This window comes from Zingiber officinale, chromosome 1A, assembly GCF_018446385.1.
Source record: "Zingiber officinale cultivar Zhangliang chromosome 1A, Zo_v1.1, whole genome shotgun sequence".
NCBI lineage: Eukaryota > Viridiplantae > Streptophyta > Magnoliopsida > Zingiberales > Zingiberaceae > Zingiber > Zingiber officinale.
The window spans coordinates 159,946,490-160,018,578 of NC_055987.1; the positions used below are offsets into that span (position 1 = coordinate 159,946,490).

The 72,089-nt window shown below is 39.5% G+C and overlaps 1 protein-coding gene and 1 non-coding gene across 2 annotated transcripts; both read right to left on the reverse strand.

The window, feature by feature from the left end:
* Nucleotides 1–6,350: 6,350 nt before the first annotated feature.
* LOC122005860 (probable pectinesterase 55) lies at nucleotides 6,351–37,184 on the reverse strand. The gene is made up of 6 exons (XM_042561098.1): nucleotides 36,989–37,184; nucleotides 8,559–8,700; nucleotides 7,504–7,663; nucleotides 6,922–7,125; nucleotides 6,603–6,826; nucleotides 6,351–6,507 (listed from the first exon to the last, which is right to left on the reverse strand). The coding sequence occupies exons 1-6, from the start codon at nucleotides 37,182–37,184 to the stop codon at nucleotides 6,351–6,353; spliced, it is 1,083 nt and encodes a 360-aa protein (XP_042417032.1).
* Nucleotides 14,908–15,013, reverse strand: LOC122039263. The gene has a single exon (XR_006128123.1). It is a non-coding gene; the product is annotated as a small nucleolar RNA R71 (small nucleolar RNA).
* Nucleotides 37,185–72,089: the final 34,905 nt, after the last annotated feature.

Here is a 72,089-nt window from a genome sequence, read left to right on the forward strand (position 1 = left end):
TCTCCTATAGCAGAGAAAGAGCCGCAGTTGCACTCCATCCAGCTTTTCAGAAGCAGTCAAACAAGCGGGTTGGTGCTGATGATCTCTCAACTCAAAGGGAGAAGGAAGATTGGGGCGCCATTCAACAGGCCAGGTCACAGACTCGGGCAATTGGACATAGAAAAAGTGGGACTTCCAGCCTTTATTTGAAGAAGGCAGATCCTCGAAAAATCTATACCCGGTCCTGGACTGCACTATGAAGATGCTAAGTTTTGATCGCTTAAGAGAATAAAAATGGTGAAAGAGTTGAGGAGTCAAGGGGATCTCATACAGGTGACACAAGATCACCATTCCACACATAACGCGGAAAGCATTAGGAGCAAACTGGGACAAGGGGATACCAAAATACTAACTCAAGGAAGAGAAGAAAGAGGGGATAGGGAATTCAAGACACCCAAGAAGCTAATCTTTGAAGAAGGTCATAAAGCTGGTTAGAGGAGGATAAGGATGGCCATCAGGTCCTGGAGGGCAAAGCGTATATGCTTCGAAAAGCTACAAACTAGATCGTACATACCTGAGGTTGCTCCTATCCAAATCAGAATGAAAATACGTGTGCTATGGCACCATTGTCTCTCTGGCCATTATCAAATCAACAAATGAAGGGGCAGAAGATAAGAGATGAGAAGCACTTACACGAAAGGAAAAGCGAACGAGCGGAAGCAAGCAAAGGAGGAAAGGTTGAAGGAAGATGAAGCGCTGATGAACAACTGTTGGAGGCCTTTAGGGTTTTTAAACCAAAACCCGTAAGGGGCATTGGGATTCAGGTCGGACAATCAAAATGATGGGGCTCACGATAGCCATCAGATCAAGAGGAAGAAGCAAGTTGGGGGCATGTGCATAAAAACATTATAACCAGAAAAGTTTGGGGGGGGCACGTGTCACCTCTCTATAAAATGACATTTATGATGGAAAGGACAGGAGAATCATGAGGTGATATGTAAATAGTAGCACCATACCTCACAATGACCATGCTTCGAGGACCTAAAATTCCATGCGGCTATATAGGGAAATGGAGTAGAAGGCGGCAAGAAGCGTTGATCAAAATTGGGTGCCTCGTCCTCGGAATCTGAGTAAGATTCAAATTTGACTAATGACTTATAAAATACACTTCCTGATCACAGGTGGATTGGGATAAGTCCATGGGTGCATCCCCTTCAATCCCCAGTGACCTCTCGGTCTGGATTCTAGATTTTTGCCATAGCGTGAGTTATAAGTGAGTATGCTCCCATGACCAATAACCTCTTAGTCAGGCTCTAGACTCTCGCCCTAGCCCGAGTTATAAGTAATCATGCTCTCATGATCAATGACCTCTCGGTCGGACTCTAGACTCTCACCCCAGCGTGAGTTATAAGTGAGCATGCTCTCATGACCAACGACCTCTCACTCGGGCTCCAAACTCTTGCCCCAGCGCGAGTTATAAGTGAGCATGCTCTCACGACCAACGACATCTCAGTCAGGCTCCGGACTCTCATCCCAGCACGAGTTATAAGTGAGCATGCTCTCACAACCAACGATCTCTCGTTTGGAATTCCAGACTCTCGCCCCAGCATGAGTTATAAGTGAGTATACTCTCACAACCAATGACCTCTCGGTCGGGCTCTAAACTCTTGTCCCATCGCAAGTTATAAGTGAGCATGCTCTCACAACCAATGACCTATTGGTCGGGCTCTAGACTCTAAACCCAGCGTGAGTTATAAGTGAGCATGCTCTCACGACCAATGACCTCTTGATCAGGCTCCAGACTCTCATCCTAGTGCGACCTATAAGTGAGCATGCTCTCACGACCAACGACCTCTTGGCCAGACTCTAGACTCTCGCCCCAGCATGAGTTATAAGTGAGCATGCTATCACGACCAACAACCTCTCGGTCGGGCTCCAGACTCTTGCCCCAGCGCGAGTTATAAATGAGCATGATCTCACGACCAACGACCTCTCGGTCGAGCTCCAGACTCTCGCCCCAGCACGATTTATAAGAGAGTATGCTCTCATGACCAGCGACCTCTCGGTCGAGCTCCAGACTCTCTCCCCATCGCGAGTTATAAGCTAGCATGCTCTCGTGACCAACGACCTCGCGGTCGGGCTCCAGACTCTCACCCCAGCACAGGTTATGAGTGAGCATGTTCTCACACTTAATAACATATCAGCCAGCTTTCCTCCAGGCTCTCGTCCCCTTGCGGGTCCTAAGCCAGCAAGGCCTTCACTAACAACCTCTCAAGGACTGTGTGGTATGAAGCAAAAAAGTTTCAGTGGGAAAGGAGCAAAGAGACATGAATAAAGATTGAAACCCGATCAGATCTACATTCACTTGATAAAATACAGGGGACGCCCCTCACAACCTTATTCTTACATTCGTAAAGGCTTAAAGGATATCTAAGTGCTCAGGGTGCTCTTCCAGTACCATCTGTGAGCTAGCACCTCGGGCATAAGCGTTCTGCTTGACTTGCTTTCTCTGGATGGACTCGAGCCTGTGCCAGCTCAGCCTTAGTCGACTGAATGATGCGTCGCTATTGAGCAATGATTTCATCTTTGATCTGGGCTTTTCTTGAAGAAGAGATATAGAAGCGGCGTGTTTCTCTTTCAAGTAGAAAAGGAATTGGGCTTGGCTCTCTAGGTCTGCATAAGCTCTATGTTTCAGTGCTACTTCAGCCCGGACCCAAGATTTAGCAGCTAACCAAAGTTCCTCAATTTCTCAGTGAAGAGAAGATTGAAGATCCCTATCCTGGGTCACCTCGGCTAAGGCCATACCCTTCTCGGTAAGCAGTTGGGTCACATGATCGAATCGTTGACGGAGGCATGGTAGTTCATCCAACTCAGAATTTGAATCCATGATTAGGGTGTAAGGGAATAGGTTGCTAAACACGCAAATGCGCAGCGGAAAAACCTATTTTCTCCAGAAGATCCATGCGAAGGGAAATAAAACTTATACTAAGTTAGATCTAAAGAGCATGATAGAGTATACCTTTGTAGCGTGCACTCGATCTTTCGACTGCTCGGATCTCAGCACGATCAAAGCGTTCGTGCCCCTTTCAGTATCCACACGAACAAGTACTCCTCCGTTTGTCTTACAAACTCTCAAATACGGAGAAGAAAAATCACATATGGTTGTGCTAGCAACCAAGAGTGATTTCGGTCAAGGAAGGAAGAAGAAGAGAAAAGAGAATGAAGAAGTCAGGAAAAATGAGAGAAAAATGGTTTAAGTATTTTCATCTAATGAAAAATACTTAATGCTCATTAATCCCATTAATGAGCCTTAATTAGTATTCACTCTTCATTAAGGACCATTTTGAAAACTCCTCCTTTCATATTCAATTTTGAAAATTGAATATTGTGATTCATTGAATTTCAAAAATTCAATGAATACTCTCTCATTTCATATAAACTTGAGTCTAACTCAAGTTTAGCTCACTTGAGTCTAACTCAAGTTTAGCTCACTTGAGTCAAACTCAAGTCTAATTCACTCGAGTCTAACTCAAGTATAATTCAATCGAGTCTTACTCAATTAATTCTCATGTAATTCAAATTCAATGAATCACTATTTCATTAATTTGAATTGACTTCCTTGAGTCTAGTTTGAATTGGACTTGATCCAATAATTAGATCCAATTGAGTCTAACTCAATAAATCCAATTCAGATTAGACTTAATCCAATTATTCATCATATGAATACATCTCCAAATCTACTTATTTTTTGTGTGTGACCCAATAGGTTCTCGTAACATTGGCAATGTACCCAAATCAATATTTAGATACATAAGCAATGAGTGGCATCTAGCAAGGCATCATTGCTACCCAAGTGATGAGAAAGTCGAGATCCGACCTAACCTTTCCGTGGCTATTATCTTGTATGACTTGACCCCTCTATCCTTGATATCTAGATTAATCAATGAGGCATAGACCGTGTCATCATTTTATCAATCTTTGTGTTTCTTGATCTCTAAGTAGACACACTTAACCAAATCAGCTCAATATCTCATATTGACTCATTTGAGCATGACCATGCATTCTTTGTGTCCTACTAATCAAGGGGCCCACAGATATCGCTTCCATCATATGGAAGGGATAGATCCCATCTACATCACTCACATCCCTCCGCATAATTTATTGCATACCCAGTGATAGACTTTATTGTCGACCTTATTATAGGTTACGTTTGCCGATACCAAAGTACACAACCCCTTATATAGAGAACCGTAGTGACTTCAGGTCTAAGGACTATTCATACCAATAGTCACATGAGAATATTTATGACACTCATATAACGATTCATGAAACATTCTCATGGCGGATCATTCAGTATATATTCTCTAATATATACCCATGTGTCAACCTGATATCTCATATCCATGACTTGTGAGATCAAGTCATCCGTTGACCTACATGCTAACCTCAACGCATTAATATTGTCCTTGTATATTAATGCTCGACTAAGAATAGTTAAGAGTAGTGTTCTCTACAATATTTCACTATCAATTCAACCAATTGATATACTATAGATAAGAACCTACTATCAAAGGACATTATTATATTTATTCAGTCGACATTGAATTGAAATAAATATAATAACCAACTTTGCCTTTTTTATTTATAATGAAATATGATACAATAATGTGCCTTTTACAAGAATTTCATAATTGATACTAGGGCTAATACTAACATAGGGGGCGTCAGTGAAAAGAAAGTACTTCTCTAGGGAGGGAGATTAGCCCCTTGTAAAGAGGAGAGGGGGAGAGGTCAAACTCTGCAGAGATTAAAGTGGCCCTTCCCTTGAGGATGATTAAGCAATTAAATTGGTTACACTACCGATGGTCTCGGAAAAGGAATGACATTTATAGTCATAGCGGCGAAGTAAATGAACCAGGGTTTGGGTCTAGTTAGTCGAACCTAAGCCTCCTTTGACTAGACTTGGAGGGGAGGTTTGTGACAGGTGCATAAAGGTGGGGTCTGATAAGGTCAGGCAGTTAGGAGTCAAGGGGGCGTGGCAGTCAGAAGTCAAGGAGACGTGATAGTCAGAAGTCAAGGGGGTGTGACAGTCAGCAGTTAGGGGAAAAAAAGAGTTAAACCGCCTGACATCATCAGCCGCATAATTTCCGGTCGGGTATTGACAGATCAGGAGCCCAAAGCAGAGTCATAACACGTAACTTGGAGTAAGGCCTGACCTTCCTCAACTGGTCTAGTTCCCTCAACCTGATCTGCATAGATAGGCCTGGTACTTTCAGTTAGACAGCTCCCGGTCGACCCTTTAGTACTCCAATCATGAAAGAGAGGACCCTCGTCGTAGCTCGTCTCCCTCATCAAGACTTGGGTCATACGCCACATCCTAACGGCCATCCCAAGCTGCTCATAGCTAAACCCGGGTGGGACAAAATACACTAGGTGACAAACAATGTCAGGGAATCGTTACCGCCTATCAAAGAATAACTGTCAGATGTTAGAGAATATTCCAATGGCCTGCTAACATCTGCGAGTGGAACATTCTTTCAGTCCATAAGAGGGTGCCACGCATCCTCCATCACTCGACAGGCCTGACACCCGACATTCTCTGACATCGGTCAATTTCCAGAGATACGCACGGTCGTATAAAAAGGGAGGTCATCTTCCTTGAGCAGGTACGCGCACATTCTCACCTGTCTTCTATAATTTTTTTTCCTTCATACACTGTTCTTCTGGGAAAAAGTACCTAACTTGAGCGTCGGAAGATCTGCGCCGGAGACTTTTTTTCTGATTTCTGGTCTCTAACATTCAGTGTGCTTGTCTGAGTGTGTGCAGAGCTTAAGCACCATCGGCTTAGTCATCGTTGTCCGTCATCCCCACATGGGGGTCCTCTTTCCTGGGCACATACGCTAGGGGTGCCCCAATCGCCTCTCCGGTAACACCAATGACATCTCATCCGGCCTTCGTCTGACTCATATTTCGGACAGGATCAATTACCTTTGAGCCTCTCTTTGCTTGCTGTGGAAAGGGAAGAATCTGGTTGCATTGCAAAGAGAAAAGGAAAGAAGGGTTGGGAGATAGAAGAAACCTAGCGGTGATAGAGGGATAGAGGAAAGAAAACGAACGAAGAAGAGGTGGGAGAGGGAAGGAAATGATCGGATGGAAGGAAAAGTTTAGATTAATATATTTATAATATAATGACATTTATAAAATATGTTACTATAGGAAGTGTAATATGATAATTTTTATAAAAAAAATAATCAATGGTAAAGAGTGTCATTGGCCTTTGTTTGAGTATAATTTCTTTGTTTCACTGTTCTATTGAATCATTAATTTCTTCTCTCAACCATTGCTATTTTCTAGTCTAAGAATCAACAATTTTATGGCTGTTGAGACAGCCAGTCATCAGGGCCAATGAATCTGTTGTCAGTGAAGTGAGAAAGTTGTTCTCCAGAAAGTTTCTTTAACCAACTTACTCTTCTTGACTTAGATGAGCCTGGTCCCGTGCAACCTTCTTCTACATAAGTTGTCTTGCTCCTGAGAAACAAAAAGAAACCGATAAATTCATTCCTAGATAAAAATTGAACAATAGTGTCATTTATTATATCAAACATCAAGTAAGAATTTCTTACTGATCTGAGGAACCCCATGCTGCCCAACCCTCGGGTACAATATTGGCCGGCATGTATGTCTTGTAGAAAACCACAGTGGACCATTCGTTCCATGGTCTTCCGAGGTAGGTCTTGCCCGAGGCGCGAATGGTGCAAAACTTGAACACGAACCCGGTTGGACTACTTTTGTTCGACTTAGAATTGGCAGTCAGCCAACCTGATCCGATCGAATTTAGAACACAACTCTGCATGTAACATGATACAAATCTGATGTAGTGTCGACTTGATTAGCTCAACCTACAACAGCTTTTCAGTTGTTGGTTGTTAAGAGGTGAATTACCTTATACATGGATTGTGCAGAGCCAAAAATATAATCGACAGCACCTTCGATCCAACAATCGCTAAAAAAGTGTCGGCCAAGGTAATCGCACAAGGTGTCTTGGTAGCCAATGAAAGAACACCTGTAGAAGGAGTTCCTATCTCCTCCTACTAGAGCTGCCTCTGCTACTTGATAAGGTCCACCACTCGGTTGCTTAAATGAATTCTGTAAAGAAAGAGATGAAGTTTACATTATTACCATGAATAGTTTTGTGTTATGAAATTTACCCAAAATTTGTATTGAAGTTTACATTTATATTGGCTAATATATAAATGTGACATTTATACTGAAAATGTGTATTATTGAACTAATTGTGCAATTGGACTAGTTAATCAATACACCCCCTGTGATTAGATGCAATGGAATTTAATCCTAGACATATAACTTGATTTGATAATTAGGAGACTGTATTTTTAGTTTTTTTTTTTTTTGTTGAAGTTCAACCAATTAGTTTGTCATAGTTATTTCTGATTATAAGTCCAATTCGATCAAGCCACTCTCTAGTTTGACCTAATTTACTAGAGATTTATACAGAATTCTCACCACAAATGCAATATCGCGAGCAACAAAATCATTGGCAAATACCCTGAAGGTCGCACAATTCATGGTATCTCCACGATCATTCCACTCTATGCTAGTCTTGCTAACACCTTCACCTTGGAGCACAATAAATGATTTTTTCATTGGTATGTTAACCTTTTCCCTATAAGATATCAAAAATAAAGTATATCAACTACACTACGATATAAATTTCGATAAACTTATAACCATTTTTTAAAATAAAAAGAAGTGACATATTTATGCACAAAATTGAAGAGGAGTTTAGATGGAAGCCCCTTCTGTTCTCTAGCCTATCACCTATGCAAAGTTGAGAGTAATTGTTCTCAACTTCTAATTGGTCAATAACAAGAATTAATTACTGTCATATTGGCCTTCATACTAGTTTTGTCTATAAATATAGACCATATAATTCCTTTAGTGGCATAAAGCACACAAGTAAATGCAGTTAATTACAAGTCTATGCTGGAGACTAATTAATGGCAATGCTTTAACATCTAATTAAAGTAATTCTTATAATGTCATTTATACATATAGAGAAATGATACTTAAAGAAAAAAAATCTTAGTAAAAAGTTCACGATCCATCATTTTCATTTTTTATGGGTCTATCACTTCATGTGCCTATCCTTGAATTTTTCTTTAAGATTCTTTCTCTCTATATATCATTTTTCATGCATATAATACATAAGAGTTTAGAAAACTAACATACGAAAGGAAGATGGTCGAGAAGTCTGCACACTTATTTTACTTAGATGAATAGCAAGGAAAGAAGAGGAAGCAAAAAGCATATCGATTTATACTCTATGTTCAACAGTTCAAGAGTATCTATCACACTCCGTCGGTGTGATTCCCGCACACAGAAGTTACCCGGACAATATAATAAAAGAGACTTAGAAAAAATAAGGAATTCAATAGAGAGGAGAGGAGAGTATGTGGGACACGTGGAGAGATTTCGTGAGCGCGTGGCAAGGAAGGGAAAAATAAGGGAGGACAGAAAAGAAGAAAGAAAGGGGGAAAAAATTCAATAGGAAACAATACCTGTAAATCCCTTGGTTAACATGAATTTGAATCCATTTTTTATTGCCGTCAGGAATTGAATTAATGGCAGCTTGAATCGACTTGAAGTTTCCATGTCCTTTCTGATCAACAACGATGGTTTTTGTAATTGAAGCAGCTCCATCTGTGGATACACAAGAACTCAGAATCAACAGAAATGAGAACAATATGAAATACATGATGAAGATACGAGGTATGGAAAGATTCTATGGCATGCATATATAGAATTTTTGGTTGAGATTTCAATTTTTATAATAATTTTAGTTTATGGAAAGTATAATGTATATAAAAATTACAGAACATTCATTTTCAGTTTGAATAAATATTTATATACAATGCCCGGTTACAGGTTATTCTCCCTAGCTATCGTTCTTCATTTTTACCAGGTTAACTCACTATAAATGGAAGAAGGAATAGGAAAGGTACATTGTGAAAGAAAATGAATTTCATTTTATTATTTCAATTTTCTTTCCTTATGTACATTAATCGAAATTAATTATTCCATTTATATATCGAAAAAAAAGGATTCACTTTTTATATCATTATTTTATTTTATTTTATTTCCTTATCTTTGGCAGTAAAAGAGGTCTAATTAAGGATCTTCTTAAATATTTAAATTATTACATGAATTTAAAGATATTATCATTGTTATTATTAAATAAATAAATAAATAAAAATTTATTTAATAATAATATATATATATATATATATATATATATATATATATATATATATATATATATATATATATATATATATATATATATATATATATATATATATATATATATATCGAAGAACCAAGGAGGGAGAAGATGAGGCGCTGGATAGATGACTTTGTTGTTGACCGTGAGAAAACTCTAAGTTGGAAGAAGATGTGTTCGGGTTCAATCAAACTCCCACATTGAAAAGATATGGTAAAGATCATGGGGTTAAAAGGATGCATAATATCGCCACTGGCATGAGACTTTTTGGGATGAGCCCAAGAGCAAAGTCATGAGGGCCTAGGCCCAAAGTGGATAATATCATACCATTGTGGAGATATATGGATATCAGAGCTACAAGTTCTAATGGATTTCTTCAACATGTCGGGGACAACTTCTGCAAAGTTTGATATGGTGAAGTTTGACGGAACCGGAAACTTTGGATTATGACAAAGAAGAGTCAAGAGCTTGTTGGTGCAACAAGGCACGGTGAAGGTACTAGGAGAAAGAAAATCGGAAAGCATGGAGAGATCAGATTGACTTCAGGCGAAGGCAGTCAGTACATGTCAAAGTCATTGACAAACAAGTCGTATCTTAAATAGAAATTATTCGGGCTAAAGATGACAGAAGGAACCGATCTGAGCCAACACATCAACGTATTCAACCAGATTGTAAGTGATCTGAAGCGGGTTGATGTGAAGATCGAAGACGAAGATAAGGCGCCGATGCTGTTGAATTATCTATTTTTATCTCCTACGTACGAGAATTTGGTTACTACTTTGATGTGGGGGTAAGGAAACTTTCAAATTGGAGGAGATCACAGGTGCATTGCTAGGTTTTCACCAAAGGAAGAAAACAAGCGATAAAGTTTATCAGGGAGAAGGATTTGTGGTAAATAATAACCAAGAGCATGGTAGGAGTAAATCTTGACATGGATCGGGTAACAACAACAAGGTTCGATCTAAATCGAGAAGGAAGAAGGTGTTCACGTGCTACAAATGTGGAGGTAAAGGTCATATCAAGAGAGATTGTTCAGAGATAAAGAAATATGTTACAAAAAAACAAAGGTAGTTCGACAAAGTCTGCAAATATAGTTGAAGAAGAAAATTCAGAGAGCGATGATGTAGATATGCTATTAGTTATGTCGAGTTTGAAGCAGCTGACAGATGCATGGATCTTAGACTCTGCATGTTTATATCACATGACTCCAAACAAGGAGTAGTTTGATACCTATAGGATAGTGGATTCTTGTTCAGTGTTGATGAGAAACAATGCGTTATGTAAAGTTATCGGCATAGGAAACGTCAAAATCAAGATGTTTGATGGTGTGATTAGAACTTTATGTGATGTCAGATATATACCAGAGCTAAGGAAGAACTTGATCTCACTAAGCACACTGGATGGTATTGGTTGTAATTACGAATCAGTGAGTGGGGTGATGAAGGTCAGCAAGGGAGCTCTGACGGTAATGAAAGGACAAAAGGTAGTAGGAAACATCTACAAGTTGATAGGGACTATAGTTGTAGGTGGAGTCTGAATCAGACAATATTGTCTTGTGGCATATGCGGCTAGGGCATATGGTTGAACGTGGGATGTTAGAACTTCACAAGAGATATTTGTTGAAGGGTGTCAAGACGTGCAAGCTTGAATTCTGCAAATTCTGTGTCCTTGGGAAACAGAGCAAAGTGCAATTCAAGATGATAGCAAACAAGACAGAGGGGATTCTGGACTACATACATACGGATCTCTGGGGACCAACCAGTGTAGCATCACGTGGAGGAAACTTGTATTTGGTGAGTTTTACTAATGATTTCTCACGAAAGGTCTGTTGGACCAATCTGGATACCCTAGGTTTTGATGTTTGGGCAAAGGTTTAAGTAAGGTTTATTGTTGTATTTGATATTCATTGTGAGTGTGCAGGATACAGGTACAACAAGGAAATCCAAGTGTGATCTTGGCAAAGGAGGAAAGTCCAAGGATAAGTCTTGGCGGTGTAAGTCCAAATATGTAGTCTTGGCAATGTAAGTCCAAGTGTGACTTGGTAATGGATGAAGTCCCGGAGGTGTGACCTCTTGGCAAAGGAAGACCCGACAATAATGACAAGGCCAATGGAAGCTCCAGAAGGTAAGATGTGAAGGATGGGGAGACATCCGAGGGACACAAGGCTGATGGAGGAGGCTAGAAGGCTAGGTCTAGGTTGGTCGGGTGAGGACGAGTGCTCAGTGAATGTACTTTGGGGTTAAATCTTAGGTTTAGGGTTACTGTAGCGTTACTGTAGAAATACTGTAGCGTTACTATAGTAGTACTGTAGCAGTCGACTGGTGGTTTCATTAGTCGACTGATGCAGTCGACTGGTGCAGTTGACTGAGAGCGAATAGAGGGCTGGTATTGAGCCATTGGACTGTAACGGTCGAATTTCCATAGAGGGCAGGCGACTGATGGTTTTGGCAGTCTACTGGAAGGCGGGATTTTTCAACCGTGACCTATATAACCAAGACTTAGAAGCTTGGTTGAGGTTGACGAAATAGAGGTGGTTAACCCCTATTAGTAGTCTACCTGTGCCATAGCATCTCAAGTGTTCTTGTGAGAGTTGTGGTGAGGTTTCTCCATCCACAAGGAGCTACGTGAGCTAGCCGGAGTTTGCCAGGGAGTCATCCACCGACGGATCGGGATCGTCCACCTTACGGATAGTCATGGAGTAGGAGCCCTAATCTCTGAACCACGTTAAATGATCGTGTAGCTTGGTTTGCATTTCTTGTCTTGTATTGAGATTAGCTTTCTACTTGTTTGTTTGTATTTCCTCTATGTAACTAACAAGTGTAGGAAGAAGCGATCGATTTGGTGAGACGCTATTCACCCCCCCCCCTAGCGGACGTCAAGGTCCCAACAAGGTCTGGGTATACTTTATGTGTCACAAGTCGGAAATTGTTGCAAAGTTTAAACTATGAAAAACTGAAGTAGAGAATTAGACTGGAAGAAAGATTAAATGCCTTAGGTCAGACAATGAGACTGAGTACATAGATTCAAAATTTCAAAAATTTTGTGAGCACCATGGGATAATGAGGCACTTCTCGATTCGTAGAACACCTCAGCAGAATGGGGTAATGGAAAGGTTGAATAGGATAATCATTAAGAAGACAAGATGTCTCAGGTTGAATGTAGGGCTTGCAAAGAATTTCTGAGTGAAAGCAGTTAACATGACATGTTATCTCATTAATAGATCACCAAGGGTGTGATGTGCGTAGATTATATACTCTTTTATGTATGTTTTTATGTACATTTACATACTTTGAGCATGCTTGATCTATGCACTTTTATACTTCCAGCTTTCCTTTTAGCATATTTACTCTTTTAGTTCGGAGATCTGCTTTTTGTGCATTTTCTATACACAGGAGTCGAAATTGGTGAAGATTATGCGTCCTCGGGCAAGCTTGGAAGGAATTGAAGGGAGAGAGCATCAGGCCGTGTACCACACACGGCCGTGTAGTTTTAACAGGAAGGGAAGAGGACATGGTTGTGTGAATCTCACACGGTCGTGTCTTGATTTGAAGAAATTAGAGCAGATGCCTTACATGGCCGTGTAGATCTACACGGCCGTGTGAGGTTTCCAGAGGCCAAGCAGGTGGTGGCCGTGTGCACCACACGACCGTGTAGCATTTCCAGAGGCCAAGCAGGTGGTGGCCGTGTGCACCACATGGCCGTGTAGCATTTCCAGAGAACAGAAGGGTCCTGGCCGTGTGAGTCACACGGCCGGGCAGCTTTGGTAGAGAAGGAACTGGACATGGCCGTGTGAATCTCACACGGCCGTGTCATGGGGCCGTGTGGCGCCCGATTTCCTCCTCTATTTAAACCCTCCTTCATGAATTGAAAGGGGATCTCTCCCCCTTTGGGAGAAGGCAAGATTTGGTGGTTTCCTCTCATTCTTGGGAGGATTTCTGGGCGATTCGAGGGGAGTTCTTGATGATTTCGACTCCGAAGCGAGGATTGGATCCGAAGACGAGGCTTCTTCGTAGATAAGTTTTCTCTTTCCCCCTTTTCTTGGTTTCTTGGATTGGGGATTTAAGAAATGCTTGTAATCTTTATTTCTTCGGGTATTCTTCCTCGATTCATGGAGTAGATCTTGTATTCTAGGATTAAGGGAGTATTTGTACGATGGATTGATGTAATCTCTTATGGATTTGCCATTTTCTTGTTTCCATGACATTGTCTTGCTTGTATCAATTAGATCTTGAATGATTAATGGTGATTTGTGCTTAATTCTCATTCTTGATTGATTGTTTGGATTTCTTGTGGACTTTGTAAAGATAAACTCTCACTCGATCATCCGAGGGATCCACGTGACAGGTGCAAGCCCGTGTAAGGACGTTTGAGAGATAATCTTGAAGAAGAAATAGGAATATTCAAGAGAGTAGGATGAATCTTGTGATTAGTTTCTTGTATCTTGATAGATTAATAAGTTGTGGGCTTCTATGTTGATATCCGAGGAAGGCATAGTAATAGGTGCGCTTCTGTGTAAGAACAACGTAGGTTCATGTCTAATTAATCATATTTAGATACATTTCTTAGTCCTTAGCCGGTTATCTATTGCAAGAGAGAACCGGCAACTTTCTACAAGTGTTTGGCAATTGAGGGATAAGAATTGGTGAACCATTTACATTCAAGAAATCTTACAAAGAAACCGAAACTCCTAGAATCTCCCTTTATCTTAACCCAAAATACTAAACTCTTGTTTGTCGATCTTTAATATTAGATTTGTTTACCTTCACTTTGCATTTGAAACAATTGGATAATTGTTTAGCTAATTCGCATTGAGACATTTCTAGTGCTTATTCCAGTCCCTGTGGATACGATAATCTTTTATATTACTTGCGACATTTCCGTACACTTGCGGAGCGTTACAAGTTTTTGGCGCCGTTGCCGGGGACTGCGCTATAACATTAGGAATTATCAATTGAGTTAGACTAAACATAACATTTGTTTTCCTTTCATATTGCATAGTTGTAACTAATCATTAGATTTCTGATTTTACTTTCTTGTATAACTTTTACTTCTTGTTAATTTTTTTTGTACAAATTCAATTCTGCATTTTTGATTCTTTTATTTTTCTGTTGAATTGTCATTTGCTATCTTGTTCTTGTGTATGCGAAGATCTAACTTTGCAGGGGAATTCTTTCCTTTTGACCCTGAGATTGATAGAACTTTCCATAAAAGAAGAATTCTGCAAAGGCAAATTGAAGAACAGGAACATTTGAACATGGCGAATAGACCACTCAAGGATTATGCTGCACCTTATGCAAGAGGTTTTCGATCTAGTATTTCAAGACCTTCAGTGGAAGCTAATAACTTTGAGATCAAACCCGCAATTATATCTATGGTGCAGCAGAACCAATTTGGTGGAGGACCTCATGAAGACCCCAATCAACACTTAGAGGTCTTTTATGAAATATGTGGTACCATGAAAATGAATGGAGTTCCTTCAGAAGCAGTTAGATTATTATTATTTGGGTTTTCTTTAAGAGATAGGGCAAAACAATGGCTGAATTCTTTAGCCCCTAATAGCATCACCACTTGGGAGCGGTGTGAGCAACAGTTTCTTGATAAATTCTATCCACCAAGCAAAACAGCTCATATGAGAAATTTAATTGCAAGCTTCAAGCAAACTGACTCAGAATCTCTTTTTGAAGCATGGGATAGCTATAATAGTATGCTCAGACAATGCCCGCATCATGGGTTAGAAAGATGGTTAGTGTTGCACACTTTTTATAATGGTATCAACTATCATACCAAAGTGTCCCTTGATTCAGCTGCTGGAGGGGCACTTATGAATAAAAGTTTAGATGAAGCTGAAGAAATTATTGACAGTGTAGCACGAAATCATCATCAATGGGCAAATGAAAGAAGTGGTGGCTATTCTTCTGTAAACCCAACAATTAAAGCATCAGGGAAGTTTGATGTAGATGCAGTCACTCTTTTGTCTGCAAAATTGGACGCTCTTACAAAGAAATTTGAGAATATGGGGACTAGTGCTAATATGGTCAATGCTATTAGTACATCTTGTGAAGTATGTGGGAGTTCAGAGCACTCAAATGACTCATGTCCATTGAGAGCTATCACTGCACAAATTAATCAACTGGAACAATGTGATGCAATCATGAGTTACAATCAAAGGCAGAACAACCCATACTCAAATACTTATAACCCTGGATGGAAGAGCCATCCCAATTTTTCTTACAGAAATAGTCAAGATCAAGGACCATCTATGGGGGCAAGACCAAATTTTCAAGCTGGGCAACAAAATTTTCAACATCTATCTTCTCAAGGCTTACCAAAGTCAAATATTGAAAAGATGCTTGAAGAAATTATCTCAAGTCAGAATGAAATGAAGCAAGATTTAGCAAAGCTCATTCAGAGAATGGATAATTCTGAAAAGCATCAAAAGATCCAGGATAGTCAAATTGCCCAACTAGCTTCCTCATCATCCAGAGCACCAGGACAACTTCCAGGAAAACCTGATGTGAATCCTATGGAGCATTGCAATAGAATTGAGCTTAGGAGCGGACGGACCTTGGGAGACTCCCAAGTGACTGCTCCAAAAGGGATACAAAAAGAAGAAGAGCTCTCTCCTCTTATACCAAATCAGATTCAAGCTAATGAGGAGAGTACCATTGAGGTTGAAGAGACTCTTCCACTGAACCATCAGAGCAAAGCTGTCCCTTTTCCTTAGAGACTTACAATACTCAAGAAAGATGAAGAATTTGGCAAGTTTTTAGAAAAAGTTAAGGAAATTTGTGTAGAGGTACCTCTTATTGATGCTATTCTTCAAATGCCTAGATTTGCCAAATTCCTGAAGGATCTCATGTCAAACAAGAGAAGAAGAGGAGAGGTTGAGACCATTGCGCTTAGTGAGAAATGTAGTGCTATTTTGGAGAAGAACACTTCCCCAAAACTAAAGGACCCAGGGAGCTTTTATATTCCTTGCAACATAGGAAAAGAATTTTTTGAAAAAGCTTTTTGTGATTTGGGGGCAAGTGTTAGCCTCATTCCCTATTCAATTTGTAATAAATTAGGTCTCAAAAATATTAAACTTACTACTATGACACTTCAACTTGCCGATCATTCCTGCAGGTACCCTTTGGGTATTATAGAAGATGTGCCAGTAGAGGTGGATGGGAATGTTATTCCCACAGATTTTGTCGTGTTGGACATGGAAGAGGACCCCAGGATTCCTATCATATTAGGAAGACCTTTCCTTGCTACAGCTGGAGCTATAATTGATGTCAAAAATCATAAGCTTTCTTTGGTAATTGGTAAGGAAAGGTTGGAATATGATTTATCTAATATCTCTAACCATGTCTCGTCTCTTTTAAATGCTTGTAGCAGGACAAGCATTTATAAACTTGAGGAATGGAATTTCCATCCTCATGGAAGGCCACCAAACGAAGGAGACAATGTGGTGGAAGATGTTGGGAGAAGATCTCCCAACAAAAACGAAAAGTATATCTGTCCTCCAAGGGTGAGAAAAAGAAGTGAATGATCAAGTTTGGTCGAGCTAAAGACCTTAAACAAGCGCTTCTTGGGAGGCAACCCAAGGGTTCTTTTTGTTAGTTTTGATTTGTATTTTAATTTCTTTTAGTTTGATGCATTCTTTTGATTTTGTTTTCAGGTTAGGTGCAAAACAGAGCCCAGCCGTGTGCTATACACGGCCAGGCAAAGGTTGCAGAGAAGGGAAGTGCTTGGGCCGTGTCATCCAGACATGGCCGTGTAGGATCTCCCGAGGAGAAAAAGGTCTAGGCCGTGTCCCAAACACGGCCGTGCAAAGAATTCTGAGGAGAACGTGTCCCAGACACGGCCGTGCGAAGAATCCAGAGAAGGAAGAGGGGGAGGCCGTGTGGATCTGCACGGCCCGTGTAGGAGAGTTATTAAAGTCTTCTTTCTACCTTACACGGCCAGATCTTGGCCGTGTTCCGAACACCCCCAACTCTCCAAAACATCTCTTTCTCTCCCAATCTCTTAAAAACTCCTCTCTAATCTCTCAAGATCTCTTAGATCCAGATTCTCCTCCTCTCTAAGACTTGGACTTTTTGTTCTCCTAACCTAAGATCTTTGCTCTTTGAAGTTTTGTTCTTTGAGTTCCATTTTTCCAACCCTAGACAATTCTTCCCCTATCTAAACTCATCAAGATGTCCAATATTTTGAAGAAACTTCGCAAAGGAGGTGGTGGATCCAGTGGAGACAAAGAGAAGGAGCCATCAAGGGACAAAGGAAAACAACCAGTGAAGGGCAAAGGAAAAAGGACTTCACGCAACGAAGGTAATGGCAATGAATTCAATATTGTGTTTAGAAATGATGATCAAGTAACTAGATTTGCAATTCTTGTCAATAAAAAGATAGTGTGTACTAGATATATGGACCCAACTGTTCTTGATATGCTTGGAATTAGGGAAGATGTAGATTTGATGATTGGGTTTTTGGATTGGAGTGATATTATGTACACACATTTGCCTACATATCCTCGTCTTGTTTTGGAATTTTTAAGTTCATTGGATGTCCATTTTACTAATGAAGATGATTATTTTGGAAAAATCTCATTTAGACTAATGAATCAAGAATTTCTATGGGCATTTAGTGACTTTAATTCTTGTTTTGGATTAACCACCGGTAGCCCTCGTAGGTTTGATCCAAGGTTTAATTGGAATCATTTTTGGAATGCAATAACTGGGTTAGATCAACCTTATGAGCCTTCAAGAGCTAAGGCCTCCCATATGCAAAACCCCATCTTTAAGTATCTACATAGAGTCATGAGTAAAACTATTTTTGGTAGGGGAGAGAGTGATGGGGTGGTTAAAAAGATAGAGCTTTATGCTTTATGGGCTATGCTTTATAAGGTTGAATTTGATTCTGGTTTTCATTTTGTTCAAACCTTATTAAGATCTGCTAGGGCATCATCGGGATCAATTGTTTTTGGTGGTTTGATTACCCGAATAGCTTATAATTTAAATCTTGATGTTGATGGGTTGGAAATAATTCATGGTAATGACATGATTGACATTGATGCATGTCTTGCTATGAAAATGATCGTTCGGGATAAGAATGATTTCGCGTTTCCTAGGAGGAGTGGTTCTCCTTTACCCCTTCCTTTTCCTGAACGAACTACTATTCGTAACCCGGCTAATTGGGTAATTTCTGAGTTAGATTTTGAGGATAACCCTTATATAGCTGGAGACACTGAGCCACATCATGAGCCCTCGTCATCTGGACACCCACAGCCTTCTAGTTTTATGGAGCCTGCCAGACATTCTTTTGCATATGGCATGGGATCTTCTAGGTTTGATTTTTCAGATTTTCGTACGTCTCTAGAATCACTTCATGAGAAGCAAGATGCCCAACGAAAAATGTTGGAGGGACGCTTCTCTTTATCTGATGATCAGTTTAGGGAGGTACAAAATCATTTTCAGTTTTCGAGGAATTTTCAAGGTCAAGTGGCTGAGTTTGTGCAGGATTATGATACTGATCAGGCTAGGATGAGAGATTTTATGCAGAGCATGATGCTTACTAGCCAACAAGTAGATGCTTTATATGAGTATCATAGATCCTTGGGTGAGATTCCAGGTTTTCCTAGTTTTCCTATTGGCCAACCACGTCGTAGACCTCCTTTCCCTCGTCCACCTCCACCTCCTCCACCATATTGATTTCATCGGGACGATGAAAAGTTTAAGTCTGGGGGGGTGTCATGTAGTTTTTAGTTTTTGTTAGTTTTTCATGTTGGTTCTTATTTTCATTGCTTGTTGCTTTATTTTGCTTGTTTTTGAAATAATCATGGCAAATTCTGAGAACATCAAATCTTCACTTATATGCTTTCTTGGATTCAAGTGAAATGTTAGCACGATTATTGTCTTGATTCACGATGTTCGAATGATGCTAGTAATAAACTTTGTGTAGTTCTTTTTTCTATCTTGGGAAGCATTAATAAGCTAAAAATCTTATGGTGATGAGTTTTAGTTTTGGTTCAATCTTAAGGATTTTATTTTCACTACACTTGTGCTTGATGCTTGAATAGTTGATGTCATTGAAATAGTTATGATTCATCTTATTTGCTTAGTACTTGGTTTCCATGGTGATTTCTCAACTTTCATTTTGGTTACTGGATGAGGCTCAAATCATTAAAGCTCATTTGGAAAAATCAAAATATCCCAACATGTGTACTAAAAGTACATTTGTGAATAAGTTTTGCACAATGCAAACACTTATAAAAAAAAAATAAGGGATATAAAAAACAGTTGTCATGAGTGGAATCTAGCAAGTCATCCCTTTGAGACCGAGTTAGGTTACTGGGGAAATGACTGCTTAGCTTCTCTTGAGATTGAGTACACCTTTGAGACCTTGGGTTAGTTGAGAAATATGAACCCTAGCATAAGACTTTCCCTCAGCATTGGAGACACTAGATCGATATCCTAAACCCGATCTATCATTGTTGGGTCTTTGACTACCCAACACCGTACCTAAACCCTTAGATCCAACATTGAATCTTTATAGGATTTTCTCCAACTTATCAAGCTTTACCTTCAAATCTTGATTTTCCTTTTCTAGGTTCCTAATCCTAGAGTTGATATGTCCACTTTGGACATTCCTAGACCTACCCTTCCTAGGCATGTGTCTCCCCTTCTTGGAATTAATGCCTTGATTCTCTATTACCTTCTTCTCCTTAGGTAATGAGAGTTTAAGTTGTCTAGGTCTATCATGCATAAATTTCCTAGGGTTTTGATCTACATTAACCCTATTTCTATCATGATATTTGAAACCTAAATTTTGCATGGGTAAATAATAACAATTATTTTTAGCATGCATGGAGGAGTTTAAATTTGAATTAAACTTCAAGTTAGGATATACCTCCCTTACCCTTGAAGCCCCCCCTCCCTTGATTTGAGCTCCTCTTCTTCTCTTTCTCCCATTTCTTCAATTGCACTAGCTTCTTGATATCTCCCTTCTTGGGGCATTTGGTATGGTAGTGACCCTTTTCTTCACACATGAAGCACACGATGTGTATTCTTCTCTTTTGAGCTTCTTCATTCCTACAACCCACATTAGTATCTAAAATAATTTGAGTGAGTTTAGGTTGTACCTCTTTCTTACCCATAGGACATCTACTCTTGTAGTGTCCCTTTTCATTGCACCTAAAGCACATAATGTGGTCCTTTGACTTTGCTTCAGTGGAGGTGCTCACAAGGTTGACCTCCAAGACTTCTTCTTCGCTTATCTTGGATTCTTCTTCAACCCTTGAGGATGTTTCCTCATCCACACTTGTGGATTGAATTTCTTCATCCTCCTTCTCCTCCTCGGAGGTTGAGTATGATTCAACTTCCATTTGCTCCTCCTCAACTTGAGCAATTAAACCCATCTCCTTGGGTTCTTCATCTTCTTGTGTAGGTTTAGGTTCTTCTTGTTAGAGTGTATACTAAAAGTCTAGCTTTTTGTATAAATAGTTATTTTGAAATAAGAATCACATTGGTCAAATGTCTACATTTATGCTAAGTGTAGTTGTCCATTTAATTTATATTGAAGATAACATGGTGTGAGGAGACACACAGAAGTTCATGTTATCAGTTCCTTATAAATTATAAACAGTAGCTCACAACCAAGATAGAATGGGACAAACCATTGGGGGTGGTTGTAGTGTAATTTGGTATTAGTTTATCTTAACAATAAAATTACACTAGTACACTATGAGTATATTGAGAAGGACCATTTGAGGTAGTCTCTTTTTTATACTGACTACATAAAAGAACAAAACCTCTATTATTATGGAAGTACACACTCTCAATCATGATATAATAACAAGCACATATACTTAATATTTATTTCTTTAATTTATCAAAGGGTGTGATTTAGTTCGTTAAATCAATAGACTCGATAAGTTGGGAAATGAGATTATTTATATGGTGTGTTGTTGATTATAGAATGAAACTATGTCCTAGTAATCTAGGTTGATGATGCCCCCTTGAGGAGCTCATAAGGATTGACATGTAAACCTTGCAGGTGAACTTAGTCCGACATGACAATAAGGTTGAGTGGTACTACTCTTGGAGCTAGATATTAATTAAGTGAGTTGTCAGTAACTCATTTAATTAGTGGGCATTCAATATCTTAAACACAGGGAGACTAACACACTCATGATATGAAGGAGCCCATATTGTAATATGGGATTGGTGCGGTAGTGCAATAATAACTCTTTAGTGGTATGAGTTATTATTGATGAACTTGAGTTGGATGTTCGGGGTGAACATGGGAAGCTCAAGCTCATCGGGAGACCAAAACCAATTCCTCCTCTCGGCCCTTGTTGTAGCCTCTTATTTATAAAACCTTATATCCACTTAGAGCCAAGCTTTTTATCCATCTCATTATGGTCGGCCAAGCCAAGCTTGGAGCCCAAGCTAGGGTCGGCCAAGCTAAAGGATGGAGCCAAGATTATGGTCAGCCAAGCTTGGAGCCCTTCTTATCCATCTCATTATGGCCGACCAAGCCAAGCTTGGAGCCCAAGCTAGGGTCAGCCAAGTCAAAGGATGGAGCCAAGATTATGGCCGACCATGCTTGGAGCCCAGGGAAGGTGGCCGACCACATTAAAATAAAAGGGTGTTTTAATTTTAAAATCTTTCCTTTTTTGTGGGAGCCATGGTTTTAAAAGAAAGTTTTTAAATTTTTAAATTTTCCTTTTTTTTATCTTTCTACAAAGAATTAAGAGAAAGGTTTGATATATTTCCTTATTTGTAGTTAAAAAAAAATTAATTTTTGATAAAACTTTTCTTTTTTGTAACCATCCACATATTTTAAAAGAGAGATTTTAATTTATAAAATTTTCCTTTTATAACCAACAAGGGATTTAAAAGAGAAATTTTTTATTAAAATTTCTTACCGGAAACAAATAAGGAAATTTTAATTTTGTGTTTAAAACTTTCCTTGTTTGGAGCATAAGCCTAGGGCTGGCCATGACAAGTATAAAAGGAAGTTTTAATTTTTTGTTTTAAAACTTTCCTTTTTAGTTATTGGCAAGGAATATAAGGAAGTTTTAATTATGTTTAAAACTTTCTTTTTTTGCCATGACCAAGGATTATAAAAGAGAAGGAGGGGGTACCTCACATCAACACATCTTCTATTCCTCTCTCCCAATCCTTTGTGGCCGACCCTTGTACTTCTCTTTTCTCCTTTCGTTTTCTTCCTTGGAGGCCGGCGACATCAATTGTGGTAATCTCTTGGTGGCCGGTTGCTTGAAGGAGAAGAAGAAGAGAAGGAAGATCTCTTGTCTAGCATCCCTTGGAGGTTAGTTGGTGGCTGGATCTTGGAAGCCTTGGAAGAAGCTTGAGTGGATTTCATCTTGGAAGATTGTCACCCACACGACGTCCAAGAGAAAGAGGGGAATACAATAGAAGATTAAGAGGTCGATAAGCTATAAAAGGTATAACTAGTTATTAGTTTTCGCATCATAACTAGTTCATCTTTTGTATAGATCTTGAAGAACCAAACACAAGAGGTTATTAGTTTTTAAGTTATCATTTTTGTTATCGATTTTATTTCTTCGATTTCATGTTTCGATAATGTGCTTCTATTGAGGTCTCTGTAGTTAAACCTAGTTTACTGTAAGAAGTTAAATATTCGATTTCTTTGTGAGGCTTTGTCTAGGAAGTGGTGGATGATCTTATACCCAAGAAGGCCTAGTGCCTTGCCATGTTTAACCTGGAAGCCGATCTTTGAAATAGATATTTGAAAACTTCTGTAATATGATTTAATGTAGGAAGATCACATCGGTTAAACTTGGAGTAAAAATGTTAAGTATCATTTCCAATCCATGTTTAACTTCAGAAGGATAATTTGGATTAATAATGTTAAGCATCGTTTGAAATCCAAATTTAACTTTAGTAGAACACATGGGTAGCTAGGATAGTTCTATGCTTGTATAAATTTTTGTACATGGGAACTAGGATGGTATTCCAAATAGCAACCAACAATTGGTATCAGAGCTAGGTTATACCTCTGTGTGTTTGGTTTTTAGTTTAATTATGCACATGTCATGCATATTTTAAGCAGGATAATAGTAGGATGTGCAAATAGATTAACTTTGTGGTTGCAGACTCCAACTATTATGACCTATTGTGATTGTGTGTGATTGGACCCTCTGACATCTCGAGGGAATTTTATATGTGTGCATGATTGTACTTATTAAATACAGTAGGAGCTGTATTAGTTTTAGGATTTTACATTTTGTTCGATCTAGACTTTATGTAATGGAATATAGGATCGATATATGTAAAATTTTATTTTCGTCGCGGATCGTATCCTTGCTAGGCATGGTGCTATTTGAGGACTAGGGGCACAGTGGAAAAGGATGCTCGATGGACGTGACGACATGAGCCCTAGGATTGGCGGCTAGTTTTGACGATTACTAGGACTGGTGGCACATGGAGGACAGCGATGGAAGAGGCCATAATAGTTGGAAAATTATTTTTTTTCCATATTTATTGCTTTTATTTGCTGTGATGTGTGTGTGTGCATGTGATGTGTGCTTGCATGATAAAATCCTCATCTTAAAAAACTAAGTAGGAGAGGGATTTATAAATAAATTCCACAGTCTCCATTACTGGTTTGTAAGTGATGCAAACAAACATGCGTGTTGGCTTTGAGTGCCTTCCTCTATATCGGATGAGTTTGTTTATGGATCACTAGATCAAACTTCCTTTATGGATGATTATAGAAAATTATTTATGAGCGTGTGATCTTCTCCATCTGAAGGGGCACAATACTATTTAATGGACTAAGTATCAAGTAATGGTATACACTTAGGAGCATTTAATAGTATCCTCCCCATCGGAGTCACTGTTATTATTTGTATGACCAAAGGAATACCAACTATTAATTTTATTTGTCATAAAGTTAGGTTGACAAAAATAAAATTAATGGGTAAAACCTCCTCTTACAAATGTTTGAATTTGTATACGTCCACACTATCGTGGCATACAAAATTTATGGTGTTTTGAGGTGTTGGTGAATTTAAATAATATTGTTTGAGGACTCAATATTATTCTAAATTCTAAAGTATTGACCAAAACTTATTTTGTGATTCTTAGGATGACTTTCAACACACTAGATATTATTCTGAAAGAGAACAAACTTACTGGTCCCAATTACATAGATTAGAAAAGAACTTGAACATTGTTCTAACTGCTGAAGGCTATAAGTTTATACTATTAGAGGTCTGCCCTAATAAGCCTAATAGTAATTCTAGTGAAGAGGAGATTGAGTATCATAAGAAATGGGTCAAGACAGATGAGATGACGCGGTGTTACATTTTGGCTTCTATGTCAAATGTGCTGCAACATCAGCATCAGTCCATGCCTACTGCCTATAACATGATGTACAATCTCAAGGAACTCTTCGGACACCAGAATCGGGCTACTAGGCAAGAGGCTATGAGAAACTAAATGACAACCACCATGTCAGAGGGGACACCCGTAAGGGATCATATCCTTAAAATGATGGCTTACTTGAACGAGATACAAATCCTTGGAGCTGAAATCGATGGGGAAACCCAGGTCGATATTATTCTCCAAATGCTACCCAAAAGTTTTGAGCAGTTCCGCCTGAACTACAATATGAATAAAAATTATTGACAGAACTTCAGGCAGCAGAAGGGCTATTTCATCATAATTCTCAAATTCACTTTACTGAAAATGTTTCTACTTCTAAGTCGAAAGGAAAGAATAAGAAAAAGAAACAAGCTGGCTCGGTAAAGAAAGTGAATCGATCTCTAGGTATTGGGCTAAAAGCAGGAGTGAAGACGCCGAAGGGCAAGTGCTTCATTTGCAAGCAATCTGGACATTGGAAGGCGGACTGTCCTCGTAGGAAAGAGAACAATAAAGGTATATCTTATTCTCTAGTAGTTGAAACATATTTAGCGGTGTTATCTACCAGTACCTGGTGTGTAGATACAGGAGCCATTGATCATGTCTGTAATACATTGTAGGGGTTCCAGGAAACCCGACGACTATATGAGGGAGAGATAACCGTCTACATGGGAAATGCTACAAAAGTGGTGGCTGTTGCAGTGGGAGATGTCTACTTATCATTTGATAGGAATAGAAATTTGATTTTGAGAAATTGTCTTTATGTACCAAGTTTTAGAAAGAATTTAATTTCAGTTTCTAAACTATTTTTGGATGAATATACTATTTCTTTTGATGACAAAGTGGTTATCTAGAAAAATAGGGTAGTTATCTGTTCTGATACATTAGTTGACAATTTATATACTCTAAATCCGATAACTCCCACAAAGCAACAAATGGGAATTAATAACACATCCTTTAATTCTAATAAGAGAAAAGAACCTTCAAAAATGAACCAAGCATATCTTTGGCATCTAAGACTTGGTCATATTAACTTGAGTAGGATTCAAAGGCTAATAGCCGATGGACTCTTGGGTTCATTAGTGTTGGAAAACTTTCCAACCTATGAATCTTGCTTGGAAGGGAAAATGACCAAAAGACCTTTTAAGGTCAAGGGGTATAGAGCAAAAGATGTATTGAAATTAGTTCATTCTGATTTGTGTGGACCTATGACTATCCAGGTGAGCGGTGGTTTCGAATATTTTGTCTCTTTTATAGATGATTATTCGAGATATGGGTACATTTACTTGATGCTTCACAAGGTTGAGTGTTTTGATAAGTTCAAAGAGTACAAGGCTGATGTGGAGAAACGTTATGGTAAAAATATCCAGACACTACGGTCTGATCGTGGTGGTGAGTACCTCTTAGAAGAGTTTAGGAATTACTTATCAGAGGTTGGGATTCAATCCCAATTGTCTGCACCTGGTACACCCCAATAGAATGGTGTGGCAGAACGAAGAAATAAGACTCTTATGGAAATGGTTATATCGATGATGAGTTATTCAGTATTACCAAATTCGTTCATGAGATATGCTTTAGAAATGACAGTGTATATTCTGAACTTGGTATCTTCTAAATCAGTACCCTCTACTCCCACAGAATTATGGAATGGGCATAAGCCTAGTCTGAGTCATGTCCGAATTTGGGGTAGTCCAGCATATGTGCTGAAGGGAGATGCTGATAAGTTGGAATCTCGTACAGAAGTTCGCCTGTTTATAGGTTATCCTAAAGGAACGGAAGGTGGTTTGTTTTATAGTCCTAAAGATCATAAGGTCATTGTTGGCACTAATGCCCGATTTTTAGAAGCGGACTATGTAATGAACCACAAGCCCATGAGTGAAATTGTTCTAGAAGAAATGAGAGAGGACACGCCTACTTTAGTATTAACAATGCAAGATGAAATATCACAAGAAACTGTAACACGTATCACAAATGATACACAACTACAGACAGTGCCTCGTCGTAGTGGGAGGATTGTGAGACAACCTGAAAGATTCATATTTTTGGGAGAGTCTTCGGACTTGATCCCAGGTAAACATGAACCTGATCCCCGAACATATGACGAAGCACTCCAAGATAAAGATGCAACATCTTGGTAAAGAGCAATGAATTCAGAAATAGAATCTATGTATTCTAACAAAGTTTAGGAGCTAGTCGAACCATCAAATAGTGTAAAAGCTATTGGATGTAAATGGATCTACTAAAGAAAAAGAGGGACAGACGGGAAGGTGGAAACCTTCATAGCAAGGCTTGTTGCGAAGGGGTATACTCAAAAAGAGGGAATCAATTATGAGAAAACTTTTTCACCAGTAGCTATGCTTAAGTCTATCCGAATACTCTTATCTATTGCTGCTCATATGGATTATGAGGTTTGGCAAATCGATGTCAAGACAACTTTCCTTAACGGAAGTCTTGAAGAAAATATCCATATGAAGCAACCAGAGGGGTTTATTGCAAAGGGCAAAGAGCATCTGGTATGTAAGCTCAATCAGTCTATTTATGGACTGAAGCAAGCTTCAAGATTTTAGAACATATGGTTTAATGAAGTAATCCAGTCTTATAGATTTATTCAGTGTCCGAATGAGTCTTGTGTATACAAGAAGTGTGACGGAAATGTGGTGGTATTTCGTGTACTATACGTAGATAACATTTTGTTAGTTGGCAATAATATCAAAGTGTTGTCAGAAGTAAGGGTATGGTTGTCCAAGCAATTTGATATGAAGGACTTGGGAGAATGCACACATATTCTCGGGATCAAAGTAATAAGGGATCTCAAGAAAAAATATTTTGCTTATCTCCAGCTTCATATATCGATACTATCCTAGCTCATTTTAGCATGTAAGACTCCAAGAAAGGTTTTCTACCTTTTCGGCATGGAGTATCTTTATCTAAAGAGATGACTTCTAAGACATCAATAGAGATAGAGGAAATGAAGGCAGTTCCTTATGCTTCAGTTGTAGGAAGCTTAATGTATGCAATGTTATGCACGAGACCGGATATCTGTTTTGCCATGAGCATGGTTAGCAGATATCAAAGTAATCCAGGACAGGGACATTGGACTGCCGTAAAACATATATTAAAGTACCTGAGAAGGACTAGAGATTATATGCTAGTTTACCAAGCAGATGATTTGCTCCCTGTGGGTTACACGGATTCTGACTTCCAATCAGATAGGGACAATAGTAAGTCTTCCTCAGATTATGTGTTTATTTTAGGAGGTGGAGCCATAGCATGGAGGAGTGTTAGGCAGAAATGTGTTTCAGACTCAACCATGGAAGTTGAGTATGTGGCAGCCTCCGAGGCAGCCAAAGAAGTTGTATGGCTCAGGAACTTTTTAATGGACTTAGATGTGATTCCTAGTTTGCCCCAAATCATCACAATTTATTGTGATAATAGTGGTGCAGTAGCAAACTCAAAGGAACCATGAGCTCATAAGGTGAGTAAACACATTGAGCGCAAGTACCACCTGATACGAGACATTGTAAAGCGAGGAGAAGTTATTATCGCCAAGATTACATCAGAAGATAACCTGGCAGATCCTTTCACTAAAGCTCTTCCGTCGAAAGCTTTTGATTGACATGTTGAGGGGATGAGAATCAGATGAATGGTAGCATTTATAGCATCATTGTCTTTTAGTATAAGTGGGAGATTGTTAGAGTGTATACTAAAAGTCTAGCTTTTTGTATAAACAATTATTTTGAAATAAGAATCACATTAGTTAAATGTCTACATTTATGCTAAGTGTAGTTGTCCATTTAATTTATATTCAAGATAACATGGTGTGAGAAGACACACAGAAGTTCATGTTATCAGTTTCTTATAAATTATAAACAGTAGCTCACAACCAAGAAGAAATGGGACAAACCATTGGAGTAGTTATAGTGTAATTTGGTATTAGTTTATCTTGACTATAAAATTACACTATTACACTATGAGTGTATTGAGCAGGACCATTTGAGGTAGTTTCTTTTTCTACTGACTACATAAAAAATAAAACCTCTGTTATTATGGAAGTGCGTACTCTTAATCATGATATAATAACAAACACATATACTTAATATTTATTTCTTTAATATATCAAAGGGTGTGATTTAGTTCGTTAAATCAATAAGCCCGATAAGCTGGAAAATGATATTATTTATATGGTGTGTTGTTGATTATAGAATGAAATTGTGTCCTAGTAATCTAGGTTGATGATGTCCCCTTGAGGAGCTCATAAGAATTGTCATGTAAACCCTGTAGGTGGACTTAGTCCGACATGACGATAAGGTTGAGTGGTACTACTCTTGGAGCTATATATTAATTAAGTGAGTTGTTAGTAACTCATTTAATTAGTGGACATTCAATATCTTAAACACAGGGAGACTAACACACTCATAATAAGAAGGGGCTCATATTATAATATGGGATTGGTTCGGTAGTGCAATAATAACGCTTTAGTGGTATGAGTTATTATTGATGAACTTGAGTTGGATGTTCGGGGCGAACACGGAAAGCTCAAGCTCATCGGGAGACCAAAACCAATTCCTCCTCTCGGTCCCTGTTTTAGCCTCTTATTTATAAAGCCTTATATCCACTTATAGCGAAGCTTCTTATCCATCTCATTGTGCTTGACCAAGCCAAGCTTGAGCTCAAGCTAGGGCCGGCCAAGCTTGGAGCCCAAGCAAGGTGGCCGACCATATTAAAATAAAAGGGTGTTTTGATTTTAAAATCTTTCCTTTTGTGGATGTCATGGTTTTAAAAGAGAGTTTTTAAATTTTAAATCTTTCCTTTTATAGATTTCTACAAAGGATAAAGAGAAAGGTTTGATATCTTTCCTTATTTGTAGTTGAAAGAAAGATTTTAATTTTTGATAAAACTTTCCTTTTTTGTAACCATCCACATGTTTTAAAAAAGAGATTTTAATTTATAAAATTTTCCTTTTATAACCAACAAGGGATTTAAAAGAGAAAATTTTCTATTAAATTTCTTACCGAAAACAAATAAGGAAGTTTTAATTTTGTGTTTAAAACTTTCCGTGTTTGGAGCACAAGCCTAGGGCCAGCCATGACACGTATAAAAGGAAGTTTTAATTTTTTGTTTTAAAATTTTCCTTTTTAGTCATTGGCAAAGAATATAAGGAAGTTTTAATTATGTTTAAAACTTTTCTTTTTTCCAAGACCAAGGATTATAAAAGATAAGGAGGGGGTGCCCACCTCAAGACATCTTCTATTCCTCTCTTCCAATCCTTGGTGGGCGACCCTTGTCCTTCTCTTTTCTCCTTTAGTTTTCTTCCTTGGAGACCGGCGACATCAATTGTGGTAATCTCTTGGTGGTAGGTTGCTTGAAGGAGAAGAAGAAGAGAAGGAAGATCTCTTGTCTAGCATCCCTTGGAGGTTAGTTGGTGGGCAAATCTTGGAAGCCTTGGAAGAATCTTGAGTGGATTTAATCTTGGAAGATCGTGGCCCACATGACATCCAAGAGAAGGAGGGGAATACAACAGAAGATCAAGAGGTCTATAAGGTACAAAAGGTATAACTAGTTATTAGCTTCTGCATCATAACTAGTTCATCTTTTGTATAGATCTTGAAGAACCAAACACAAGAGGTTATCGGTTTTTAAGTTATCATTTTTGTTATCGATTTTATTTCTTCGATTTCATGTTTCGATAATGTGCTTCTATTGAGGTCTCTGTAGTTAAACCTAGTTTACTGTAAGAAGTTAAATATCCAATTTTTTTTGTGAGGCTTTGTCTAGGAAGTGGTGGATGATCCCATACCCAAGAAGACCTAGTGCCTTGCCATGTTTAACCTGTAAGCCGATATTTGAAATAGATATTTGATAACTTCTGTAATATGGTTTAACTTAGGAAGATTACATCGGTTAAACTTGGAGTAAAAATGTTAAGTATCATTTCCAATCCAAGTTTAACTTCTGAAGAATAATTTGGATTAATAATGTTAAACATCGTTTGTAATCCAAATTTAACTTTAGTAGGACACATGGGTAGCTAGGATATTTCTATGCTTGTATAAATTTTTGTATAGGGGAACTAGGATGATATTCCGAGTAGCAACCAACACTTCCTGTAGAACCATCTTTACCTTGCACCACAACTCGTGCGCATTATCATACTTACCTACACAACTCACAACATCATTAGGCAAAATATCAATTAAAATTGACATTACCTTTGAATTTGCCTTTGATCGTGAGGTTTGCTCTTCCATCTAATATCTTGGTCGGAGTTTCTTCCTTTTTTTGTCTTTTGGGACTTTGAATGGCTCCTTGATCACCGTCATGGTGTCCCAATCTGTGTCAAAGAAAATATTCATCTTCATCATCCAAAATGTGATGTCCCCTAGGCTTCTTTCTTTAAACTTTAGCGGTTGTATTAAGTCGGTCATCCTTGCTTCATTAGCGGTTAGTGCAATAGAGAGCATCCCATCTCTGATACCAATTGTAGGGGATCGATGGCCGGCTTGAAGGGGGTTGGATAGATGGCACCCCCAAATCGATCGCTTCTCTACAAGGTTAGCTTGCACAGAGGAATAATACAAAACAAACAAGCTAAACACTAAAAGGAATACAAAGACTAAGAAAGATAAGCAAACCAATTGACACGTTGATGTAACGTGGTTCGGAGATTAGGGCTCCTACTCCACGGTTGTCCTTAAGGTGGACGATCCCTATCTGTCAATGGATTAGCCTTCGGCAAACTTTCGGCTAGCTCACGTAGGTCCTTGTGGGTGGAGAAACCTCACCACAACTTCAACCAAGCACACTTGTGTTGGTTGCTACTTGGAATACCGTCCTACTTCTCCTGTACAAAAATTTGTACAAGCATAGAATTATCCTAGCTACCCATGTGTTCTATTGAAGTTAAATTTGGATTGCAAACGATGCTTAACATTATTAATTCAAATTATCCTTCAGAAGTTAAACTTGAATTGGAAAAGATACTTAACATTTTTACTCCAAGTTTAACTGATGTGATCTTCCTATGTTAAACCATATTACAGAAGTTATCAAATATCTATTTCAAAGATCGGGTTCCAAGTTAAACATGACAAGGCACTAGGCCTTCTTGGGTATGGGATCATCCACCACTTCCTAAACAAAGCCTCACAAAAAAAATCGGATATTTAACTTCTTACATTAAACTAGGTTTACCTACAGAGACCTCAATAGAAGCACATTATCGAAACATGAAATCGAAGAAATAAAATCAATAACAAAAACGATAACTTAAAAACCGATAACCTCTTTTGTTTGGTTCTTCAAGATCTATACAAAAGATGAACTAGTTATGATGCGGAAACTATTAACTAGTTATACCTTTTGTAGCTTATAGACCTCTTGATCTTCTGTTGTATTCCCCTTCTTCTCTTGGACGTCATGTGGGCGACGATTTTCCAAGATGAAATTCACTCAAGCTTCTTCCAAGGCTTCCAAGATCCGTCCACCAACTAACCTCCAAGGGTTGCTAGACAAGAGAGCTTCCTTCTCTTCTTCTTCTCCTTCAAACAACCAGCCACCAAGAGATTACCACAATTGATGTCGTCGGCCTCTAAGGAAGAAAACGAAAGGAGAAAAGAGAAGGACAAGGGCCGACCACCAAGGATTGGAAGAGAGGAATAGAAGATGTCTTGAGGTGAGGCACCCCTTCCTTCACTTTTATAATCATTGGCCTTGGTAAAAAAGGAAAGTTTTAAACATAATTAAAACTTCCTTATATTCCTTGTCAATGACTAAAAAGGAAAGTTTTAAAACAAAAAAAAAAATTAAAACTTCCTTTTATACTTGTCATGGTCGGCCCTATGCTTGTGCTCCAAATAAGGAAAGTTTTAAATACAAAATTAAAACTTCTTTATTTGTTTCCGGTAAGAAATTTTAATAGAAAATTTTCTCTTTAAAATCCCTTGTTGGTTATAAAAGGAAAATTTTATAAATTAAAATCTCTCTTTTAAAATATGTGGATGGTTACAAAAAAGGAAAGTTTTATCAAAAATTAAAATATTTCTTTCAACTACAAATAAGGAAAGATATCAAACCTTTCTCTTATTCCTTTGTAGAAAGCTATAAAATGAAAGATTTAAAATTTAAAAACTCTCTTTTAAAACCATGGATTCCACAAAAAGGAAGGATTTTAAAATTAAAACACCCTTTTATTTTAATGTGGTCGGCCACCTTGCTTGGGCTCCAAGCTTGGCCAGTCATAATCTTGGCTCCATCCTTTGGCTTGGCCGACCCTAGCTTGGGCTCCAAGCTTGGCTTGGCCGGCCACAATGAGATGGATAAGAAGCTTGACTCTAAGTGGATATAAGGCTTTATAAATAAGAGGCTAAAACAGGGACCGAGAGGAGGAATTGGTTTTAGTCTCCCGATGAGCTTGAGCTTCCCATGTTTGCCCCGAACACCCAACTCAAGTTCATCAATAATAACTCATACCACTAAAGAGTTATTATTGCACTACCACACCAATCCCATATTACAATATGAGCTCCTTCATATCATGAGTGTGTTAATCTCCCTGTGTTTAAGATATTGAATGTCCACTAATTAAATGATTTACTAACAACTTCATATCATGAAGGTGCCAGGGAAACCTTTTGACTTGTCTTTTCCTAAGATGTTTTGGAAAATGTGCATTCACTTTGAGATACGTGCATAGACGCTACAATGATACTATAAAAGAAGGTTTCCATCCACATGTGGAGGTATGCAATATCTTGTTATTCCACATGCTCTAGCTATAGTTTTGCTATTGTTTGCCACTAAATTGAAGATTAACTTGAGTATTGGAGGGTCAATGCCGGGAACCCCTTCTCGACCCGACACTAATGCCCCTGGTTTTACAGGATAGCGAGGAGTCTACTTCTAGTCCACCGTAGAGCCACGTTCCAAGCCCGCCATCTTCTCCTCTTTCAGACAGAATCATATTTGGCGTCGTCTATAGGAACTTCACTTTTACCCAAAATGTGAAGATGGAAGATGTTGGATGACTCACCACTGCGATGCTAACATAGGAAGATTTGGAGATGCTGATAAGTGCCCGAGCTATGAAGATGGTGTAGTAACAACAAGAAATAGCAACCGACTACCGAGTGCTGAATGCGGTGACAGGCCAACGCACTGACTCAAGATCCTGAGCGGAAGACCCTGCCGACCACAAGCTGAACAATAGGTTGACTAGCGCCTTCCGAGAAGCACCCAATTTACCAATCCCATATCACTGGTGTTATTCCACATGCCTTCAAAAAAGTAAGGCCGCGAGGAGAGGACACAAGGATCTTCTTTAGAGAATTCTCCCATTCGAGATGGGCGTGTTGGAGTGTATACTGAAAGCATAAGCTTTTGTAAACATTTATTTTGAATAAAGAATCACATTTGGTAAATTTATCTACATTTGTTTGTAGTTATTCAATTAATTTATATTGTAGATAACATAGTATGTGGTGTCACATGCAGAAGATGATGTTATCAGTACCTTATAAATTATAAACAGTAGCTCATGACCAAAATGGAAAGGAACAAACCATTAGAAGGTCGTAGTGTAATTAGGTATTAGTTTATCTTGACTATATAATTGCACTAGTACACTCAAAGTGTATTGAGTAGGACCATTTGAGGTCGTTTCTTTTATACTGACTTTATAAAGGAACAAAGACCTCAGTTATTATGAAAGTGTGTGCTCTTAATTCTAATATAATAACAAGCACATATATTTGATATTTATTTCTTTAATTTATCAATGGGTGAGATTTAATTCGATGAATCAATAAGCCCGATAAGTTGAGAAATGATATCACTTATAGTGTGTGTTGTTGATTATAGAAGGAAACTGTGTCCTAGAGATACTAGGTTGATAATGTCCCCAAGAGGAGCTCATAAGGATTGTCATGTTAAACCCTGCAGGTGGACTTAGTCCGACATGATAATAAGGTTGAGTGGTACTACTCTTGGACTAAGATATTAATTAAATGAGTTGTCAGTAACTCACTTAATTAGTGGACATTCGATATCTTAAACACAGGGAGACTAACACACTCATAATAAGAAGGAGCCCAAAAATGTAATTTGGGATTGGTGCGGTAGTTCAATAATAGTTCTCTAGTGGAATGAATTATTATTGATAAAATTAAGTTGTGTGTTCGGGGCGAACACGGGATGCTTAATTTTATCGGGAGACCAAAACCAATTCCTTCTCTCGGTCCCTATCGTAGCCTCTTATTTATAGAGTACTATACCCACCTTCTATACCCACCTAAAGGGGGCCGGCCAAGCTAGCTTGGGAATCACGCTAGGGCTGGCCTAAGCTTGGTTTATGGGTGGCCGACCCTAGCTTGAACCCAAGCTAGAGGGGGCCGGCCATAATAAAATTAAAAAAAATTTTAATTTTAATTTTTATTATGTGGAAGATATAATTTATTAAAGAGAGTTAAAATAAAAATATCTCTCTTAAAAGGATCTACAAAAGATTAAAGAAAGAGATTAGATCTCTTTCCTTATTTGTAGATTGGAAAGATATTTTATTTTCTCTTTGAAAATTATTCACATGTTGAAAAATTAAAATTATAGAAATTTCTTTTTATCAACCATGAAGGGATTTTTGAAGAGAAATTTTATTTTTAAAATTTCCGGAAACAAATTAGGAAGTTTTAATTTGTTGATTGAAACTTGTCTAATTTTTTTCTTCATGATGTGGCCGGCCATTATAAGTTTAATTGGGAAATTTTATTTTATTTTTCTCAATTAAATCATGTCAAGGAAATTAAGGAAATTTTATTGTAATTAAATTTCCTAATTTACCAAGGCTAAGGAATATAAAAGAGGGGGTTGGGGTGCCTTCATGAGAGACAACCTCTATTATTTTTCTCCCTCTCTTATTCCTTGGTGTGGCCGGTCATCCTCTTCCTCTCTTCCTCTTTGTGGTGGCCAAATCCTTCATCTCCCTTGGAGCTCTTGTGGTGGCCAGATACTACTTGGAGAAGAAGAAGAAGAAGGAGAGAAATCTTGCATCCCTTGGAGCTTGGTTGGTGGTTTTCTTCATCCTTGGTAAAGCTCTTGTTTTGGCCGAACCTAGCTAGGAGGAGAAGAAGGTGCTTTGGTGGTTTCTCATCTCGGAAGATCATTGCCCACACAACGTCCGAGGTTAGAAGAGGAATATGGTAGAAGATCAAGAGGTCTTTCTAGAAGGTATAACTAGTAATTTTTCCTTTCCGCATCATACTAGTTATTTTTTGAAATAATACCAAATACAAGAGGCTTACGATTCTAGTATTTCGAATACGTTTTTCGATGTTGTGTTCTTTTGTTTTATTTTTCCTTGTGATTTGATTGTTCCTTTTGGTTAACCTAAAGTTATTTTAGGAAATTAAATATTAACTTTCCATAAAAGGTTTTGTCTAGTCGGTGGTGGTTCTCCCATATCCAAGAAGGCCATGTGCCTCGCCACGTCAGTACTGGGAACAAATTATGGAAATTAATATTTAATGGAATTAATAACTTAAGGTGATTTGGGTCGAACGTGTTAAGTTCCGCAGGAGATCCAAGTCAAAACCTAAAAGAACAAATAGATTAAGTTTTGGATCAAACGTGTTAAGTTCCGCAGGCGATCCAAAATTTAATTTAAAAGAACACATGGTAGCTAGGAAAAGGTTCAGACCTTTGTACAAAATTTTTGTACAGTGGAACCACTAGGTTTTCCGAGTAGCAACCAACAGGGCGGAAAGGCAAAGCATCCCGACTTGATGACTCTCTCGAGCGAATCAACAGACAGTTCTCCTAGGAAATTTTTTATGATAAGTTGTCGTCTTATTATAGGCCTCTAATGATCAAAGAGTATATAGGGGCAACTGACCCTGAAGACCATCTGATTAAGTTTCAAAACATGACCACACTCCACCAGTACACAGACGAAGTCAAGTTCCAAATATTTCTCACCATGCTCTCCCGGTCAGTGTAGAGGTGGTTCAAACGCTTGTCGATCGGATCCATCGACAACTTTAAAGACTTCCAGATGGATTTCCTATAATATTTCGCAAGAAGTCAGTGCTACTAGAAGATAAATGTGAACCTATTTAATTTGTAGTCAAGCAACAACCGAAGGAAGCATTGCGAGTCTACATTAAGAGATTCAACCAAGTGGCCATAAATGCCCCCATCAACCACCCCTAAAATCTTGGTAAGTTTTTTTTTTTCACAAGAACTTATAGATGAAGACTTCTTTTTCTCACCCATCCAGAAGCCCCCAAGAGACTTCGATGATCTGCTTGGGCAGGCTGCTTAGTATATAAACATTGAGGAGGCCCAGTTTGCTCGAAAGAAGGAAGTAATTCCCTAGCCGACGGCTGTCTTAGAGCGCCGAGCCGTCCACACCCAGCAACCGCCAAAAGGTCCCTTAGCGAGCGCCACTCAGTAACATCAGGAGCCCCGAGCCCATGCAGTCCAACATGTGAAAGCAGAGCGGTCGAAGTTGACAAAGTCTCTACCATGGGCCCCGCTCTTCTGCTCATATCATCGCTCGACCACTTATAATACCCAAGATTGCTATAATCTTAGACCAAAGCCACATCGATCAACTGCCCCATGATTCTGCCATTGATCCCCGTCTCCTAATCACCACTATCATCGCCGATCAGGAGGATAGTGCGAGTAGGGTAGGCCGACTACTGAACAACACTAATAGCAGCCCCAACGAAGAGATTTTGAAAGGCTCGCTTGGACATCGACCCAGTGGTCATGCCTGTCAGCTCGGGAAGAAGAGAATCAAAGCAACGCCACTCGGGGCGGCATTGACATGATCACAGGAGGCCCGACGGATGGTGATTGCAACAAGGCTCGAAAGTCACATGCTCGACGGTTGGACATCCATGGTGTCGGATGCAGTAGAGAAAAAGCAAGACCATAGATCAATTTTGGTCCTTAGGATTTGGAGGGAGTAGAAGTCCCTTATGATATTGCCTTGATCATCTGAGCGGTAATTGCTAACTATAATATTCACTACACTATTGTAAATACAGGAAGCTCAGTGAACATTATATTCAAGAGGGCATTTGATCAATTACAAATCGATTGGAGTGAGCTACAACCCATGACAACGCCCTTATATGAATTCACGGGCAATGAAGTGCTATCAATTGGCCAGGTGTTGCTAGCCATATCACTCGGAGAAGAGCTAGTCAAGAGGATAAGGACGATGAATTTCATTATGGTGGACACTCCATCTGCCTATAATGTCATATTAGGCCGACTGATGTTGAGGGAATTTCGAGCAGTTATCTCCACATTCTGCCAAAAAAATCAAGTTTTCTATGGATAACATGGTTGGCGAAGTCAAGAACGACTAGCTAGCAGATCGTCGGTGCTACATAGAAATGATAACGATTGAGTCATGAGCCGCCAGGAAGGCCCAATGGCTAGAGGTAAATGTCATTCTAGAGGAGCCTCCCACGTTGGTCTATGAGGAAAAATAAGAGGTGCAAGTGCATCTTAGTTGACCAGAGGCCACCACCTTTATCACGGCTAATCTGAGCGTGGAAAAGAAGGTGGAGCTGGTTGCCTATCTGAGGCAAAACCATGATGTGTTTGCGTGGGCTACACATGAATTCTCGGGTATCTCTCCAATGATAGCGCAACACAAGCTATATGTCTGGACAGACGCCAGGCCAGTGAAGCAAAAGAAAAGTGATTTTAGGTCAGAGTAGAATCAGATCATCCGAGCAGAGGTGGAGAAGCTATTGGAGGCCAGGCCATATATGAAGTATAGTTCCCGAGATGGCTCACCAATGTGGTGCTGGTCTCCAAATCAGATAACAAATGGAGAGTTTGCTTTGACTTTCAAGATCTGAACAAAGTTTGTCCGAATGAATACTGTCTGTTGCCTCACATAGATCAGATGGTGGACTCCACGACGGGCTGCAAGTTGATCTGCATATTGGATGTGTATCAGGGCTACCATCAGGTTCCGCTAGCCAGGGAATATCAAAAAAAGGTCAATTTCATCATGACAGATAGGACCTTTTACTATAATGTCATGTTGTTCGGGATAAAAAATGCTAGGGCCACCTATCAAAGATTTGATGAACAAGGTGCTTCAGAGGTAGATCGGTAAAAATATGGAGGTATACATCGACAATATTTTGATAAAATCTCTCCGAACTACTGACCTTTGTGTAGATATAGAGGAGACTTGTCATATCTTAAGGAAGTATGGAGTTAAACTCAACCTTCACAAGTGCTTGTTCGGGGCAAAGAGTGGACTTCCTTAGTTAAATTGTAATCGAGCGGGGATCGAAGTAAATCTAAACAAAGTGAAGCAGCTCCAAGATATGCCCCTCCGTACAACTTGAAGGAAGCTCAGCGACTGACCGGACAGATTATAGCCTTGTCTAGATTCATCTCCAAATTGTTCAATTGAAGCCACCCATTCCTCAAAGTCTTATGTCGAGTTACCAAGTTTTAATGGGACGTTGAGTGCGACAAAACGCTGGACGATCTCAAGAATTATTTAGCTTCCTTACTTCTACTAGAAAAGCCCGTTACCGGTGAGTCGCTCTAGATGTACCTATCATCCATAGAGTGAGTGATCAGATCAGCATTGGCATGGTAGAACAACGCTGAATAGCAGTCGGTGTACTTTTTGAGTCACTTATTGAAAGATGCTGAATGTCGCTATACTTGTCTTGAGAAATTGGCGTATGGGCTAGTCCTCGCCGCTCGGAGGTTATGCCCATATTTTCTATTGCATCTCATAATTGTGTTAACTACTAGCACATTAGGGAGAGTCCTCCTTAACTTAGAGGTGTCCGGATGGCTAATCAAATAGATTACGAAGTTGAGTGAGTTCAATATACAATATTAGCTTGGATAGGCAATCAAGGAGCAAGCCTTAGCCAATTTTGTGACCGAAATATAGAACGCTGAGCCAGAGGTGACATGGAGAATATATGTAGACGAGTCATCCATCTAGTAGGGCAGCAGAGTGGCCATACTTTTGATATCACCACGTGAAGATTGAATGCAGCTGTTCATTTGGTTGGACTACCGAGCTACAAATAATGAGGTAGAATATGAAGCTCTGATCACTGATCTATAAGCAGCCAAGCATGTGGGAGCCACTTGGTCCTAATCCACTCAGATTTCCAATTGGTAGCTTAACAACTCTTAGGTATTTTTGAAATAAATAACGCCAGGCTGAAATTATATGTTAAGACTTTTGAGAAGTTAGTGGGATTCCAAGAGGTGATTATGCAAAAGATCCCCGTGCGGACAACCAATATTTGGATGAGCTGGCCAAATTAGCAAGTTTCTTAAGCCCTGTAGTGTTGGATAAGTCGATCGAGTAGGTGATGTTGGTAGCTCACATCGAGAGATCAACTGAAAGGAGAGACTTCAGTGATTGGAGAACACCTTTGATTGAGTTCTTCTGATTGAGCAGCGTGTTGGCCAAACTGGAGCAGGCTCAGTTAATAAAAAGAGAGCCAGGCAATTCACATTTATCAGAGACCACCTATACAACAGAGATACAACAGAGACCACCTATTTATCAGAGAGCCAGTCACCCGGGCGACCAGTCACTGGCTCGGAAAATCTTATTAGCCGGATACTTTTGGCCTACATTACATGAAGATGCCACCCGAACAGTTACAACTTGCCTATCTTATCAGAAGTACTAGAATATACCTTATCGACCTATCAATGAGCTGATGGCATCTATCGTATTTTATCTGTTCCACCAGTGGGGCATGAATATTGTTGGACCTTTCCCCATGGTGACCAGTCAGAGGAAGTTTCTCTTTGTAGCTGTGGACTACTTCTCTAAATAGTTGGAGGTAGAATCACTCGCCAAGATAATCGAGCAGATGCTTATCAAATTTTTATAGAAAAATATTGTGTGCCATTTCAGCATCCCTCATAAACTCCTCTTTGACAATGGAAGGCAATTTCAAGGACGAAGGATGAGAGAGTGGTGTGCCTACTATGGTATTATGTAGGCCTTCACTTCAGTAGCCTACCCCCAGAGCAATACCTAGGCAGAAGTCACCAATAGAGAAATCCTCATAGGACTCAGAGCTCAGCTTGATTGCGTTGGAGGAAGATGGGCAGATGAACTGCCAAGCTGTTGGGATGTATACTATAAATCTAGCTTTTGTATGAACATCTGTTTTGAAATATTTTGAAATGAGAATCACTTTAGTCAAATATTGCATTTTATATTTATATGTTAATGCAGTTGTCCATTTAATTTATATTATAGATAACATGGTATGTGGTGCCACACAGAAGATCATGTTATTAATTCCTTATAAATTATAAATAGTAACTTACGACCGAGATAGATAGGGACAAACCATCAGAATGGTTGTAGTGTAATTTGGTATTAGTCTGTCTTGATTATAAAATTACACTAGTACACTATGTGTGTATTGAGCAAGACCAGTTGAGGTTGTTCGATTTATACTGACTGCATAAAAGAACATAACCTATGTTATTATGGATGTGTGTTCTCTTAATCCCGATATAATAACAAGTACATATACATAGTATTTATTTCTTTGACTTATCAATGAGTGAGATTTATTCGTTAAATCAATAGTACCATTTATATGGTGTGTTATTGATTATAAAAGGAAACTGTGTCCTATTTATTTAGGTTGATGATGTCCCCTTTGTTGGAGTGTATACTGAAAGCCTAAGCTTTTGTAAACATTTGTTTTGAATAAAGAATCACATTTGGTCAAATTATCTACATTTGTTTGTAGTTGTTCAATTAATTTATATTGTAGAGAACATAGTATGTGGTGTCACATGCAGAAGATGATGTTATCAGTACCTTATAAATTATAAACAGTAGCTCACGACCAAAATGGAAAGGAACAAACCATTGGAAGGTCGTAGTGTAATTAGGAATTAGTTTATCTTAACTATATAATTACACTAGTACACTTAGAGTGTATTGAGTAGGACCAATTGAGGTCGTTTCTTTTATACTGACTTTATAAAGGAAGAAAGACCTCAGTTATTATGGAAGTGTGTGCTCTTAATCCTAATATAATAACAAGCACATATATTTGATATTTATTTCTTTAATTTATCGATGAGTGAGATTTAGTTCGATAAATCAATAAGCTCGATAAGTTGGGAAATGATATCACTTATAGTGTGTGTTGTTGATTATAGAAGGAAACTGTGTCCTAGAGATACTAGGTTGATTATGTCCCCAAGAGGAGCTCATAAGGATTGTCATGTTAAACCCTGCAAGTGGACTTAGTCCGACATGACGATAAGGTTGAGTGGTACTACTCTTGGACTAAGATATTAATTAAATGAGTTGTCAGTAACTCACTTAATTAGTGGACATTCGATATCTTAAACACAGGGAGACTAACACACTCATAATAAGAAGGAGCCCAAAAATGTAATTTGGGATTGGTGCGGTAGTTCAATAATAGTTCTCTAGTGGAATGAATTATTATTGATAAAATTAAGTTGTGTGTTCGGGGCGAACACGGGATGCTTAATTTTATCGGGAGACCAAAACCAATTCTTCCTCTCGGTCCCTATCGTAGCCTCTTATTTATAGAGTACTATACCCACCTATACCCACCTTCTATACCCACCTAAAGGGGGCCGACCAAGCTAGCTTGGAATCAAGCTAGGGCCGGCCTAAGCATGGTTTAGGGTGGCCGGTCCTAGCTTGAACCCAAGCTAGAGGGGGCCGACCATAATTAAATTAAAAAGAATTTTAATTTTAATTTTTATTATGTGGAAGATATAATTTATTAAAGAGAATCAAAATTAAAATATCTCTCTTAAAAGGATCTACAAAAGATTAAAGAAAGAGATTAGATCTCTTTCCTTATTTGTAGATTGGAAAGATATTTTATTTTCTCTTTAAAAATTATTCAAATATTAAAAAATTAAAATTATAGAAATTTCTTTTTATCAACCATGAAGGGATATTTGAAGAGAAATTTTTATTTTTAAAATTTCGGGAAACAAATTAGGAAGTTTTAATTTGTTGATTGAAACTTGTCTAATTTGCCTCTCTATGATGTGGCCGGCCATTAAGAGTTTAATTGGGAAATTTTATTTTATTTTTCTCAATTAAATCATGTCAAGGAAATTAAGGTAATTTTATTGTAATTAAATTTCCTAATTTACCAAGGTTAAGGAATATAAAAGAAGGGGTGGGGGTGCCTTCATGGGGTACAACCTCTATTATTTTTCCTTCCTCTCTTATTCCTTGGTGTGGCCGACCAACATCCTCTCCCTCTCTTCCTCTTTGTGGTGGCCGAAACATCCATCTTGCTTGGATCTCTTATGGTGGCCGGATACTACTTGGAGAAGAAGAAGAAGAAGGAGAGAAAGCTTGCATCCCTTGGAGCTTGGTTGGTGTTTTTCTTCTTCCTTGGTGAAGCTCTCTTGTGTTGGTCGAACCTAGCTAGGAAGAGAAGAAGGTTCATTGGTGGTTTCTCATCTCGGAAGATCATTGCCCACACAACGTCCGAGGTTAGAAGAGGAATACGGTAGAAGATCAAGAGGTCTTTCTAAAAGGTATAACTAGTAATTTTTCTTTCCGCATCATACTAGTTATTTTTGGAAATAATACCAAATACAAGCGGCTTACGATTCTAGTATTTCGAATATGTTTTTCGATGTTGTGTTCTTTTATTTTATTTTTCCTTGTAATTTGATTGTTCCTTTCGGTTAACCTAAAGTTATTTTAGGAAATTAAATATTAGCTTTCCATAAAAGGTTTTTTCTAGTCGGTGGTGGTTGCTCCCATATCCAAGAAGGCCATGTGCCTCGCCACGTCAGTACTGGGAACCAATTATGGAAATTAATATTTAATGGAATTAATAACTTAAGATGGTTTGGGTCGAACGTGTTAAGTTCTGCAGGAGATCCAAGTCAAAATCTAAAAGAACAAATAGATTAAGTTTTGGATCAAACGTGTTAAGTTCCGCAGGCGATCTAAAATTTAATTTAAAAGAACACATGGTAGCTAGGAAAAGGTTCAGACCTTTGTACAAAATTTTTGTACAGTGGAACCTCTAGGTTTTCCGAGTAGCAACCAACAATTGGTATCAGAGCTAGGGTTTTGTCTCTGTGTATTTGGTATTAGTTTAATTATGCACATGTCATACATAATTTAGGCAGGATAATAGTAGGACGTGCTAACTTTGTGGATGCAGGATCCAACTATTATGGCTTATAGTTTTATGTGTGTGATTGGACCCTTGGACATGTCAAGGGCATTTATATGTGTGTGCATGATTGTATTATAAAATACAGCAGGAGCTGTATTTAGTTTTATTAGGATTTTATTTTTGATCTAGATACATGTACATTCCTTTTATAGAATATAGGATCAAAAATGTAAAATTCTATTTTTGTCGCGGATCGACTCTTGCAAAGCGTGGAACATTTTGAGGACCAGAGGCGCAGCGGAACAAGGAGCAAGATGGATGCGACAGCTAGACCCGGTAGCGGTGGCCAAATATGGCAGTAGCTTGGGATGACAACACACAGAGGACAACTATAGATAAAAGCCATAATAGTTGAAAATTAGATTTTTTATTTACTGCTTTTATATTGTGTTGTGTGTGCATGTTAGTATACATGTTTAGTAGGCTAGCATAGTTAAAATTCCTCATTTATAAATAACTAAGTGGGAGAGGGATTTTTAAGTAAATCCCATGGTCTCCATTACTGGTTTGTAAGTAATACAAACAAGCTTGCGCGTTGGCTCTGAGTGCCTTCCTCCATATCGGATGAGCTTGTTTGTGGATCACTAGAACAGACTTCCATTTTGGATGACTGTAGGAAGTTAATTAAGAGCGTGTGATCTTCCCCATCGGAAGGGGCATAATCTTATTGATAGACTTAGTGTCAAGTAATGGTATACACTTAGACACAACTAAGAGTATCCTCCCCATCGGAGTCACTGCTATTATTGTGACCAAAGGATACCAACTATTAATTTTATTTGTCAAAAAGTTAGGTTGACAAGATAATAAAATTAATGGGTTAAACCCTCCTTTTACAAATGCTGAATTTGTATACATCCACACTATCGTGGCATACAATATTCACGGTGTTTTGAGGTGTTGGTTAATTTAAAATAGTATTGTTTGAGGAATCAATATTATTCTAAATTTAGAGTTCTGACCAAAAGTTATTTGTGATTCTTAGGATGACTATCAACCCACTGTCCATCATACTTCAACAGAATAGACTTACTGGACCTAATTATATAGATTGGAAAAGGAACCTGGATATTGTTCTTACTGCTGAAAGTTATAAATTTGTACTGACTGAGCCTTGCCCTGAAGCACCTACTGGTGAATCTACCCAAGACGAGATTGAATATCATAGGAAATGGGTAAAAGCAGATGAGATGGCGCGGTGTTACATTTTGGCTTAAATGTCAAATGTATTGCAACATCAACATCAAGATTTACCAACAGCTTATGATATTATGAACAATCTTAAAGAACTCTTTGGTCATCAGGATAGGGCTTCTAGGCAAGAGGCCATGAGAAAGATAATGATAGCCACCATGCAAGAGGGTACTCCTGTGAGGGATCATATCCTAAAGATGATGGCTTATCTGAACGAGATACAGATCCTTGGAGGAGAAATTGATGGGGAAACCCAGATCGATATGATCCTCCAAACGCTACCTAGAAGTTTTGAGCAGTTCCGCCTGAACTATAATATGAATAAGAGGATATATTCATTAGCGGAACTACTGACAGAACTTCAAGCAGCAGAAGGATTATTTCGACACAATTCTCAAATTCACTATGCTGAAAATGGTTCTACTTCTAAACCGAGAGGAAATAAGAAGAAGAAACAAGATGGTTTAGCAAAGAAAGTGAATAAAACTCAGAGTATAGGATTTAAAGCTGGAGTGAAGAAGCCGAAGGGCAAGTGCTTCATCTGCAAGCAGTCAGGACATTGGAAGGCGGACTGTCCTTGTAGGAACCAAAACAAAGGTATATCTCATGCTCTAGTTGTTGAAACATGTTTAGCGGTGTTATCTTCCAGCACCTGGTGTGTAGATACGAGAGCCACTGATCATGTCTGCAATTCCTTGCAGGGGTTCCAGGAAACCCGACGACTATCTGAAGGAGAGATTACCGTCTACATGGGCAATGCTACTAAGGTGACAGCTGTTGCAGTGGGAGAGATCTACTTATCTTTTAGTAGAAATATAAATTTGGTTTTAAGAAATTGTCTTTATGTACCCAGTTTTAGAAAGAATTTAATTTCAGTTTCTAAACTGTTTTTAGATGGATATTCAGTTTCCTTTAGTAACGATGTAGTTATTAAGAGAAATAAAGTGATTATCTGTTCTGGTACATTAGTTGGCAATTTATATATTTTAAATCCAATTTCTCCCACAAAGCAAAACATGGGAATTTATAACTCATCTTCTAACTCAAATAAGAGAAAAGAACCTTCGGAAATGAACCAAGCATATCTTTGGCATCTAAGGTTTGGTCATATTAACTTAAGTAGGATTTAGAGGCTAATAGCCGATGGATTTTTGGGTTCATTAGAGTTGAAAAATTTCCCAACTTGTGAATCTTGCTTGGAAGGTAAAATGACCAAGAGGCCGTTCAAGGCCAAGGGGTATAGAGCCAAAGAAGTGTTAGAATTGGTTCATTCTGATTTGTGTGGTCCTATGTCTGTCCAGGCAAGAGGTGATTTTGAATATTTTGTCTCTTTTATAGATGATTATTCAAGATACGGATATATTTACCTAATGCACCGCAAGTTCGAGTGCTTTGATAAGTTCAAAGAATACAAGGCTGATGTGGAGAAACGACTAGGTAAAAGTATCAAGACACTACGGTCTGATCGTGGTGGCGAATACCTCTTAGGAGAGTTTAGGAATTACTTATCAGAGGTCGGGATTCAATCCCAATTGTCTGCACCTGGAACACCCCAACAGAATGGTGTGGCAGAACGAAGGAATAGGACTCTTATGGAGATGGTTAGATCGATGATGAGTTATTCAGAATTACCAAATTCGTTTTGGGGATATGCTCTGGAAACAGCAGTATACGTTCTGAACTTAGTACCTTCTAAATCAGTTTCTTCTACTCCCATAGAATTGTGGAATGGTTGAAAACCCAGTCTAAGACATATTCGGATTTGGGGTAGTCCAGCACATGTGCTAAAACCAGATGCTGATAAGTTAGAATCTCGTACAGAAGTTCGCGTGTTTGTGGGATATCCCAAAGGAACGAAAGGAGGTTTATTTTATAGTCCTAAAGACCAGAAGGTCATTGTTAGCACCAATGCCCAGTTTTTAGAAGAAGACTATATAATGGATCACAAGCCCAGTAGTAAAGTTATTTTAGAAGAACTAAGAGAGGACACGTCTACTTTAGTACCAACAGTACAAGATAAAGTACCACAAGAGACTGCAACACGTGTCACACATGATACACAACCACAGACAGTGCCTCGTCGTAGTGGGAGGGTAGTAACCTGGAAGATTCATGTTTTGGGAGAGTCTTGAACTTGATCCCGGTAAACATGAACCGATCCCGGACATATGATGAAGCACTCCAAGATATAGATGCATCTTGGCAAAAGGCGATGAATTCAAATAGAGTCTATGTACTCTAATAAGGTCTGGGAGCTTGTAGAACCACCTGATGGTGTAAAAGCCGTTGGATGCAAGTGGATCTACAAAAGGAAAAGAGGGACAGACGGGAAGGTAGAAACCTTCAAAGCTAGGCTTGTTGCGAAAGGGTACACTCAGAAAGAGGGAATCGATTATGAGGAAACCTTTTCACCGGTAGCCATGCTTAAGTCTATCCGGATACTCTTATCCATTGCTGCTCATATGGATTATGAGATTTGGAAAATGGATGTCAAGACAAATTTCCTTAATGGAAGTCTTGAAGAGAACATCCATATGAAGCAACCAGAAGGGTTCATTGAAAAAGGCAAAGAGCATCTAGTGTGCAAGCTCAATCGACCCATTTATGGACTGAAGCAAGCTTCAAGATCTTGGAACATCCGGTTTAATGAAGTAATCCAGTCATATGGATTTATTCAAAGTTCGAATGAGTCTTGTGTATATAAGAAGTGTAACAGATGTAACACCCACTAAGCTTTTAAGATAAATAAGAGAATGATGAATTTGCCTTAGAAAAATAGTAAGAAGTGAGTTGAAGCAAAAAGAAATAAAATGAAATAAAAAGAAGAGGAGGTCAAGGATTGAACCTTGAACCTCTTATATTATAATTTATAGAATTAATTAGTAGAAACCAATTGGGATAGAGAGAAGATATTGATAGCAAGGAAAGGGAATGCATGATAAAGATAGGAGTAAAGATCTAAGAAGAGAAAGCAAGAAAAGAGCAAGAGAAAGGCAACTTGCCTTCCTCCCTTTCTCTCTCTTTTCCCTCTCTTGCCGTGACATTAAATGGAGAATGAAGGGGATTCATTCCCCCTTGTTCTCATCTTAAATGATGAGAATAAATTAGAAAATAAAATAAATAAAAGAAAATAGAAAATGGGTTAAAGGAGAAGGAAAGCAAAAACCAATTTTGCTACCTCTTCCCCCTTAATATATATATAAAAAAAAGATGATGTAAAGGGAAAATTCTATTTTTCTCTCATTTTCCCTCATCCTCCCTCTCCCTCACCGAACCCTCAGTCCCCTCTCCTCCATCTTCGACCCCAAGCCAAGGTTTTCTCCTAAGAAAGCCTAAGATACAAGGAGGACTTAGCAAGGGAATCAAGGGAAGGGAACTAGAAGAAGAGGCTACTTCTTCCATCACCACACCTTAGATCCACAAGCAAAAAGGATGTAAGCTTCCCCTCACCTGTGGTACAAGGCGTTTTATGTGCTTTTCGGATTTTATGAGGATTAGAAAACCTAGAATAGAATTTAAGAAAAATTCGGCCAAAGAAGAGTTTTCAAATCTAGGAAGGTTTAAACAAGTCCTCATTTCATGATATTTTTCTATGCTATGTAGGAAGGTTTTCCTTCATGTTTTTATACCTATATGATGCTTGGTCAGAGGAGTACCTAACCCTAGAATTTCGGCCAAAAATATTTTAAAGAGGTTAGGGAAATCATTGTTTAACCAAACTAGTACAAGATTCCCTCCATGAATTACCAAGGGTCTTTTATTGGTTTTTCTTGCTTGAAAGTTACTTGGAACCAAAAGAAATCCACTCATATGTTTTGGCCAAGAAAAGAGCTTAGGGTTAGGAAGACCTTTAAATTTAAGTAACCATGTTTATATGATAGAATATAGAGTTCTCTTAACGAATTGCATGTTGAATATTGCTAGAAATTCATGAACTCTTCATTAAGATTTTCGGCCATGATAAGATGGATAGCTTAGAAAAGCTTAAACAAAATTTTAACATGCTCAAGACCTCTGTGATATTAAGATATGAAAGTTGTTTAATGCTCTCATGCTTAATTAGGGTATAGAGAATTTAGTTACATGATATATGACATGTAAGATCACAAGGGTCCTAGCTTGTTTATGAACCAAATTTGTATATGATGTTCTTAGTAATTTTTGCCATGAAACTTACTTAGGTTTTCCATGCTTTAGGCCACTTAAAACCTAGTTTAGAGATTGGTAGGTTTCGGCCATGAGAAAAAAAAATAAAAGAAAAAAGGAAAGAAACCTAGGAAGCCTAAGACACAATTCACATGTATGTTTATTATGCTTGTCTTTATACATGCTATGAAACTTGTATGACTTCCTATGCTTTTAGGATATTTGAAGCGAATTTAAACACTGATGAGTCTCGGCCAAGTAGGGTTTAAATGACCTAGAGGCCTTAGAATTGAAACCAATTGTGTTAAAAATGCTTCTTATGGAAATATGATAATATGTTGATTGTGTCACATGCTTGTATAATTTTTCCATGACCTAAATGGACCATTGTATGTTTCGGCCATGAAGGGATAGATGCCCTAGAAACCCTAGAACAAAAATTAAATATGCTTATGTCACTCTACATGAAATATGATAAGTAGAAAGCCAAAGTTCTCATGCTATATGTTGTTTAATGACCTAAAATGAGGCTAGGGTAAGTTTCGGCCATACCCATTGTATGATGCCTTATTATGAATTTATACATGATGTTAGTTCAAGTTCACATGCTTGTATGCTTGCTTTTGGCCCTAATGAATACTTGTTAAATTTCGGCCATGACATATGTTAAGGGCTTGAAGAACTTAGGAACTAGCTCAAATATGCTTACTATGTTACTTGGAAAAAAAATGCTATAAATATGGTTTAAGGTTTCCATGCTTTCATGACATTTGGGACCTTGTTTCACACCTGATAGGGTTCGGCCACATGAAGTTTAGGGACTTGGAGAACTTAGAAACCAAGTTAATCATGCTTATAATGCTTCCTATGAAATTGATGTGATGATAATTTAGGTTCCACATGCTTGGAGGTTGTTTTTACCTAAATTGAGATCTAAGGGGGTTCGGCCATGATAAGAACCCAAGAGATTAGGAAGCTTAGAACCCAAGCTAACTATGTTACCATGTTTCTTATGATAGTATAATCACATGATACACCCTTATGCTTAAACATGTATGCTTGTGATTTATACTTTCCATGATATGATATGTGCTTAGAAATATGCATGCTTTGAAGATATGCTATGTGCTTAAAATATGTATGCTTTCATGATATGCTATGTGGATAGAAATATGCATGCTTTGATGATATCCTATGTGCTTAAAATATGCATGCTTTCATGATATGCTATGTGGATAGAAATATGCATGCTTTGATGATATGCTATGTGCTAAAAATATGCATGCTTTCATGATATGCTATGTGGATAGAAATATGCATGCTTTGATGATATGCTATGTGCCTAAAATATGCATGCTCTCATGATATGCCATGTGGTGAAAATATGCATGCTTTTATGACATGATGTACGCCTAAGTGATGCATACTTTTTATGACATGATGTATGCCTAAGTGATGCATACTTTTTATGACGTGATGTATGCCTAAGTGATGCATACTATTTATGATATGATGTATGCCTAAGTGATGCATACTTTTATGATATGATGTATGCCTAAGTGATGCATACTTTTATGACATAATGTATGCCTAAGTGATGCATACTTCTATGATATGCTATGTGACTAAATGATGCATTTTTATACATGCTACTTTACTTTGTAAGGCTTGTACCAAGGGTGGTGTAACGACCACCCTTCTTACTACTACTACTTTCTAAGGATGACCGTTACTCAACTACTAACTCTACTTAACCGGTATAATTAAAAATCACATGGAAACCCAACCGAAAAATTTCGGCAGAATCTCCTATAACGACCCACCTTCTGTGCACTGGCTGTAAGGCCGGTCGCTACAGTTTATGCTAAACTATACTGTGCGGAAAACTGGGCTAATTAAAATTTTACTAATTATCTGATTAATGTTAATTCGGACACTAACATTCCGGGTGTACCTTGGAGTTGTACATATGCTAGGGGAGGTATTTATAACTGGTAACACCCTCCGGATCGATCCACAGACCGATCTACTGATACGGGTACGTCACAAGACCCTGGATCGGTCGGTTGTCCGATCCCGAAGCTACATCGCTTCTGTCCCCAGCTGGATCGGTCTACCGACCGATCCAGGTGTGTATGGATCGGTCGGCTGACCGATCCAGGCACCTGGAAATCGGGGACTCGCCACTGTATCGCGCTGGATCGGTCGGCTGACCGATCCGGGAGGATACAGTAGCATACTGTATCTGGCTGGATCGGTCGGCTGACCGATCCAGTGACACAGCCAGGCCCTGATCGGTCGGGAGACCGATCAGAGTCTGATTTCAGACCCGGGAAACTCTGATTTCAGCACTTTGGCGTGCCAAAACCCCACATAACATCTAACTAATGCATCATAACTATTCTAACAACATGTAATAACATTCTAACGACATAAACTAGTAATCTAACTAATCATAAGGCATAGTTTAGGAATTCATGGCAACACACACAACTAAAAGTGTCTAGAACATGTAAACCAAAACCAATAAATAAAGTGCTACAGTAAATGCTAAAGAGTCTAATGCTCAATTTGCTACGTCCCCTAAGGACCTTTGATTCCAGTTCCATACACACCCACCATCTTTGCATTGCCCCGCCTCCTCTGCTAGTCCATTTTCCTTTTACCTGTATCTGCAGTATAAGGAAAATAGTATCTGTAAGCCAAAAAGCTTAGTAAGAAACCATCTACCTCACAAAAACATGCGACGATGCAAATATGCTTTGAAATCATGCCGTTTAAAACATATGCTGAATGTACTAAATAAACTAAGCATGGCATGGCATATAAGCATACAATCATAGCATATCTAAAGCTGTACATGAAATCAATGGAGATAATTGAACTAAGCATATAAAAGCTAACTGGAGCTAAACTGATACTGAATTCAAACTCAACTAGCAAGACCAATTTTGAGTTTTGAAAACTAATTCGTAATAAGTGAAAATACATAATCATACTGTTTTGGGCCCGGCAACTGTACTTGCTGTGCGCGCATCCCTAACTAGGCCCGGGATTGCAAGTTCCGAATCTAGTAGGGTTTACTAGGTTGTCTGAACCTAGGGACGACTGTGAGAGTCCAACCCAACGGATATTTGATCCTGTACAGTGCCTACTGAAAATAAAATACTGAATGTAGCTAATTACTGTGTAACTTACTGATTCCAGGTTATCTGAACCTAGAGCTAGGTTGTCTAAACCTAGAGGTGACGGTGGGAGCCCACCCATTGGACCGTAGTCCCATATAGCTAAAATAAACTGATTTACTATTTTAAACGCTTCTAATGCATTTAACTGTACTATCAAAATGCCTAAGCTGCGTTTTTACTGATCTAGTTATTTTGTCGAACACTTAGTGTGCCCCAACTCTTCTCTTTATTAGGGTGATCACCTTTAGGCACCCGACAACGTCTACAACCCCAACTGAAGAGGGTAAACGTGTCCGGCCCATCTAAAGGTGCTCAACTAAATCCCTAAATCTGAGAGGAGGGTTAAAACACCCTACATGTCCACAAAATCTGCATATTACTAATCTAATGCATAGAAAATCCAAACGGAGCTATTATACTGCAGGTGAGGGGTTTCTTACCTCTTGATCGTAATTTCTTACGATTCTATTCGCTAGAGTTCCGGTGGAGATAATCCTCTCGACGATCCGATCACGTCTTCGCGTTCCTCTCGCGGAGAAGAACCTCTTTCGTGTTGGAGTCGTCGCCGGAAGATGAACCTATGGACCCTTGCCTTGGTGTGCCGTGCGTGAGGAAGAGGAGAAGGAGGGAGAGGCGGCGGTGAGGTTTTGGAAGGGAAAAGTGGCGTGAGGTGAGGAGGTGCCGAACCAATCCTAAAATAAACCAACCCAACTTAAGTTATTCTATTTATATTAAGTGGGTAACTAGGCCTAATTCTAATATAAATATAACTGATTCCTCTTTCTTTCAGCACGGCCCTGCTGGGTTCACCGGTTACTAAACTTATCCGTAAACCATAGGTCTCGGGTTCGATTCCCGCCTAAGCTATTTTACGGTTCTAATTATTTTTGCTACTTCCGCTACTCGGAAAATTCTGGAAAAATATCTAAAAATTCCAGAAAACTCATACTATATTTCTAAAACAGTTTTGAGAATTTTCGGGCTTTACAATCCCCCATACCTTATAAAAAGTTCGTCCCCAAACTTAAAACAATTCTGGGTACTTCTGTCTCATGCTGGCCTCTGCTGCTGTGTGATTTTGCCAGCTGACTTTGACTAATGGTACTTCCTTGTTCCGTAATTTCTTTACTGCTCGGTCTATTATCTGAATAGGCCGACTGTCATAGATGAGATCATCACGGACCTGTACCAACTGGGGCTCAATCACCTGGGTGGCGTCTGGAATATGCTTCTTCAGCATGGAGACATGAAATACGTTGTGGACGGCTGACATCTCCTGAGGTAGCTCTAGCTCATATGCTACCTTGCCCACTCTCTCCGTGATAAGGTATGGTCCCACATATCTGAGAGCTAGCTTGCCCTTCTTCTCAAAACGCATGACTCCCTTCATGGGAGCTACTCTGAGGAAAACTGTATCCCCAACTGAAAACTCTAGGGGTCTGCGTCGTGTATCAGCATAGCTTTTCTGGCGGCTCTGTGCTGTCTCTATCCTCTGGCGGATCTGCTGTATGGCTGCTGTGGTATCTGCCACTAGATCTGTCTGAAGCTCTAGTTCCTTCTGTTCACCACTCTCATACCAACAGATTGGTGATCTGCACCTCCGCCCATAGAGTGCCTCATAAGGTGCCATGCCGATAGTGGCCTGATAACTGTTGTTGTATGCAAATTCTGCTAAGCTCAGATATTTGCACCAACTTCCCTTGAAGTCTAGGGCACACGCTCGGAGCATATCTTCGAGTACCTGATTTACTCGCTCCGTCTGACCATCTGTCTGAGGATGGAAGGCTGTGCTGAATTTCAATTTGGTGCCCAATGCTGACTGTACACACTCCCAGAAGTGTGATGTGAATCTGCTGTCTCTGTCTGAAATGATGGTTCGTGGGACTCCATGTAGTCTGACGATCTCCTGGAGATACAACTGAGCTAACTTCTCCATGGAGTAGGATATCTTGATAGCTAAAAAGTGGGCTGATTTAGTCAACCTGTCGACTATTACCCAGATGGCATCAAAACCATTCGTGGTCCTGGGTAGCCCCACTATGAAGTCCATCGAGATATCCTCCCACTTCTATTCTGGAATCTGTATAGGCTGCAAAACTCCTCCTGGTCGCTGATGTTCTGCCTTGACCCTCTAACAGGTGAGGCAGATGCTAACATATCTGGCGATGTCTCGCTTCATCTCGGGCCACCAAAAACGTTTCTTCAGGTCTTGATACATTTTGGTGGAGCCTGGATGCATCGCATAGGGAGTCCTGTGAGCCTCATCTAAAATCTATCTCCGTAGCTCCTCCTGATCTGGAACACAGAGTTTATCACCAAAATACAACACCCCGCTATCGGACACTCTGAATTCTCTACTTTCTGATTCTGTTAGCCCTTGCTTGATTTTCTGAATTTCAGGGTCCTGGTCCTGAGCTGACTGAATATCACCAAGCAAGGTAGACTCTAAGGTCATAGTAGAGAGCTGTCCGACGATGAGTTCGAGACCAAAATCCGCGATCTCCTTCTGTAGGGGTGGTGACATGGCTGCTAGAGATAATAAGGTAGCGCTGGATTTTCTGCTAAGTGCATCTGCTACCCTATTGGCTTTCCCTGGGTGGTAGAGGATGTCTATGTCATAATCTTTGACTAGCTCTAGCCACCTGCGCTGTCACATATTCAGATCCTTCTGAGTGAAGAAGTACTTCAGACTCTGATGATCTGTATACACTCTACACTGAGCTCCATACAAGTAATGTCTCCAAATTTTGAGAGCGAACGCTACTGCTGCAAGCTCAAGATCATGAGTAGGGTAGTTCTTCTCATAATCCTTGAGTTGTCTGGAGGCATAGGCGATTACCTTGCCATCTTGCATCAGCACTGCTCCTAATCCCAATTTAGAGGCGTCACTATATATATCGAAGCTGTCTGTATTTTCTGGCAGTGTCAGAATAGGTGCACTAGTCAATCTCCTCTTGAGTTCGCTGAAGCTGTTCTCGCAGTCCTCTGTCCACTGAAATTTCTTGTTCTTTCTGGTAAGAGCTGTCAGTGGGGAGGCTATCCTGGAGAAGTCCTCTACAAACTTTCTGTAATATCCTGCTAATCCCAGAAAGCTCCTGATCTCGCTGGCGTTCCTAGGTCTCCTCCAGTTACTTACTGCTTCTATCTTGCTGGGATCTACCATAATACCATCCTTTGAGATTACGTGACCCAGGAAGGACACCTGATTTAGCCAAAACTCACATTTCGTGAACTTGGCGTATAGCTGGTTCTGCTGAAGGGTCTGCAATACTAGTTTCAGGTGCTCTGAGTGTTCTTCCTGAGTTCCTGAGTAGATAAGAATGTCATCGATAAACACAATAACAAACTTATCTAAATACTCCCTGAATACCCTGTTCATGAGATCCATGAATGTAGCTGGAGCATTTGTCACGCCAAAAGGCATGACTACGAACTCGTAATGTCCGTATCTGGTCCTGAATGTCTTCGGTATATCACCCTCCTTGACTCGACTTGGTGATATCACGATCTGAGGTCAATTTTGAGAACTGCTGCTCCCTTTAATTGGTCAAACAGTCATCTATTCGGGAAGAGGATACCGTTCTTGATCGTGACCGATTCGGGCTCGTAGTCTATACATAGCCGCATGCTTCCATCCTTCTTCTTCACGAATAGCACAGCGCCCCATGGTGAGTGACTAGGGCGATGAAGCTTTTGTCAAGTAGCTCCTGAAGTTCCTTCAGTTCTGCCATGGAGCCATGCGGTAGGGCGCTTTGGATATAGGATTGGTGCCGGAAAGAGCTCTATCTCAAATTCAATCTCCTGACTGGTGCTAGGCCGGAAGACTGCTGAGTAGTCACATACAACTCGGACCTCTGCTAGCTGTTGGTCCTCGTCATGGTGGTATTGACTACATGTGCTAGGTACCCGTACATCCCGAATCCATCAACTTCGTGCTTTCATAGAGAAATTTTCGCTTTTTCTTTGGTTCTCCGATGTACTCGTGCTTCGGGTTGGAATACGACTTTCCGTTACGGCATTCTATGGAAGCACCGTATTTAATCGAAAGTCCATCCCAAGGATGACGTCGTAGTCGGTCATTTCCAGCAGGATCGGATCACGTAAGAGTTCCCTGTCTGCTATAATGACCGGCACTGTCCAGTGCGTGGATGCCATGACCTCTCCCGAAGGTAGTGCCGTCAATAAGTACCTCTAGGGTATTTCTAATTTCTCGGAGAACACCCCGGCTATATATGAATGGGTTGCCCCAAGATCAAATAGAACAAGAGCACTATCTTGAAAAATGCTAATCGACCTGTGACGACTGTCGAGGCATTTGCTACGTCCTCTCTGGTGAGTGAGTAGATCCTCGCGTTCGCCATAGCTGGAGGGGCTTCTAATCGGCCCTGGCTGATAAGTGGACCTTCTAGAGCGGCCTGCATCTGATGTAACTGAGCTGGCTGGCCTGTATACTGGATCTGCTGTGGCTGAGGAAGACCGGTCTTGTTCGGGCACTGCTTGGCCATGTGCCCTTCTTGTCCACATTCAAAGCATCCTCGTGTGCCCTTGCGACAAACCCCTGGGTGGAATTTCCCACAAGTGGCACACTTTGGATAACTGGGTCGCTTGTTAGATGGTCCTCCTTTTGAGTCACTCCCTGATTTGCGCTTGTTGTTGGAGTTCCCTTTCCAGTTAGAGCTGTGGCCTTGCTGTTTTTGAGTGTGAGAGTTTCCTTGGCCCTTGGACTCTGAGGAGGCTTGCTTCTGCTGCTTCATGCTGTTTTGGTAATGCTCTGTGGTCAAGGCACTGCTCACTAACTCCTCTGTGGTTTGTGGCCTATGTATGCCACCAGCCACGTTCACTGCTATCTCTGGCCTCAGCATCTTGAGCATCAACCTGATCCATTCCTTTTCCGTGTTGACTAGCTCTGGGCATAGACGAGCCAACCTGTTGAATTTCTTCACGGCTTCCTCAACTGAGAGGTTGCCCAGCCGAAACTCAGTGAACTCGTCATAGTGGCGGTTTGTAACCCGCATATGAAAGAACTCCTCAAAGAATTCTTTCTCAAAGTCGGCCCATGTCATCTGGTTCATTAGGCGCTTCGTTCTGATTCTTTCCCACCACATGCGTGCGTCTCCTATCAGGCAGAAGGAGGCACACTTTACCTTCTCGTGTTCTGGCCAGTCCAGAAGCTCCATCGTGCTCTTCAGTGTTTTGAACCAGGCTTGTGCATCCCATGGTTCACTAGCGCCTGAGAAGTTCTCTGGCTTGACTCGCTGCCACTGGATCAGATAGGCTTCCTTTCTTGGCTCAGCTGCGGGGACTGCTGGTGCTGGTACTGTAGGCTGAGCTGGTGGAACCTCTAAGACTTCCGGAGTCGTCAGGTTCGGTTCCGGGGTGACTGTTCAGCTAGTTGCTGCTGTAACTGAGCCACTAATGCTGTAAGGTCTGGAGGAGGCACTGAATTGCCTGCCTCTTGCTGGGGCTCAGTAGCTAGTGCCCTTCTAGCTAGGCGTCCTCGTGCCATTTCTAAAGACATAGAGAACATAGGTATAACTAACACTATCACAGTTATCTAACTACTGATATCATGTTTAAACTATCACATACTAACAAGCAGTAGGTATATAAACATGAACTGTAATAATAAACAAGAAGCATAAATAAAGTAGAGGTGTTCTTACATGGAAGCTGCAGGTACAATGCTGATGTGTGTGTAGGAAGTATGGAACACTGCTCTGATACCACTCTGTAACGACCCACCTTCTGTGCACTGGCTGTAAGGCCGGTCGCTACAGTTTATGCTAAACTATACTGTGCGAAAAGCTGGGCTAATTAAAATTTTACTAATTATCTGATTAATGTTAATTCGGACACTAACATTCCGGGTGTACCTTGGAGTTGTACATATGCTAGGGGAGGTATTTATAACTGGTAACACCCTCCGGATCGATCCACAGACCGATCTACTGATACGGGTATGTCACAAGACCCTGGATCGGTCGGTTGTCCGATCCCGAAGCTACATCGCTTTTGTCCCCAGCTGGATCGGTCTACCGACCGATCCAGGTGTGTATGGATCGGTCGGCTGACCGATCCAGGCACCTGGAAATCGGGGACTTGCCACTGTATCGCGCTGGATCGGTCGGCTGACCGATCCGGGAGGATACAGTAGCATACTGTATCTGGCTGGATCGGTCGGGAGACCGATCAGAGTCTGATTTCAGACCCGGGAAACTCTGATTTCAGCACTTTGGCGTGCCAAAACCCCACATAACATCTAACTAATGCATCATAACTATTCTAACAACATGTAATAACATTCTAACGACATAAACTAGTAATCTAACTAATCATAAGGCATAGTTTAGGAATTCATGGCAACACACACAACTAAAAGTGCCTAGAACATGTAAACCAAAACCAATAAATAAAGTGCTACAGTAAATGCTAAAGAGTCTAATGCTCAATTTGCTACGTCCCCTAAGGACCTTTGATTCCAGTTCCATACACACCCACCATCTTTGCATTGCCCACCAGCTTCCTCTGCTAGTCCATTTTCCTTTTACTTGTATCTGCAGTATAAGGAAAATAGTATCTGTAAGCCAAAAAGCTTAGTAAGAAACCATCTACCTCACAAAAACATGCAACGATGCAAATATGCTTTGAAATCATGCCGTTTAAAACATATGCTGAATGTACTAAATAAACTAAGCATGACATGACATATAAGCATACAATCATAGCATATCTAAAGCTGTACATGAAATCAATGGAGATAATTGAACTAAGCATATAAAAGCTAACTGGAGCTAAACTGATACTGAATTCAAACTCAACTAGCAAGACCAATTTTGAGTTTTGAAAACTAATTCGTAATAAGTGAAAATACATAATCATACTGTTTTGGGCCCTACAACTGTACTTGCTGTGCGCGCATCCCTAACTTCGAATCTAGTAGGGTTTACTAGGTTGTCTGAACCTAGGGACGACTGTGGGAGTCCAACCCAACGGATATCTGATCCTGTACAGTGCCTACTGAAAATAAAATACTGAATGTAGCTAATTACTATGTAACTTACTGATTCCAGGTTATCTGAACCTAGAGCTAGGTTGTCTAAACCTAGAGGCGACTGTGGGAGCCCACCCATTAGACCGTAGTCCCATATAGCTAAAATAAACTGATTTACTGTTTTAAACGCTTCTAATGCATTTAACTGTACTATCAAAATGCCTAAGCTGCGTTTTTACTGATCTAGTTATTTTGTCGAACACTTAGTGTGCCCCAACTCTTCTCTTTATTAGGGTGATCACCTTTAGGCACCCGACAACGTCTACAACCCCAACTGAAGAGGGTAAACGTGTCCGGCCCGTCTAAAGGTGCTCAACTAAATCCCTAAATCTGAGAGGAGGGTTAAAACACCCTACATGTCCACAAAATCTGCATATTACTAATCTAATGCATAGAAAATCCAAACGGAGCTATTATACTGCAGGTGAGGGGTTTCTTACCTCTTGATCGTAATTTCTTACGATTCTATTCGCTAGAGTTCCGGTGGAGATGATCCTCTCGACAATCCGATCACGTCTTCGCATTCCTCTCGCGGAGAAGAACCTCTTTCGTGTTGGAGTCGTCACTGGAAGATGAACCTATGGACCCTTGCCTTGGTGTGCCATGCGTGAGGAAGAGGAGAAGGAGGGAGAGGCGGCGGTGAGGTTTTGGAAGGGAAAAGTGGCGTGAGGTGAGGAGGTGCCGAACCAATCCTAAAATAAACCAACCCAACTTAAGTTCTTCTATTTATATTAAGTGGGTAACTAGGCCTAATTCTAATATAAATATAACTGATTCCTCTTTCTTTCAGCACGGCCCTGCTGGGTTCACCGGTTACTAAACTTATCCGTAAACCATAGGTCTCGGGTTCGATTCCCGCCTAAGCTATTTTACGGTTCTAATTATTTTTGCTACTTCCGCTACTCGGAAAATTCCGGAAAAATATCTAAAAATTCCAGAAAACTCATACTATATTTCTATAACAGTTTTGAGAATTTTCGGGCTTTACATCTCCCCTGTTCCGGTGACCTTATTCAACAATACATGCAATATATACTCAGCCACAAGCGGCTGGAACACATATCAATCAACCACGCAGTATAATAAATCCAAAATAAAGAAAACAACCCAAGAAATCATCTCACAAGATTACAATTCTTCTACTACGTCCTAATCATATCAAAATAACAAATACTATCTCAAATACTCCTAACATAGCAAAAGACGATAAAAACTAAACTAAAACTTCTTTCCTAGTCCCAAGGCTTCCATAGTCCTGGCATCACCCATCCTTCGAACACCTCCTCATCGCCTTCCTTTCTATATCTTTTCCTTTCCTGTATCTGCAGTAAGAGGAAGTGTAGTCTATAAGCAAAATTTGCTTAGTAAGTGCTATCTAACTCACAAAATCTCGATATGCATGTATATAAATAAAAACATGCTAAAACTGAATGCTCAAAAGGAAATCTACTCGTGCTCATCTACTAGTGAAAGAAACATACTGAAAGGCTAAACATGTAGAGTAAATCTATACAATCATGCTAGCATAAAGAACTAAGCTTACTGAATTCTAAACACCTTCTGAATCTTATTTCACTTGTTTAAAGACTTATTCTTTAAATACTTTATACTTATGTAAAACTTGCTTTACTTGTTCAAAACTTATACTTATAATACTTCAAAATAATAATCAACTTCTTCTTGGGCCCGGCAACTGTGCTTTTACTTTTGTAACAACCCGACCCATTCGGCGGCCCATTTGGCGACCCTATGGTCGTCGACCGTCGACCGTCGGCTGAGTCGTTACTACTAGGTTATCTAAACCTAGGGACGACTATGGGAGCCCAACCCAAGGACAGAGAGTCCAGTACAGTGCCACTGATAAAAGTAAAATACTCGTTATCTTTTAATACTTCTATATAATGCCTCGGCATTTTCTTTAGCACCTTGTGTGCCAAAATCCCTAAAGTCTTGACTTTGGGATCTACTTAAGGCCTTGGCCTTTTTCTTTCTTTTCTTTATCTTTCTTATACTTGTTCAAGTAAAATACTAGCCTCTTCAAACATGCTATAACAGATTAAAACAAAGGAAAACAAATCTGAAGTCTTTAGACATGCTATAGCAGAGATAAATCAAAGAAAAATCTGCATTCTTTAAAAGGAAAACTGCATATACTTAGAGAGTAGCTATTCATGCTTGTTAAAGTAACGAAGTAACTAAAACTGCAATGCTAATAACAGGGCTGTTCGTGCCCATTAAAGGCACAAAAAGATCTAAACTTGTATGCTAAATAATTCAAAAATCTGTATTGCTTCTACAGGTTGTTCATGTTATCCCAATAGCAAATAAATCTAGAAATCTGCTCGTGCACATTTAATAGCAAGGAAACTAGAAATAAAATGCTACACATAGCTATTCAACACTAAAAATCTGTTAAAGCTTGATACCCATGTAAAGCTTATACTTTTATAGAGTGATAGAGATCTTTACACATGTTACAACTAATCAAAGATTTACTACTGAAAGCATAGGAAAAACATGACTGTTCTTCATGTACTGAAACTATGTAAAGCTTATCAACCCACGGCAGAACCTGAAATATGCAGCAATCCTAAATCATCTAACCGCAACTAATCAGAATCCAACCTAAATATGGTTTCTGTAACAGAATCTGAAACCTGAAACCTGAAGCCTAAATCTGCAACCTAAATATGGTTTCGGCAGAACCTAAAATCTGCATCAAACAATCAAGCCACACCTATCTATACAGAATCCAGGAAATGGAAGGAACAAAAGCAACTTCGAAAACTGAAGAAAGGTTACTAAATCCTTATCAACTAAATTCTGCATGGCATATTCCGGAAGCAAGAAAAGAAAACTAAATCCCTTGCACCCACAATTCTATACAACATGTTCCGTAGGCAGGGAAGGAACAATCAAAACTAGAAAACTAAATCCCTAGCATGTTAACTTTGTACAGAATTCTTAGGCATGCTTCCGCAAAAATAAAAGGAAACAGCAATTAGGCAAATCTGTGCAGCACGATCCAAAAACAGAGAAAGCAAGGGAACTCATGCAAAACTTCGGGAACAAGGAGAGAATCAAGGATTAAACCTCGGAGCTATCCTACTGCAGGTGAGTAGCAACTTACATGTGTTCCTTGGACTTACAGCCGAAGAGAAGAACTTCTAATTCTTCTAGGGCTTGCGGCGAGCTTGAAATCTCGGTCTTCTTCGCGCCTTTGAGTTCTCCTTTACGAGAGGAGCTTGGATCGGTGAAGGACTCACGGAAGAAGACGCTCGCCGGCTGCCGGAGACGAAGCCCTAGCCTCGGCTTCGTCTTCGCCAAGAGGAGTCGCCGACACGAGAAGAGGAGAAGAGGAAAAGAGAGAAAAGAAAATAACTTAACCCCTCTCTTACCTATCCTTTTATAACCTAGGGCTTAAGACCAATTCGCGATTGATTTGTTCACGAAATATCAGCGTGCACGCTTGGTCTGCTGGAAAAGAGGATTCCCGAAGGTCTCGGGTTCGAGCCGCCCTCGACTCTTTCCTTTGTTTTTGAAACAGAATTTTAATTTCATTTCTTACAACTACTTAACTAAATTTAATTCCCTTATATTATAACAAAACTTGCTTAGCTCAGTTGGTTGGCTGACCTTGGTTAAGGTCTAGTTCGGTCTAGGGTTTAGGGTTCAAAACCCAACCTTAACACTTTACTTTTTTTTTTTTTTAAACTTCTTTTGTTTGGTAAAAATACCAAACAAACTCCAAAAATTGCATAAAAATACTCTAAAAATTTCTAAAAATCTCTAGAATATTTTAAAGGTATTTCTAAATATTTTGAATTATTTCTGAGACTCAAAATGAGGAAATTTGGGTCGTTACAGGTGGGCTCCTAATAAGCCCCTAGGCCTTTGGCTGTGTGATCCAGGCTAGTAACAACAAAGGGATGAGCTCCTTAGTATGCCCCTAGGTCTATGGCTGTGTGATCCGGACCTAGTTCCTAGTATGATTCAAGACTTGCTACCTTGGATATACTTAGGAAGCGCGCATATCTACGTGATTTATCTATGTGTGGTACAAGCCGGGGCCCTGATTATGTTGATATTATGTTCAAGTATATATGTAAGAAGAAATGATTTTAAAGATTATGAGACATACGCATGTTTTTCGGATACATGTTTTCAAATCATATTGCATATACCTTATGATCATATTGTGATGATGCTATGATTTATGATATGCCATGATTAGATATGATTATGTTATGTTTCATGATATGCTTTAAGAGCTTGATATGCCATGCCACCTTATGATGATACTATGATATGCCATGATTAGATATGATTATGTTATGTTTCATGCTATGCTTTAAGAGATGATATGCCATGACTAGTTATGATTTTGTTATGTTGCATGATATGCTTAAAGAGTATGATATGTTATGCCATGACTAGTTGAGATCATGTTATGTTGAGACATTCTTTGATCATGTGATGATTTTTGGTTTTAGTGAGTAGGAAAGGAACTTACTGAGCCATGAGTGCTCATAGCTTACTTTCCTTGTACCACAGATAAAGGAAAAAGCTGGATGAGCTAAAGGAGCAGCAGGAGAGGCAAGGAGATGTGTGTGGCAGTGGCTAGGCAACCAAATAAGAACCTGCTTTAAAAACTTTTAAAGAACTATGCTTTGGTATCATGAATTGTAGTACCGTATGTGTGACTTGATGTTATGTTTCTACTAATTTTGATATCATGTTATTGATGCCATGATAGTGTAGTTTGGATTTGATGAAAAGAAAAACAAAAGAAAAGTTTTTCTTATTAAACTAAGAAAATTATTTTAAGTCTTCCGCTGTTTTAAAAAGAAAAATTTGTACATGGAGTATCGTAGCCCCGTCCATTAGGGTTAGCAGGGAGGGCGGGCGTTATAACGAAAATGTGGTGGTATTTCTTGTACTATACGTAGATGATATTTTGTTAATTGGCAACAATGTCAAGGTATTATCAGACGTACGGGTATGGTTGTCCAAACAATTTGATATGAAGGACTTAGGAGAGTGTGCACACATTCTTGGGATCAAAGTAATAAGGGATCACAAGAAAAGAATGTTGTGTCTATCCCAAGCTTCATATATAGATATAGTCCTTGCTCATTTTAGCATGCAGGATTCCAAGAAAGGTTTCTTACCTTTTAGGCATGGAATAGCTCTATCTAAAGAGATGTCTCCAAAGACATCAAAGGAGATAGAAGACATGAAAGCAGTTCCTTATGCTTCGGCTGTAGGAAGTCTTATGTATGCAATGCTATGTACGAGACCTGATATTTGTTTTGCCGTGGGCATGGTCAGCAGATATCAGAGTAACCCTGGACAAGGACATTGGACTGCGGTAAAGCATATATTAAAGTACCCGAGAAGGACTAGAGATTATATGCTAGTTTACTAAGCAGACGATTTACTCCCTGTGGGTTACACGGATTCAGATTTCCAATAGTAGTAAGTCTACGTTAGGCTATGTGTTTACTTTAGGAGGTGGAGCCATTTCATGGAGGAGTGTTAAGCAGAAATGCGTTTCGGACTCAACCATGGAAGCTGAGTATGTAGCAGCCTCTGAGGCAGCTAAAGAAGCAGTATGGCTCAGGAACTTTCTAATGGACTTAGATGTGATTTCTGGTTTGCCCAAAATCATCACAATTTATTGTGATAATAGCGGTGCAGTTGCAAACTCGAAGGAACCACGAGCTCATAAGGCAAGTAAACATATAGAGCGCAAGTACCACTTGATACGAGATATCGTGAAGCGAGGAGAAGTTGTGATCGCCAAGATTGCATCAGCAGATAACCTGGTAGATCCTTTCACTAAGGCCCTTCCGGCGAAAGCTTTTGATCATCATGTGGAGGGAATGGGAATCAGATGTATGGTAGAAGAAATGGCAGCTTAGTCATTAGTATAAGTGGGAGATTGTTGGAGTGTATACTGAAAGCCTAAGTTTTTGTAAACATTTGTTTTGAATAAAGAATCACATTTGGTCAAATTATCTACATTTGTTTGTAGTTGTTCAATTAATTTATATTGTAGATAACATAGTATGTGGTGTCACATGCAGAAGATGAAGTTATCAGTACCTCATAAATTATAAACAGTAGCTCACGACCAAAATGGAAAGGAACAAACCATTGGAAGGTCGTAGTGTAATTAGGAATTAGTTTATCTTAACTATATAATTACACTAGTACACTTAGAGTGTATTGAGTAGGACCAATTGAGGTCGTTTCTTTTATATTGACTTTATAAAGGAACAAAGCCCTCAGTTATTTTGGAAGTGTGTGCTCTTAATCCTAATATAATAACAAGCACATATATTTGATATTTATTTCTTTAATTTATCGATGAGTGAGATTTAGTTCGATAAATCAATAAGCTCGATAAGTTGGGAAATGATATCACTTATAGTGTGTGTTGTTGATTATAGAAGGAAACTGTGTCCTAGAGATACTAGGTTGATTATGTCCCCAAGAGGAGCTCATAAGGATTTTCATGTTAAACCCTGCAGGTGGAATTAGTCCGACATGACGATAAGGTTGAGTGGTACTACTCTTGGACTAAGATATTAATTAAATGAGTTGTCAGTAACTCACTTAATTAGTGGACATTCGATATCTTAAACACAGGGAGACTAACACACTCATAATAAGAAGGAGCCCAAAAATGTAATTTGGGATTGATGCGGTAGTTCAATAATAGTTCTCTAGTGGAATGAATTATTATTGATAAAATTAAGTTGTGTGTTCGGGGCGAACACGGGATGCTTAATTTTATCGGGAGACCAAAACCAATTCCTCCTCTCGGTCCCTATCGTAGCCTCTTATTTATAGAGTACTATACCCACCTATACCCACCTTCTATACCCACCTAAAGGGGGCCGGCCAAGCTAGCTTGGAATCAAGCTAGGGCCGGCCAAAGCATGGTTTAGGGTGGCTGGCCCTAGCTTGAACCCAAGCTAGAGGGGGCCGGCCATAATTAAATTAAAAATAATTTTAATTTTAATTTTTATTATGTGGAAGATATAATTTATTAAAGAGAATTAAAATTAAAATATCTATCTTAAAAGGATCTACAAAAGATTAAAGAAAGAGATTAGATCTCTTTCCTTATTTGTAGATTGGAAAGATATTTTATTTTATCTTTAAAAATTATTCACATATTAAAAAATTAAAATTATAGAAATTTCTTTTTATCAACCATGAAGGGATATTTGAAGAGAAATTTTTATTTTTAAAATTTCCGGAAACAAATTAGGAAGTTTTAATTTGTTGATTGAAACTTGTCTAATTTGCCTCTCTATGATGTGGCCGGCCATTAAGAGTTTAATTGGGAAATTTTATTTTATTTTTCTCAATTAAATCATGTCATGGAAATTAAGAAAATTTTATTGTAATTAAATTTCCTAATTTACCAAGGTTAAGGAATATAAAAGAAGGGGTGGGGGTGCCTTCATGGGGTACAACCTCTATTATTTTTCCTCCCTCTATTATTCCTTGGTGTGGTCGGCCAACATCCTCTCCCTCTCTTCCTCTTTGTGGTGGCCGAAACATCCCTCTTGCTTGGAGCTCTTGTGGTGGCCGGATACTACTTGGAGAAGAAGAAGAAGAAGGTGAGAAAGCTTGCATCCCTTGGAGCTTGGTTGGTGTTTTTCTTCTTCCTTGGTGAAGCTCTCTTGTGTTGACCGAACATAGCTAGGAAGAGAAGAAGGTTCATTGGTAGTTTCTAATCTTGGAAGATCGTTCCCCACACAACGTCCGAGGTTAGAAGAGGAATACGGTAGAAGATCAAGAGGTCTTTCTAAAAGGTATAACTAGTAATTTTTCTTTCCGCATCATACTAGTTATTTTTGGAAATAATACCAAATACAAGAGGCTTACAATTCTAGTATTTCGAATATGTTTTTCGATGTTGTATTCTTTTATTTTATTTTTCCTTGTGATTTGATTGTTCCTTTCGGTTAACCTAAAGTTATTTTAGGAAATTAAATATTAGCTTTCCATAAAAGGTTTTGTCTAGTCGGTGGTGGTTGCTCCCATATCCAAGAAGGCCATGTGCCTCGCCATGTCAATACTGGGAACCAATTATGAAAATTAATATTTAATGGAATTAATAACTTAAGGTGGTTTGGGTCGAACGTGTTAAGTTCCGCAGGAGATCCAAGTCAAAACCTAAAAGAACAAATAGAATAAGTTTGGGATCAAACGTGTTAAGTTCCGCAGGCGATCCAAAATTTAATTTAAAAGAACACATGGTAGCTAGGAAAATGTTCAGACCTTTGTACAAAATTTTTGTACAGTGGAACCTCTAGGTTTTCCGAGTAGCAACCAACACCCTTGAGGAGCTCATAAGGATTATCATGTAAAACCTGCAGGTAGACTTACTCCGACATGATAATAAGATTGAGTGGTACTACTCTTGGAGCTAGATGTTAATTAATTGAGTTGTTAGTAACTCATTTAATTAACGGACATACAATATCTTAAACATAGAGAGATTAACGCATTCATGATAAAAAGGAGCCCATATTGTAATATGGGATTGGTGCGGTAGTTTAATAATAACTCTTTAGTGGTATGAGTTATTATTGATGAACATGAGTTGGGTGTTCGGGTCGAACACAGGAAGCTCAAGTCCATCAGGAGGCCAAAACCAATTCCTCATCTCAGTCCTTGTTGTAGCCTCTACATAGCCTCGCATTCACTCGTTTGATTTTATTTCCTACCCAAGAAAGGGGTCAGCCAAGCCTTGCTTGGTGGACAAGCAAGGGGCCAGCCAAACCAAAAGAAAAAGAAAAGAAGAGAAAGAAAGAAAAAAAAGGGAGATTTTTCTCAACAGAATTAGAGATTTTTCTAAAAAGAATTATGTTGATTCTTTCTTAGAAATTTTCTAAAAAGAATTATATTGATTCTTTTTTAAGAAATTTTTCTAAAAAGAATTATGTTAATTCTTTCCTAGAGATTTTTTCTAAACAAAAATTTTTGTTAATATTTCTCCTCTTTTATCTGGTGCCAAAGGTTATAAAAAGGAAAGAGGTCATGCCACCATAACCTAATCTCTCTTGAGTTGTTTTCCCTTGCTTGTGGCCGGCACCTCATCTCTTCTTTTCTCTCTTTTCTTTTCCCCTAGGGCCGGCGCCCACCTCCTCTCTTCCTCCTAGGGTCGGCGCCCCACCTTCTCATCTCTTCCTCCCTTTGCTCCCTCTAGGGCCGACGCATATCTCCCTTGGTGGTTAGAGCTTGGAGGAGAAGAAGAAGAAGAGAAGAACCACCCTAGGTGGTAGGCAGTTTGGAGGAGAAGAAGAAGGAGGAGGCACCCTTTTTCTTTGCATCTTTTGTTGGTAGGCGGCTTGGAAATAAAAGAAGGTTCGGGTGGTTTGTCTTAGTAGATCGTCGCCCACACGAAATCCAAGAAGAGGAGAGGAATACAACAGGAGATCAAGAGGTCTTTGTCTACAAAGAAAGATACAACTAGTTCTTTATTCCGCAGTGCAATTAGTTTGTTTTTCTTTGTATGGATCCTGAAATACCAACACAAGAGGCTACGATCTTGTGCTTCGATCAAGGCACGTTTTGATCAATCAAGAACTTGCTTGATTGATTAAACACATATCTGATCAAGCATTTGGTTTGCTAGGAATAGTTCTGTTCTTGTACAAGTTTTTGTACAGGGGGTTTATACAGAACGAAATTCCGAGCGCCAATACAAGCGTGTTGTAGGCCTACCACACCACGCCTAGAGAAGCCACCAACATAACTCCTTTCCACTTGGTATACGCAGGGGGGGGGGGGGGGGGCAGTGGTGCCATTCGAGATAGGCGTGGAGTCCGATTGGATGCAGCTCTACGAGGAAGGAAATTCTAAATCACATCTTATGGAATTAGACTTGATAGACAAAATTAGGGATAATGCAATCGTTTGGCTAATGACATACAGACAAAGGATGAAACATAACTACAATAGAAGGGTGATTCCCAGATCTTTCCAGGTTAGTGACTTGGTCTAGAAATGAGTCAAGAGGGTTGGTGACGTTAGCAAGCTAGAGGCCCTTTGGGGAGGACCATATAAAGTGATTCAGAAGCTCAATTTGAGATCTTATTATTTACAAGATGAAAATGGGAGGAACCAGGAACAACCTTGGATTGCAAACCATCTACAGCCCTATCGGGTCAGGTAAAGTTTGTGATTGAATTAATATAAATTGTAAAAATATTTGTTTCATGAATGCAGGAAAATTTAAATGAAAAATTAGCAAGTGTTCTAGACTTTTGAGTCATTTGGCCAAGTTATAAGTTAGCAAATTCCTTGCGCCTAAGTGTCAAAGACTCTCGACCCATTCGGTGCGAGTTATAAGTGAGTTAAGCTCTCACACTTCCAGACTCTTGAGCCATTCGTCCAAGTTATAAGCGAGCAAAGCCCTCACGCCTAAGTGTCAAAGACTCTCGACCCATTCAGACAAGTTATAAGTGAGCTAAGCTATCACGCTTCTAGACTCTTGAGCGGTTTGGTCAACTTATAAGCGAGCAAGACCCTTACGCCTAAGTGTTCAAGACTCTTAACTAGTTTGAGTGAGTTATAAGTGAGCTAATCTCTCACACTTACAGACTCTTGAGCCATTTAGTCAAGTTATAAGAGAGCAAAGAACTTGTGCCTAAGTGTCAAAGACTCTTGACCCATTCGGGTGAGTTATAAGTGAGCTAAGCTCTCACACTTCTAGACTCTTGAGCCATTCGACTAAGTTATAAGCGAGCAAAGCCCTCGCACTTATGTTTCAAAGAATCTCGATCTATTTGGGTGTGTTATAAGTGAGTTAAGCTCTCATGCCTCTAGACTCTTGAGCTATTCGGCTAAGTTATAAGCGAGCAAAGTCCTCACGCCAAGTGTTAAAAACTCTTATGCTATTCGGACAAGTTATAAGTGAGCTATGCTCTCACACTTCTAGACTCTTGAGTCATTTGGCCAAGTTATAAGCAAGCAAAGCCCTACGCTTAAGTGTCAAAGACTCTCGACCTATTCAGGTGAGTTATAAGTGAGCTAAGCTCTCACGCTTCCAAACTCTTAAGCCATTTGACCAAGTTATAAGCGAGTAAAGCCCTCGTGTTTGTTGAACCCCGTGGTTTTTTTGATGTGATTAACCAAGTTGGTTAGGTCTTGCTTTGTGTTTGATCCCTGTGTCTGAGTGTGCAGGAGCTTAGGAACGCAGGAAGTTGAGCGAAAGACGCAGCTTGCGAGAAGAACGACACGGGAAGGGAGCCGACGGCCTCGATGCGTCCGAAGGATGAGAGAGCTGCGGACGAGTACACCGGTGGGAGAGAAGAGCGTGCGCGATGTTTGAGGGGCATTAAGCCGGGGAGGAAGGCTGCTCGAGGAGAAGGCCGAAAATTGGGTATGGGTGAGCCCTATTTCCGTTGGCCGTAATCATCCAAGTTTATCGGAGCGTTGGAAGCTGAAACAAAGTCAAAAGGAGTTAAAGAGCTAGCTGTAGGCACCTTAAAGGAAGTGCTGGAGGCGCCTGCGCAGTCCTCCATCTTGGAGGTGCCTTCAACAAGTGTTGAAGGCACCTTTAACAATGGAGGTGCCTTCAACACTGTTGGAGGCACCTCCAAGCTAGTCAAAATGACCGTTCGAGCACCGAATAGAATTCTATCCACTCACCGAGTTGGAGGCGCCTTAAACCTCATTAGAGGCGCCTTGGACCCTCGGGATAGACTTTCGAGGCGCTATATAAAGGCCCCTGGAGCTAGGAATTAGAAATCAACTCTGTAACCAACTCTGTATTCATTCCTAGCAACTAGTGAGCGCTCTAAGTGTGTAAAAAAGGCTTCTCCGCCTACAGTGAAGGAGACTCTGCTAGTGCGATTTCCGACCGCCTTGGATTAACAACCCCCTGGGTTGTAACCAAGTTAAAAGTCTGTCTCTCTTCTATTTCTGCTATTTATTTTTTATTATTGTTGCTATCTGTTTGAGTTGAAAGACGAGGAGGGTATAGTTTTTATTTTTCAGGCAATTCACCCCCCTCTTGCTGGCCTCCGCTGCACCAACAATTGATATCATAGCCAGACCGCCTCAGAAGGACTAACCGCCGACTGAAGCATAAAGATCAAGACGATGGCCGGAGCGAATATTCATCTCCCGAAATTCGACGGAGACTTTGCGACGTGAAAATGCCGGATGGAGGTATTTTTCAAGACAGAATTTGATATTTATTTAATCATGAAATATGACTATGTAGTTCCAAAAGACAAAGAAGAATTCAACTGGACAAAGAAGGAGCAGGCAGAATTCGTGGCCAACAGAAAGGTGGAATTCCACCTACTCTGCGTGTTGCCACCCAAGGAGGTAAGTCAGATCGGGAGCTACGATTCCACTAAAGACCTCTGGGACAAATTCCTAGAGCTTCACGAAGGTACCTCGGAAGCTAAGCTAGCGAAGCGCGACATCCTCCGGACCAAGTTAACAAACCTTCGGATGAACAGTGGCGAGAAGGTAGTGCAACTCCAAGCAAGAATTTAGGAGCTAATAACTCAACTAAGCAATCTTGGAGAAGAAGTATCAAACTGGGACTCAATCCGGTATGCGCTC

Bases quoted from the DNA above. Each gene is read 5' to 3' on its own strand.
- LOC122005860 (XM_042561098.1), bottom strand. From the start codon at position 37,184: ATGGTAGAGACTTTGTCAACTTCGACCGCTCTGCTTTCACATGTTGGA. The intron at 7,126-7,503 runs GTGAGAATTCTG...CTTTCTTTACAG, and splicing joins CTCGCGATATTGCATTTGTG to AATTCATTTAAGCAACCGAG. The intron at 6,827-6,921 runs GTAATTCACCTC...TGTTACATGCAG, and splicing joins CTGCACAATCCATGTATAAG to AGTTGTGTTCTAAATTCGAT.